Below are 57387 nucleotides of genomic sequence, written 5' to 3'. Positions count from 1 at the left end.
TGATATATTTAATACCTAAGTTTGTCAATCAACTGGAGAACAAGTATCCTGGCCAATTTGGGGAGCGTTACCACTTTCTGTCTAAATTTTTAAAATTTCTCATTTGAAATGCTTTCAATGTGCTATCGGGTACAGAAAGGGTAGCTGGTTTTCTGTATTATCTATGTTGTGGGTTTTAATGTGATGCCTTATTTGTTTCTCTGTGGTCATAGTATACACATGCCTTAAGATATTATTGAATTGATTTTACAAATGGAGGGTAGATAGGTGTTGTGTATGTATTTATATGTGTATCTGGGTTTAAGATGGTATTTGGTCATAGCTGCTTTAAAGGGTCTCTTCTGTGAATTTGGCTTGGAAACCCTGGTAAGAAAGATGGCTGGTAGACACAAATGGGTGCTTGGAGTGCAGGGGTGGGTTTCAACCAGTTCGCGGCGGTCCCCGCGAACCGGTTGGTCGGCGAACCCGGAAGTAAGTAACTTCCGGGAACGGCGAAGGGCGCACCCGCCCGCCCACGTTCCTTACCCAGTTTTGACAAGTTCTGCGCTTCCACGCATGCACAGGACGCATACAGCGCCTGCGCGATCCTCCAGGAGCAGCTGGAGCATCGCACAGACGCTAGTACGCATGCGTGCGCTGCGCACGTGCACAAGGACGCCGCCGGCCCCATTCCAACCGAACCGGTTGGAATGGGGCGAGAAACCCACCCCTGTTGGAGTGGTGCTGGATCTAGTCTCTTGGAACTCAATGGTGGCTGTACAATATTGGCTTGGATGGACCCAGATCTGCAACCCGGGAAGCTTAGGTGAGAACTGGAAGAATTTAGTTGTAATTGGCATAGGAGCACTGAAAAAATCTGATTACTAAATTGTCTCATCTGGCAGATATGGTGACAACAATAGCAAATAAGTCAATTTGCTCATCTCTACTGTTTGGTGGAGCTGCAGCTGCCTTTAAGGTGGGTTACCATTATTGGCATAATGACAAATGTAAAAGCTAGGATACTTGACAAGGGAGATCTCAGGAGGGTTGAAGCTTCACTGCAGAAGAACTGGAGCTCACAGTAATGGTGTAACTGAGAGGAGTTGCAGATTTTATCACCATCTGCACTATGATTTTGATGCTGGCACCCAGGGGAGACATTGGAACCAGCAATGTTGCTAGATGCTGAGAAGCTCCATTTAATCCAAAAGGCAGCAGCTCAGTTACCATGACAATTGGTAATTGTTGCCAATTGTTGTTTTGATTTGATTAATTGGAAGAGCCAAGGTGGCGCAGTGGTTAAATGCAGCACTGCAGGCTACTGCTAGATCAGCAGGTCAGCGGTTCAAATCTCACCGGCTCAGGGTTGACTCAGCCTTCCATCCTTCCGAGGTGGGTAAAATGAGGACCCAGATTGTTGGGGGCAATATGCTGACTCTCTGTAAACCGCTTAGAGAGGCCTGAAAGGCCTATGAAGCGGTATATAAGTCTACTGCTATTGCTATTACATCTATGCTCTGGACTCTGCAGAAACTTCCTATGAGCTTCTGGCTACAATTCAAAATGCTGGTTGTTAGCTGTAAAGTCTTTAGTTTCTTGGCAGCAGGCCACTTTGAAAAGCAACTCCTCCTAAGGATATGACCCACCTGGAAGAACCTGCAGATCCTGATGGATAACAGAGCATCTATGATTGTTTGATTTATTTTATGCTCGTAGATTAATGGTTCTTAATGTTTATTTGAGTCTTGCTGTGGATGTTTTAATTCTGAGCGCCTGGTGTTTATTTGCTCTTAGTTGTTGTAAAGTGCCAAGCTTTTCCTGCAGCTCAGCGGGAGGGGCTACAACAGAGTTAAGTCACAGCCTGATTGGTCCAGAGACTGAGGGAATTTTCTTAAAGTCACCATCCTTCCCTATTGGCTTCCAGTTTCCTCTCAGTCTCCTGGTCCAAGCACTGTTTTTTGGCTCCTTGAGATACTAATAATTGTTGTTTTGATTTGATTAATTGGATACTCAAAATTCCTAAATTATCAGACTGCTGGCCATCGAGTCTGCTAGTCAGTCTCATAAGGAGGAAGGGCTCCCGGTCCTTGCCTCTGGGCCGAAGGGGCTTGTCCGACTCCTGGGCGTGCAAGGGTGACAAGCGCCCATTCGCAGCCCAGATTCTTAGAGGCTTTAAGACGATGAGGTAGGCAATGGAACACGAGCTGCATTGCCGGGATTATCCCAGACGCGCCCTAAAGCCACCACACCTTAACAGCTTGCCGCGGTGGAGGAAATTGGGCACATCATTCTAGCCTCGCCAAACACGACTCCTAAGAGTGCTTCGGAAGCCTGTGCAGAAGCGTGGCCATGCGGCCAAAGCAATTTGGAGCAGAGCTAATAATTGATTTGCCAAGAGGCTTCCACCTCAGAGTCAACTTACTGGGTGGCCGCTATCTCTGTTTTGCCACGTGGCACGGTGGCCATTTTGGAGTGACCTCGTGGCGCCAACCTCCACAAGGGCAAGGCCTGCATCGCGATCAGTCTCCAAGATGGCAGGAGCCCTTCTGACCGGCAGCACGACTGCATATCAAGGCCGAAAGGACTCTGGTTCGACTTCCAAGCCGACAAGCCACGTGAGTGAGGAATGGCCTCTACAAGTACCGGGGCGGCGCAGGCCCCTGAAGGGAACAACATGGAGGAGAGAGAGGAAGGCCAGGCCAGGTTGAAGCCTAGGGCGATGACGTCTAAGCCATCTGCGGATCAGTGCCCCTCTAGAGCCACAGTGAGAGATGAGCTCCGCAGAGAGAAGGCTTTGGAGAAGAGAGTGGCCAGGGCTGAGAGACTCACCATGTTTGACCCACTTCTCCAGACAGATCCAGGTCTCCAGTGAGGCCCATTCCTCTCCCCTCTCCCTCTCTTCCCAGGGGTTTTAGTCCTTTGTTCCCTTCCATCTCCCCAGCCAGACATGGCAGGCAGGTGGCCTCCCCTTCTCCTCCTATTTTCCCTAGATTGTTTAGCCAGCGCCTCCACTGTTGTCTCCAGTGGTGTAGCAGATAAACTAAAACACAAGGATAAGCGAGTGGAGTTCACCTTATGCAAAAATTTTATAGCTTCCGCCTGGGCGATTAAGTCAGCAGCTGCTGCTTCCTACTTTAACCGGACAACGGTCATGTGGCTGCACCAGTTGCAGGATCGCATCCCAATCCAAGATGAATGGGTCCATCAGGACCTGGCAAAACCCAGTTTTCGGCAGATGCTACCCTAGATTCCATCAAGTTTGCATCCAGAGCGTGGGTCACTTCACTTCTAGGTGCCTCTTGTGGCTTTGCAATTGGCAAATAGACAAGTCTAAGTGGGGGTTGGCTGCTGCTCCTTTTACCGTTCTGAACCTTTTCGGGGACTCACTTGAACCAATCCTTGTGGAAAACAAGTATAAGAAGAAGGTTCTCCCTTCTAATTCCCAGAAGCAGGACATTCGTTCCTCTTTTTACAGGAGACCTTCTTTGTACAGGCCCCCTGAGCCTGACTTCAGACAGCAACACTACCCCCCCCTACAGGTATGACAGACAAGGCCAGCGACCCTTCTACCAGGATAGGGGTAGATTTCAGGGACAGTCCAAGCGCCCTTTTCAGGGGGGGGTGGCCACCCTTTCCACAGAGGGAAAGGACTCCAATCCGAGTCAACCCATAGGCAGCTGCCTGGCATCCTTCGCAGATCAGTGGGATCAGATAACATCTGACGCTTGGAGGTATGGCCTCCAACTGGAGTTTCTCTTCCTCCGCCTGACACTCTTCAGGACCTTTTCCCCATCTCAGGATCCGGAACGCTGCCATCTCATGGACCTAGCCATCAAACATCTGCTAGACATCCGAGCGGTGGAACCCGTTCCAGGACAAGAGTATGGCTTAGGCCTGTACTCCAACCTGTACATGGTCCCGAAGAGCTCGGGGGGTTGCAGGACAATTCTGGATCTGAAGCGCCTGAATTCCTACCTGGTCTACAGGCGCTTCAAGATGGCATCCCTCAAGTCTATCCTTCTGGGAATTCGATGAGGTGACTTCATGGCCTCCATAGATTTGACAGAGGCATACCTTCACATTCCCATACTGCCAGCTCACCGCAGATTCCTCCGCTTCTCCCACAAGGGATGTCACTTCCAGTACAGGACACTCCCATTCGGTCTAGCCTACGCCCCGTGCATGTTCACATAGGTTCTGGCGGCTCACCTACGATCCCATCCGGTGAGACTCCACTGTTACCTGAACGATGTGCTCCTTCTGACCCATTCCCACACTCAAGCGGTACACGAACTGCAGCTGACCATTCGAACTCTCCATTCCCTGGGGTTCTCAGTCAACTTTCCAAAAAGCCACCTTTCTCCCTCAACAAGAATCCAACATCTAGGAACAGTGATAGACTCTGTAGCAGGACTTGTTCGACTCTCTCAGCAGCGACTCCACAGTCTCCAGTCCATGACGCGACAGGTCCGTACAAGTAGGTCAGTTTCCATCCTGACATTGGCCCGCCTCCTGGGCAAGATGGTGTCGTGCATAGGAATAGTTCCCTGGGCACCGCTCCACTCTAGAACACTGCAGTGGTTGCTCATCCCCTACCAACGTCATCACATGAGCAACTCTTTACGTCTGATCAGACTGCCCCCACACCTCCACTGGTCCCTGAGGTGGTGGTTATCTCTGGCACTACTTCACGGTTCCAACATCTGGGAACCAGATCGCATTACCATCACCACAGACGCAAGCCTTTATGGCTGAGGGGCCCTGATGGACTCCAGAATTGCACAGGGTCATTGGACAAAATTGGATCTTCACCACAATATCAACTGGCTGGAGCTGAAAGCAGCTTGCCTTGCTCTCTTATATTTCCGGTCATCCATTGCCTACCAACATGTCCTCCTCTTGAGGGACAACATGGCCACAAAGGTGCACATAAATAAACAAGGGGGGACCCATTCCAGATGTCTGGCTGGAGGCTCAGAGGCTCGGCCTCTGGGCAGAAAGGAACCTGGCCTCGATTTCTTCAGACCACATCTCGGGCATTGCCAATCATCAGGCCAACTAGCTGAGTCAGGCAACAGTCAATCACGGGGAGTGTCAACTGCTTCCAGAACTTTTCCATGAGATTTGCCAATGCTTTGGCCACCCGCTGGTGGATCTGTTCATGAGTCCAAGCAATACACAACTGCCCCGACTCTTCTCCCGCTTCCCAGCACGCAATGTGGAGGGAACGGATGCACTCAGAAGCCCTTGGCCTCCGGGGCTCCTTTATGCCTTTCCCCCCTTCCCCTGATCCAAAGGACCCTGAGAAAGGTAATATTAGAGAGGGCACACATCGTCTTAGTAGACCCATATTGGCCGAGGCAGCCTTGGTTTGCAGACCTCCAGTTGCTGTCCATTTCTCCCCCGTGGAGGATTCCCTATGAGGAGATCACCCTGTGCCAGGGGGTCCTAATGCATTAAGAGCCCCAGTGGCTCCAACTGACCACCTGGCACTTGAGCGGCGCCTCCTAAGGGGGGCTCACCTCTCAGCTAAGGTTATTTCCACCATTGGAGCGGCCAGACAACCATCGACCACATGGATATATAATTCCACGTGGTCGGTGTTCACCTCCTGGTGCGAGAAACTTCATCTCTCCCCTGTCCATGCATCTGTTGCCCAGGTCCTAGAGTTTCTCCAACACGGCCTGGATTTCGGCCTTTCCCATAACATCTTACGTAGACAGGTGGCAGCCCTCTCCTCCGTCCTGGCAGGGGATGGTCGTTTTTCCTTGTCCCAGATTCCATTAGTTAAACAGTTCCTCAAAGGGGCGGCAAACTTGCGTCCACCCCCCGTACATCGTTTTCCGACATGGGACTTTTCTACCGTACTCAGGGCCCTCATGGGTGCCACTTTCGAGCCTCTGAGGACTGTTCACCTCAGATTCTCACTTTGAAGGTAGTTTTTCTCGTCACAGTCACCTTGGCTTGACGCATATCAGAGTTGGGAGCTTTGTCATCCAGGGATGACCTTTGCCAATTCCACCAGGACAGAGTCATCCTTAGATTAGACCCTACCTTCATCCTGAAGGTCAACACTCTGTTTCATAGTTCACAGGAAATCATACTTCCCAATTTCTGCCCATCTTCTTCTCACAAGAGGGAGCATCTATGGCACTGGCTGGATGTACGATGTGCCTTGCGTATCTACTTTAGGCAGACATCCCTTTTCCGCTGGTCAGAGGCTCTCTTTCTATCCTTTCATCCCAGCACACTGGGTGCTAGGGTTTCATCTGCCACCATTGATAGATGGTTGAGATAAGCTATCAGTGAGGCCTACTTAGCCTTGGGTAAGGCCCCTCCCCAAGGGATCATGGCCCATTCCACCTGCAGTGCCACTACCACGGCCGTGTGGGCCACTAGGGCCCCTCTGGAGGATATCTGTAGGGCAGCCACCTGGGCCTCCCCAACACCCTTTATTTGATACTACCATTTGGACCATTTTGCCTTGGCAGACGCGTCTTTCGGGCACCGTGTCCTTCAGCAGGTGGCGACCTCCCCTCCCCCGGGGTCTTCATCCCACCCAGGGACTTAGCTTGGGTATGTCCCTGTTGTAGCCCCTCCCACCGAACTGCAGGAACAAGAACGTTGGTCTTTACCTGAATGTTTCTTTTCTGCAGCAAAGGTGAGAGGGGCTAAATCCCACCCTAGGTAGTTCAGATAAGCCCGGTGAGGGGTGGTCGGGGGGGGGGATGTATGGTTTGTATGTGTTTCCGGTTATTGCCTTACATAAGATTACAGTTCTTCCATTTGACCTTGAGAAAACTGGGAGCCAATAGGGAAGGATGGTGACTTTAAGAAAATTCCCTCAGTCTCTGGACCAATCAGGCTGTGACTTAACCCTGTTGTAGCCCCTCCCACCTTTGCTGCAAAAAGAAACGTTCAGGACCAATGTTCTTTCTGATCAATTGCAGTGGGCATAAATGAGACAAATAAAATGTAAAATGGATGGATGGAATAGACAGATAATGGTTTAAGTATCTTCATTCACAAAGCTTAAAATAATTTTTGGTTCAATTAATTTTTAAACTAGGTTGGTCAGGTAAACAAGAAAAGTTGAGCATTCTTTATAACCAGTTTAATTCAATAGCTCCATCCTATCCATCTTGCAAATATTGTCTATTCTGTAAAATAGTCAATTGAAACCAAACACTTTTCTTTTGCTACAATGATTAAACAGCTCAAAAAAAAGTTACTTTGGGGACTTTGTATATGATAACTGTAGTAAAATTATTACATGCTCAAAAATGGAAAAGTTCAGCACTACTCACAATGGAGGAATGGCTGAAGATGATGGAATTTGCAGAGGTGGCTAAATTCCCTTTTTACTCATAGAAAAGAGAACATCTACATTTGCTGCTGACTGGAAACCCCTTATAGGCTTTCTGCATGAAACATCTAACCCCTGCTCAAACTTTTTGATAATTAGAAAATATTAGGTAATAGAAAAAGGAAAGCTTTTTATAACCAAAAAGAGTAATAATATTTGCTACAGAAGAAAACTGGAAGCTTCTTTCTATATCTTTTTTTTTCTTTTTGCACCTTTGTCCTTTCTTTCTTTTCCTTTTTTCCATTATCTTAATGTTTTTTGATAGTTTTTTAATCTTCTCTCTAAAACTTGTAATAAAATTTATATAAAAATAACCTGTAAAATAAGGCTGGATTGTTAAAATGAAAAATCATTTTGCCTGCTTATACGCAGGCAAATAAACTATAAACAGTTCAGAATGCTTGACTCCTAGAAATTATGCTTACCAATTTCCAGTACCGTGGAAAGCTTTAGGTTCCTCTTATTTTACTACCCTATTTTTAAAAAATAAAGATCAAGTTCATTCCTGACCTTTAGGGATAGTGGGAAGTAATGAGGATTGGCATAACAATGATCACGCATAATCTCTCCCCAATTAACAAAATGTCTCTTACACCATGAAAACCAGTAACTGGGGTTTCAAAATAGTAATAGTAATAGACAGAGGTTTCTCTATTGTCTTTTAAAACTTAAATGATACAAATGAATACACATACACACACCACGCATACATACTTTTTGGAAAATTGCATTTCTGGCTGGTAGCTGCAAGAAACTTCCAGTTAGCCAAATAAGTTCTGTTGGCAGTTCTTCTCTGCAGCATGGATAAGTGCCCTGAAATCAAAGAAATTCTAGAGTCTAGGACATTTTAATAAAAACAGCCACATCCACAAGAGGCACTGAATAATTCCTGAGGAAGGTTCCCCCATCAAACATCTGGGCAGTGTTGGTATCCATCCATTTCTGTCCTTCTCTAGGTAGGTAGATGTCCCTCTGGAATTGCCCTTGTTCTGTTACTGGAGCAACAAGAACCTGCATTTAACAAAGATAATCTCATTAATAATATCTGAGAGACAAAATGTGTATAAATACAGTTGGTCTTAACACAGAAGATATGAAACTTGAAACTTGTCCACAATTATTTGATCAAACCAGTTCTAGGCACATCACAAAGTTGCCCAGACACACACTAAGAGACATTTTTAAATCCTGCATCTGTAATTCCAATTGTCACTTTATGTATAAAATATTTAAGACTTATAATTGCAATTTAATTATTTCTATTTTGTGATGATATATTTTAACATATTGGAATTTTTCATTTATCTAAAGCAGCAGTTTCAAGGAAAGGAATCCAGAGAGAGACAAAACACCTGCTTCTTCTTATTTTTAATATGTAATAACCAGATGATTTAAAGAATTAGAGCAAAAATGTTTATTTAAAGGTTTGTCATGAGGCACTGATTTTTAAAACAACACCACAAATTTAAGTAGGTATTATTATACACCACAGCACTTCAAGTGCTTATCAAATCCAAAATTATAAAGAAACTACAAGATCTAGGCTGCAAAAATCCAAAAGATACGGTAATGCTATGATAAAGATTTTCTTAACAGGGATAAAGACAATACTAGAGATCCTGCCATGTAGCAGTATTACAGCAAAATATATGAAAGATCAATGTCTTGTTGCCTCGATACAGCAGTAATTAATTTTTTTAGATTAATCATAATCAGCAAATAATGCTTCAAAATTTAATTACACATTGGCTGTATTTGAACTTTAACTAAAAAAGTAATTAAAGCATTAATTATTCTCTCATCTCTTCCCAGATGCCTGTTAATGCTAATTAATGATATGACATAACACACAATTATCTTAATCATGTTGGCAATCAAAGTTTGAAATAGTTGGGATTATTATGGTCCAAAATATCTCATAGAAATATACATTGTAAACAAGAGTGCTGTGCAAAAACTAAGAGGTGGGTGATCATTTTTCCTGCAGTTCTGTAGCAGAAGGCACATGAGAAAAAGAAGAGAGGAACAAGAGCAACAAAATCTTGATCTAAAATACTGCTACATGGAAAGTCCCTGAAATATAGATCACTTAGACATGAACCTGGAAAGGTGCTTTAGATCCCGTACTTGTATCTGTCTACAATTAAAGGACTCCACCTACAGCAAGGGAACACCATGTAAGTTCATATCCATATATTATATACCAAAGCTCCATTTCCACCTACAATGCTTTAGATAATTGTTTTCCTGATGTTCTTCCATGAAACAATGTTGCTGAGCTGTTTTTGGTCTGTGGAAAATGTCACTTCATTCACAATCATTCTAGTGAATCCTCTATCCAAATAGGGCAATGATAGAAATTCAGCAATATAAAATGGGGAGTAGAAAGGGACTGCATGGGAAGGAAAATTTTTGTATTTTTTTTAATGCCACTCCAGGCAAAAGTTTGATTAGAATGGTATTTCATGTGGCCAATAAACTTAAGTCAGAATGAAGACACTGCAACAAATAAACCCATATTTAATTCATAAAGTTTGGACAGACGGAAATGGGAACGATTAATCCCAACAGCCTCCAGCCCATCTTTCTAGAATATCAGCTCTGTTCCTTCCTTGCTTTGACTTAAGGAAGTGACATTGGAATTACCCATGATGACTGAGATAAAAAGTTAAATTTTACAATGTGCTTCCCTTCAAGGAAAAATGGATGAGCTGATTACTCTAAGGCATTCTATGTAGAACTTTATCTGAAAGCTGCAGTTGGTGCAGAATGTAGTGGCCAGATTGCAGAGCAGAGCAAAGCTCTTAGCTGTCTATGTGAAAGCAATTTGCACTGCTGCTAATTAGTTCCTAAAGCAGTGGTGAAATGCTACCGGTTCTGACTGGTTTGCTAGAACCAGTAGCAAAAAATGCTAAGGTTCGCCCAAACCATTAATAATAAAATGCTTTAAAAAGTGGGGAAAAAAGATTCCGTGACAATCAGCTGTGCTGTGACATTTTTTATTACTGGTTCCAGCAAGTAGGTAGTAAAAAAATGCTTTAAAAAGTAAAAAAAAGAGGTTCTAATGACTGTGCGGATCAGCTGTGAGCCACACGATCATCGGAACATCCCCCCCACTTTTTAAAGCATTGTTTTTCCTGCCAGTTTGGGCGAATAGGTAGGGGGGGGGAATGCTTTAAAAAGTGAAAAAAGTTGGCCATACCCACCCAGTCACATGACCCACCACCACCAAGCCACACCCACAGACCCGGTGGCAAATTCTTTTAGCTTTCACCACTCTCCTAAAGCATATGAAGACATGAACAACTTGGAGTATTGGTAGACTATCGTTTCTGTTATGGGCGATCTCTACAACCATCTAAGTCTAGCTGGATGTGTCAACTCTGGCAGAAAACCATTTTGCATTTTCCCATGAGCAGCTTTCTTTCTGGGGGTGCATATGAACCCCAGGATGCATTTGGCATTGCATTCTGTAAGTAACTTTTGAAGAACTACTTGTTTAACCAAGCCTTCCATGCATGGATGTTGGATAATGTTTCCTCTCCCCCACCAACTCTGTAGTAAAAAAACTGGTATTGTATGCCTTTTATATAAGTATTTCGTAAATTTATTGTAAATTGCTTGGAAAGGCATTTGATGAGAGGCTGTATGGAAATAGACTAGATCTAATATATTGCTGATGTATCACTAACCAAAAGAAATTCTAAATCTCTATCATGTCTTTCTTAAATTACGAATCTATTCTTCTACTTCTTTTTTACTTTCTCTCCCAGCCTTCCTTTCCTATTATCTGTTTTAAAATGAAGCAAACACAGTATTCTATGCACACTGTTCAAGCAGGCCATGCTAATATTTGTGACAGCTTTTCAAAAGGCCTTTAAAGAAACAAACCACCCTCCTTTAACAAATAGCCCCAAGCATGTAATGCACACTGGTTGACTTCCATTGACTGATTGACATTCTAGTAGATTAATTCCCAAAGGCTGATGAAAGAGAACTATCATTGCAGAAGTCTTCAATTTTTTTCTTCAACTGAGTACCTTCCCAATGTGTCAGTCTTACCTTTTCATGGTTATCATCAGCATTTTGATGGGAGTGACCATCAGGTTGGGGAAGGGTGGATTATGTTTTGACAGTGTCAGTGTTAATAAATACATTTTTGCTGATGTGCTGTACAGTATTTTTAAAGTATTTGCAGAAGTGATACTGTGATGCACTCAGGGTTTTTTTTTCTTAACTGGAGAGAGATTTCCAAGAGCCTTAGGGAGCTGACATTTTCAGGTATTCTAATATGCATGTAAAAAATTGTTAGTCAGCCCTTCGGAGCTGACTTAAAATATGTTAGGAAAGAATCCATGTCTTACCTCCTCGCCTATGAGAAACTGGTCATCGACGATAAAGGCAGCTGGTTCAGTGGGGCTGAGCCACCAGGTGGGTCGAAAAATTGGATGCCCCCTAGATAGCCATTCCTTGCTGTATTTCTCAATGAGTGGAACCACAAAATTCTGGTGTCTCTGAATATAATACCTGGTGAGGTTCAACACCTGTAAGAAAGGAAGGACAATAGCTTTTAAAAAAATCAAAACAAAGATAAGGTTGTTTTAAAATATGTCTTAGTAATGAGTAGTAGGTACAACAAGCATTATTTGCAAACACTTCACTGAATAGATATCATGGAAGATTCTCAATACCAGGGAAGATTCTGGAAAAGATAATCAAGCAACAAATTAGTGAACACCTAGAAGTAACAAAGTAATAGCCAAAAGCCAACATGGGTTTGTCAAAAACAGATCATGCCAGACTAATCTTATTGCATTCTTTGACAAAATGACAAAATAGTGGACCAGTGGAATGCCGTCAATATAATTTACTTGGACTTCAGCAAGGCATTTGATAAAGTAGACCATAACCTACTACTAGATAAAGTAGAAAATGTGGGTTAGACAGCATCACCAACAGATGGATTCATAACTGGCTGACCAACCACACTCAATGTGTACTCCTCAATGGAATTGCATCTACATGGAGGGAAGTATGCAGTGGAGTACCCCAAGGCTCTGTTTTAGGCCCAGTACTCTTCAACATCTTCATCAATGATTTGGATGAGGGAATAAATGGGAAACTCATCAAATTTGCAGATTACACCAAGCTGGCAGGAAGAGCCAACACTCCAGAAGACAGGCTTAAGATACAGAAGGATCTTGGCACTATCTAACAAAATGAAATTCAATGGTGAAAAAAGTAAGGTTCTATAGGCAAGAAAAATAAAATGCACAGGTACAGTATAGGTGGTACCTTGCTCAATAGTAGTAACTGTGAAAGGGATCTTGGAGTCCTAGTGGATAACCATTTAAATATGAGCCAGCAGTGTGCAGCTGCCAAAAAAGCCAACACAGTTCTAGGCTGCATAAACAGAGGGATAGAATCAAAATCACGTGAAGTGTTAATATCACTTTATAATGCTTTGGTAAGGCCACACTTGGAATACTGCATTCAGTTTTGGTCGCCACAATGTAAAAAGATGTGGAAACTCTAGAAAGAGTGCAGAGAAGAGTAACAAAGATGATTAGGGGACTGGAGACTAAAACATATGAAGAACGATTGAAGGAACTGGGTATGTCTAGTTTAATGAAAAGAAGGACTAGGGGAGACATGATAGCAGTGTTCCAATATCTCAGGGGTTGCCACAAAGAAGAGGGAGTCAAACTATTCTCCAAAGCACCTGAGGGCAGAACAAGAAGCTATGGGTGGAAACTAATCAAGGAGAGAAGCAACTTAGAACTGAGGAGAAATTTCCTGACAGTTAGAACAATTAATCAGTGGAACAACTTGCCTCCAGAAGTTGTGAATGCCCCAACACTGGAAGTCTTTAAGAAGATGTTGGATAGCCATTTGTCTGAAATGGTATAGGGTTTCCTGCCTAGGCAGGGGGTTGGACAGAATACCTCCAAGGTCCCTTCCAATTCTGCTATTGTATTGTATTGTATTGTATTGTATTGTATTGTATTGTATTGTATTGTATTGTATAGATATAGAATTAGTCAGAAAATATGGACTTCTTGCTATTTCATCAGTTGATTTAGCTTCTCATCATAATTAGTCACTGATGGAAATTTCCTGAACTGAACATGGTCATGCTTTACCATTGTTACCAGTGGCGGCAGTAGCTGCACATGCCTCCTGAAATATAATCTAATGAGACACCTCAAGAGAAGAAAATGATAGAAAAGCAACTTGTGTTAAGTCAGCTGATAAAAGCCTAGTTCTGAAAAGAGGGTAAGCCAACAGAGAAAGAGGGAGGGAAGGGAATGGAAGGAAAGGAAAGGAAAGGAAAAGGGAGGGAGGGAGGAGAGGAGAGGAGAGGAGAGGAAAAGGAAGGGAAGGGCTTCCAGAAGTTTTTTAAAAGGAACAAGATGGGAAATAATTGCAGTGGGGAAGAATTCCAAGTGTGGTAGGCAGGTAGGCAAAGATGATCAACAGAATAAAATGTTAAAGGACTAAGAGGAATGAGGCCCCTATGCAGAGATTCCACCTCTGATAGGAATGGAACACCACCCTCTGCATCCTTAGCAATGCTTGCAAGGCTTCTGGAAATCTGGGCTAATTTGATGACAATAGCAATAGCATTTTAGACTTATATACTGTCCCACAGTACTTTACAGCACTCTCTGAGCGGTTTTCAATGTCAGCATTATTTGCATATTGCCCCCAACAATCTTGGTTCTTGTTTTACTGAAGACTGAGCCCCATCAGGATCAAATTCCAGACTATTGCACTCAACTGCTGTGCCACCAGGACTTAGGACTTCATGCTCCTTATTCATATATATTATATAACCCGTTTCCCTGAAAATAAGACCTCCCCAGATAATAAGCCCAATCATAAGGCTTTGGAGCGCAGGTGCTAAAGTAAGCCCTCCCCTGAAAATAAGCCCTTCCTGAAAATATTGCAACACAGCAGCAACCATGAGGTGACCATGCTTGCCGCCTCCTGCACCTTAAAAAATAAGAAGACCTCCCCGAAAATAAGGCCAAGCACTTATTTTGGAGTTCAAAAGAAAATAAGTTCCTGTCTTATTTTCGGGGAAACACAGTGTGTGTGTGTATGTGTCTGTGTCTGTGTCTGTGTCTGTGTGTGATTGTGTTTGTGTGTATTCATACTCATGTTTATTCTTTTGCCTATTGTCTTGAAAATAATTGACAAATCAAATAAATAAAATTAATAAAAAATAAAATTTCTATAGAGGAGTGGGGCAGAGATTTTCCATTGGTGGCCATTCTCACCTTGCTGGCTTCCTGTTGCACTGTCCTCCCTTATATTCCATAATTGCATTGCTTTCCTTCTGATACAATCTCCAGTTAAGACCTTTTAAGCCTGCTTTTCCCCCTTGACTTGAAAAGAGCCACAGTGAGTAAAACAACAAGGATCAGGGAAAGGTGCCAATTAGCTGCCTTTTTAGTGCCCCTCCATGGCCAGTTGAAGGGAGTCCTGGCCAAGGCAGCAATATTAAGAAGGAAGATATCACAAGAACATTTACTAGAATCTGAGGATAAAAAAGGCATTCTGCCGCGGCATAAACACTCAGGTTCATAAGAGAATAGAATGGATTGTTATGAAAAGGAAAATAGAAATAAAGAAGAAAATGAAATGGATTGTTTGAGAGGGCCTTCAGGGATTTATGTTGTATCTATCTTAAGGTTGGAGATGATTAATCCTTCCAAAGGATACATTGGAGAGATAAAAACAGTAAGAGCCAACAGAGTATGTGAGAGAGATAAATCTTGATAGTTCAGTGGGAAGTTTCAACAATTTTGTAAATAATTTTGAAAGACTGATTCATGCCATCAGGTTTTTGTCAACACTTAGGGACCAAATAGACAGATTTTCTCGATGATCTGTCCTTAATCTGGTTCTTCAGTTCTTCCAGTGATACACATATAACTATTTCTTCCGTACATCTTGCCTCTGGTTTTCCTCTCCTTCCCCTTCCTTCTTTGCCCAACATTAAAGCCTTCCCAAAGAGCTGGGTGTTTGCATAATGTGTCAAAGATAATTTGAGCCCGGTCATTTGTGCCTAAAGGAAGAATTCTAGGTTGATTTGTTGGATGATCCATTGTTTGTTTGTTTTTTACTTGTCTATCCATGTATTCTCAGAAGTCTTCAAAAGCATCAAGATCAGGGGTGGACTGCTGCGGGTTCGCCGGGGTTCGGGAGAACGTCTAGCTAAGATTCTGTGCAATTCGGAGAACCCTCCAAATTCCACTCCTGGCTGGCCCCACCCACCCCTCCTTTCCCAGGAGACCCCATGTGGCCCATTTTGGATGCATGTAAGTGCAGGGTGTGCACGGAGGCTTGTGGATGGTGAAAAATGGGCCTACTGGAATTTTAGGGAGACTGGAAACAGGCCCAATTCTGGCCTCCAGAGATCCTCTGGAGACTGGGGAAGCTATTTTCGCCCTCCCGGAGGCTCAAAGAAAACCTCCAGAGCACAGGGAGGGCAAAAGACCCCCCCTCTGCTATGCTAGGCCACGCCCACTATGGCCACGCCCACGCAGCAACCAGGCAGAGAACCCCTTGCTAAAATTTTTGAAGCCCACCCCTGATCAAGATACATTTATTCTAATTACGTTGACATAATTTGTGATTCACACTCAGAAGAGAAATAATGAATGGCAAGATGCTATCTTATCTGCCTTAGATCTCAAGTTTTAACAACTAAAAAGGACAAGAACATCTTTTTCAGAGCGACTTGAAAGGTAGCAAACAATTAGCCTGGAGAATGTTTTCTTTGATTTTAGTACCTTTAGAAAACAAAAATAAGTTTACCTACCCAATCACCACCACAGACCCATGGTGGAGTCCTGAAAGACATGACTGGAAGGAAGGTGACAATTTGGAGCCATCTAATATATAGCTCTTCATCAGTGAGAAATTCAGCCGAAAGTGTTCCACCTTTACAAAATATACAGAAAACTAAATTAGCAGACTATATGTTCAGCTTCGATATTCAGCTTTAATTTTGGATTCAGTAAATGAGTAACCTCTACAGTACGTTGATAATATAATTCAAGTCATTTTAACACCACTTCTCTCTTCTTTTGATAACCAGGGCAGTATTAAAACACAGCATAATCAATATCATATCCCAGATCTACCCAGTGCTGAGATTCTGTGCTTTTACAGTCCCAATCCTTTATCTGCTAATACAGAAACCTGGGAAAGGGAGTGTGGGATAGGGGGCAGGGGAGGAAGCAGAATCGCTGTTAAAATCAGCATTTTTTTTTAAACGTGAAGATCACAAATAATAAAGGAATTAAAACCAAGGAAGGCCTGATCCTATGCACATTTTGCCACTGATTAAATCTGAACAGAGAAAGTATTGCGAAGCATGTCAGAAAACTATAATGATTGTAGTGGAAAATAACATTTCTGACTATCTGACTCTTGAGAGAAAGCAATATAATTGGCCTGGATGGTTTAGGTCATGAAAAATTAAATTAATACACATTTCCAGCTGGACCAGTACAGTACTAATATAAATAGCTGAATTTCAGACAAATGACCCAGATAATTTCCTGTTAAAAGAAGGGAAATCTTTCATCTCCCTCTGTCAAACACATGCTTCACATTCATTTTTCAGGCAGCATTGCTCTTAAAAACAAAACCAGACAAAACCATAGGCATCGAAATGGTGGACTAACGATTAAATGTTTCATACTTCTTTTATTTCTTTTTTCTTTTTTGCTAAACATTATATTCCTATTATCACATATTTATTGCATCTGGATCTCTTAAAGACCAATCCAACTCAACAGTTATTTTCTAACAGTGCCTATCTCTTGATCAATCCAACATCTCTAGTATCAAGACAATGATTTGTTAGTTAGTTATTTCCCATATTTCTGAACCACCCATCTCCCTCAAAGAGGAACTCTGGGAGGTGTACAATAAAAAATGAACACAATATATAAAAATTAAACTGTTAGAATTAACAATTAAATATTCATTGTTTTTAGAAGGGACAAGAATAATTAAACCCTGTTAAAAATTAATTAGAACAGTGAAGGAAGGTCTCTCAGGGAATCAACTAGTCTTACATCTCCCTGCTCCTTTAGGCTTCACAAGTGAAACTGCAGAAGGGAAGGGCAGGAGAACTGGAAGCCTGTCTCACCTCTGCGGGAGAATATTCTGGAGGGGATGACAATTGGGAAGGGTCTCTTCCTAGATCCTACCAAGTTCTTTAACTGAGACGGTTTGCTACATACCTTCCCTGCCTGACCGGGTGGGACAGGCCAATGTAACAGGACCAAGCAGGTTCTGCAGGTAGCCTGGCTTTTATGAAAAATGAAGCCATGTTTTACAATACAAGGAAATTACTTTGTAATGCAAAATTGAATTATATCTGCAAGGAAGTTATTGCATGTCTCAAAGCAATATTTTATACATGTTCTGGGAATGGCCTATAAGAAAGCAAAATACAAAGAAAAGACAAACTTTTAAAATACTAGACGACTACAAGAGACTTGAAAAAGAATTACAGAAATCTCTACAAAAAGGAACATTAAAGTAAAAATGGACACAATGAAACATAAAATGGGGCTAATGGAAAAGGAGGAATTAGCACAAAAATTAGAGGTGCTAAACAGAATTATTTTGAAGATGCAAATAAACCAGGCAGATGGTTAGCATATAAATTGAAAAAAGAGAGAGAATCAAGAAAAATAATGCAACTAATGGATGATCAAGGGCAAATTTGCCATGGAAATGGAGAGAAGAAAAAAATTATACAAGATTACTATGGGAAATTGTATGAACAAGAGAATTGTCAGATCCCTAAAAGTGATACTGCCATTCAATTGGGAGGAGGGGAGCAACTTGTTTGCAACTTTACAGAAACTGATAAAGAGCCAAGGACATGAATTGTTTTCACAGGTGTCTTTGAGAACTATTTTGGCAGGGGAAAGAAAAGGGGGGGGACAGAACCCTTCTCCTTTGAAGAGCATAAAAGAACTTGTGTTCAAGTCAATCTAAAATAAAAAAAATAAAAGAGGCCTGGAAGGCTAGAGTGGCAGTGGCTATTAGGTTTTTTTTTCTTTCTTTTTTCTGTTTTGGAAACATATATCGATATTCAGATGAGGAAACCTTAAAATTCCAAAATATCTTGGCTGGAATTCAAAATCTATTGGAAGGATATGGGAGAATTGAGAAGAAGTTGGAAAGACTAGTCTTCCTCACAGCAAAAGATGATGGGGTTGGAGCCCCAAAATTAAAGGGGAGAATGAAGATATAGAAGATAAAGATAAGACAATAGATGAATTTATTAATGAAGCAAATGTGGGTGAAAGTGGAAAGAAGGGAATATGGAAAAGGGAATTTGACGAATTGGAGCTCTACCCCAGATTCCAGGATACAGAAGAAAAAAAAATGGTAATGATGATGTACTTTAGAAGAGAATTTTTTTCAGAAGCAAGATTGACAAGCAAAGACAAGCTTATTTTAGTAGCAGCTGGTGGGCAACCAGATTACCTGAGAGATCTTTCAAGCAACAAAGTGCGGAGAGAAGTTTATAAAAACCTTATAAAGGAGATAAAAAGAAGACTGACACCACAATTGGCAAGAGAGATAAGACTGTTTTGTTACTGGAAAGATACAGGTTGACAATGAAAGTTGATAATAAAAAAATAGTTGATTTTGGTGATTAATAAGTACGAATTTAGTAACTCTTAGATTGTTTTAGACTGTTATTAAATGTTTATTCATTAAATAATTATCTATAATAACAATAATGAAATGATAATGGATACAGCTTAATGATATATAAGTGGAGATTTGGACCCTCACCACCCTTCAGGCTTTCCGCAAAGCCCTTAAAACCTGGTTGTTCCGACAGGCCGGGGGCTGACGGCTTCCCCGCCCCCACTCGAATTGTGTGGTTGTTGAGTGTTTTTAAATTGTTTGTAGTTGTTTGTCCGTTGTTCCTCTTGTTTGTATTCCCCCCCCCTATTTTGGTTTGTGAGCCGCGCTGAGTCCCTCTGGGAATAGGGTGGCATAGAAATCCAATAAATCAAATCAAATCAAATCATATACATGTACTGGCAAACTAGTAAAAGAAATTTGGATATAAATTGCAAATTATGACTTGGGAAAAAGATCTATAAATTTTATTAACAAATTTTTATTTAGATCTTGTTATAAAGGTCTAAGGTTTTTTTGGGGGGGGTCTGACGAGAGGAGATGGGACATAAATAGTAAATGATCTTTAGCCAATTATAATAACAACAAGGAAATGTCAATGGGCATTGTTTAACAATATATACATGCTATGGTATTGGCAAAAGTAACTTGGATATAAATTCTAAACAGTGAGTTGGGGGGGAAAGGAGGGGGAAAGTTTAGAAACTTTATTAATTGACTTTTACTTAAAAGATGTCATAAAGGTATAATGTTATTGGAGGATTTTTTGAAATAGTTAATGAATGCCATTATGTAGTTGTGTCTTTAAGTATGAATGATTTGAGGTAAAAACATGTTCAAATAATTGTAGTCAAATGAGAATTTTGATACATTGATAGTAAGATATACAAAGATTTTTGACTTAAAGTGTATAATTTAATATGAACTATAAGTCATGACTGTGGAAGAAATGCACGAAAGTTATCTGTAACCAATCGACACGCTTTCTTCAAGATGTAATGAAGGATGATTCTTTTTTGTGTTTTTGTTCAATTAAAATAAAAAAAACTTTTCAAAAAAAAGAAGATGAACAATTTTACAAGATATGGGATTTATTTTATAAGTGGTTAGATAAAAAACATGGAAATGAAAGACCCTAGAGAATTTTAATAATACAAGAATAATAGAATGATACAGAATACAACATAAAGATACATTACTATTGGATAGATTTAAGATGATGTAATGAATTGTTATAATATAAATGAATCCAATATCTAGAATATCTCATTTAAAATGAAGGAATAATAGTTAAAGTCATATAAATGATGTACAATGATAATAATGTATACATATATATTTTATTGATATGTGATTTTATATAAATTGTAAGTGAGGACTATGGAAAGGATGCACAAAAATATTATAACCAATCAACATATATGTAATTGAAGATGGTTTTATTTTTTATATTTTGTTTGTCTATGTCTGTCTAAAAATAAAAACTTTTTATAAAAAAAAGAAAGCAAAATGCATCAGACAAACTGGACAGAAACGTTTGGGTTGGCACAAGCCAGCACTGCTTTCTACTTAGGTCAGGCAAATATAAGTGATAATATGAGGATTTACATTGGCCAAGAGCCATTGGAAGACATCAACATAATTTCCTGCCGTCCAGAAATGTTTGGTGGTCCATAGTCAGGACAGGGCCATTTGGCAAAATAGGACATGTCCTATTTTGTATGATATGCAAATTTACTTCCTCTGGGTTGTAAACCATGGCTTAAGGCATAACACAGTATGTCAAACTAGTTGTTTATTCAATGAAGCGTAGTTTAAAAAGGCAATGTTTAGCATAGCATGATTATTGGAGACTTTGGAAACAGACTTTAAAACAGTCTATTCCAACACTCGGAGAGAACCTTGAAATTACAGAAACAACTTTTATTTTAGGCAATCTGAAATCATCTCAGGCTTTTAGCTGAATTTGTATGAGACCAATTTATTTTGCAGTACAACTATTTGCACACAATCTGCCCCATTCAATTCCATCTTCAGTAGAATGCCTTGCCCTAGGCTTGTGAGGGATGCATTTGACACGAAGAGCTAGCTCTGCTTATTTGGTGATAGATTCCTCATTGGCCCTGAGGCTGGTTGCCTTCTTCTTTCAGTTTAGGAAAGGGCTTCAATCTCTTTGTTCAGCTTTTAAGGGTTTGCCTTTTTTCCTGCTGCCTTCAATTATTTTAAGACTAAATGTTGAATGCTGCCTGAAGCCATAAAATGAAAGTCAGTAGGCTAAAAGAAATAAAGTTGTTGACGTATCTATGGAATTGGAAAAATACCATGTTTCTTGTCCTCCACAAGTGCAGAAGATAAGTGGTGACATTTTGGAGATGCTCAATACGTAGCTTTATTTTAGATTTTGCAGATGTCCAGAAAACATCTTGGCATAACTTGAGCTAAATGGTAAAAATTGATTGCTAATGAAGAAAAGCCGAAAGTATCTGACAATTTTCATTCATAATCAGACATTTGAAATACAATTTCAACTATCTTATCAAAGTAAACTGTCTTTTAATCAGGTCATTTGTCAACATAACACATGATTATGCTGATTGGCTTTATGTCTTCAGTTTTCAGATCAAAACAATTTTAGCTCTACTTGGAGTCTGAAGGCATTAAACCTGGGAAACTTTCACCCAGAAAACATACTATATCTTTGAGCTCTGGAATAGATGTAATGCTATGAATCAGCTACAAAACCAAAAGCCCCTGTGAATGAAGCCAGGATTAAATGCATATGGATTTTCTGCTTATATCCTTCAATTGTTTGTGGTGGCAAAATTGGACATTTATGTCAGTTTTTGTCTATTTGTAGGAATCTTAAAAGCTGCCTTTTATTGTCAGACCAGTAATACCTAATCCATCTAGGTATACAAAGGACTGGCAGTGACTTGGTGGAGTTTCAAAAGGATTCGCTCCTTCGAATATTACATAGAAAAAGCGATTTTTAACTTTCTGTTTATAAATATGTTTTACTGGAAAGTTACTGCCTGGTTTTTTTCATTTATATCTGTATTAGCCTTTTAAAACAGCTTTTGAAAGAAGCAGAGCATATAATAATATTACCTATTGCATCTGGAATGAAAAAGGTATAACCAAGAAGACTATAATGAAGCACAGATGGAATAATCCCTTTCAAACCAGTGTAACTCCAGTCCGATTGTCGTGGATTCATTTGGAAAAAGAGTGGCAGGTGGCTGGATCTATAAGTAATACAAACAATTATACGGTAAACATGGAATTACTCAAATGCACAATAAGTGCTTACTGAAATTACCAAATGCTGCATCAAAATAAAATAAAAAGTCAAATAGACCTTGAACATGAAATCAGACTCTGTTTTTAATGTATCACTCCTAACTTGCTAAATAGAAAAGCTGGGCCAGAATAAATGGTTGCATACATGGCTTTGGGGGATCAACCATTCTGCTATTCACTAGAATACAGCAAACAGAGGGGTGTGGCTAGTTGACATTTCCTCTCTAGAATCACTCTAGAAAATGAACTTGGTCGAAGGAAGTCCAGGAAATAATTATTTTCCAACGTGCAATTTAGACTCATGTGAAACTCTTTCAAGACAGCTGGAGGATTAAAAGACAACTGAAATAGAGATCCTTTTTAGATGGAATCAGTTGTTATTTCAATAGCAGCAGAATTTATGGAAGCTCAAGTCACACTGCACACATTCAGAAAAAGGCACTCAGAAATTGAGTCTATGTTGGAGGGGTGTTGGCAAATGAGATCGACTTGAAATATGGAGTACAGAGTCCTTCCTTTTTCCAATTGTAGGCTTGGAATGTACAGTATGCTATACCCCTCTCAAAAGCAATGAACTTTCTCCATCCTACTGCTTTTAATATGGAATGTAAACAGGGGTGGGATTCAGCCAGTTCGTACTGGTTCGGATGAACCGATTGTTATTATTTTGCACAGTTTGGAGAACCAGTAAAATTGACCACCTGCTAGCCCCACCCACCCTATTTATTATCTTCCCTTCATCAAGCGGTCCAGAACATCCAGCTAATCTCTGTGCCTCTCCTGCTCTGCTCACCAAAGGTAAGCATGCCGGCCCTTCGCCCTTCGCCTCGGTCGGGGCCCAGGGACACAGTTTCAGCAAACCGGTTGTTAAGTGGGTTGAATCCCACCACTGAATGTAAACCATGAATCCCATCCTTTACTGCTCCAGTGTTTACCATCATCGTGGTACCTTAAAGGTCTTGTATGTTTTAGGAGATAAGATGGAACTCTTTGTCATTTCCAAAAATGCTGGGAAGACCATTTATTTTGTGATATCCTGCTCTTTCACTGCAGAAAATTAATGGGAAGATAGTCCCATAGTAAATATACATGATAAGCCTTTCCACTTGTAACTGATTGGGGAAAAGCATTGTTATAAGCAGCAGGTGGAGGACTTCAGGGCTAGTCAGCACTTTCCTTAATTCTTTGTTGAACTTTGTCTGAAAAATAAAAACCCAATGTTCTTAATCCCACATTGAACCTAAACACAGGAAAAAGGAAGAAAAAAGATATCTCTAAGGACAGCTACTTTCCCCAAATTAGTGCTCTCTGCAATGTATGTATTTGAGGCCGTTTCCCACAATTCCCATGGTTCTCAGAAAAGACAATATATTTGGAAATGGGGGAGGGAGCTCGAATTTGGGGAAGGTGATTGCTGAGAACCCTAAACCAAAGAAGTACATCATTAACAAGTATTGTCTAACTCCAAGAACTTTCACTTATTTTAAAAATAAAGGCACTAAAGCAGTGGTGGAATTCAAATAATTTAACAACCGGTTCTCTGCCCTAATGACCAGCTGGGTAGGCGTGGTTCGGTGGTCATGTGGCTGTGTGGGCATTGCCAACTCAACATCACTCAGGTCAATGGGCGCTTCGCCTGAGCTGTTACAAAGTAATAAGGGTTAACCGGAGAGGCAGTTTCTGTAAGCAGAGCAATACAGATTAGGCTAGAAACAACACCAGAATGTTTATTTCCTGCTTTCTTTATAGGATTATCCCCGGAAAGTGGGGAAAAACAAAAGGAGATTTCTTCCAATAACCGGTTCTCTAAACTGCCTAGAAAGTTAACGACCGGTTCTCCTGAATAGGTGCGCACTGGCTGAATCCCACCACTGCACTAAAGAGTCACCTTGCAGCAAGACGGGTGACAAATTTAATTAATAAATAAAAGATTTGAAGACAGGCCTGACTTAGGACAAGATATAATGCGAGAATTCTTTCCTGAAACCAACCTTGTAGCCCCAGTAATTATTGATGAATTTCCCAACATTGTTGCGATTGAGGCCAAAATACTGATGTACTTATCCCCTCTGAGCTCTGCAGGAGGTGGGATCACTTGGTCCATAAATATGTTGCCTTCACTACCTTCAAAAACCACATACTTTGCTCCCAGTTGCTGCTTTAGGAGCTTCACCTGGCCCAGGTACCAGAGCACTGCAGCCTGACTGGTTACATTCAGACAGGCTGAAAACTGCCCTTTCCATTTGGTGAGGAGTGGCACCTGTAATGGAAAGGTGGACATAAGAAAGCTGTAGCAGAAGTGGAGACTAATCCCTATAAATGGATTAGCCAATGAAATTCATCTGTTAAATTGGAGGACTAAAAAGCTGAGCTTTGATTATATAGTATTAGACTTACAGAATTTATATATGATCTGCAAGTAGGTAAATTTGGTGAATAGAGGTGGAAAACGTAACAAAGAAAAGTCAATAGATGAAAGGTGAATGAGTATAGGGTAACACAATTGGTTTGCCAATTTAGAAAAGGTATAATGAATAGTGTTCACTATACAAATTTTAACTTTCTTTTCCCATATCTCAGGTCTATTATTTCTTTGGCTTACTGTTTCTTATTCTTTTTCTTCACCCTGTGTACACTGAAAGGAAATTGCATGACAGGTATTTACTTATTTAACAGCATTTTTGTACTGTTCCAATATAAAACATTCTGGGTCGTCACACAACATGCTTATATGTGTATGCTATCTATAAAATATTTCCATGCCAAAGTTTCTACTTCTTAATCCTTCACAAAATTATGCTTCACACTTTGAAGCATAACTATGGTGGTTATTTTTTCAAGGAACCCCAGAATGCTGAAAACATGTTGAGGAGACTGCAGTCCATTCAGTGCTCGCTTTCTAACTGATCAGGAGAAGAGTGTCACCCAATGAATGTCTCACCCACTGATCTCTGACACATGCTGGAGCAACAAAGGTCACTCAGAGAAGAAAACACAATACAGGTAGTCCTCGACTTAAGACCACAATTCAGCCCAAAATTTATTTTGCTAAGTGAGATCATTGTTAACAATCTGGCCCACAAAGCCATTGATCTGGACCATGATGCTGCCCCGCCCACATCACCCCACCTACCCGCCAGCCCCCACCCGCCTTCTGGAGACCGAGGAGGCCCAAAAATGGGCCTGGTTTTTGGGTGGCAGAGTGTACTGGAGAATGAGGTGGCCAAAAATGGGACACACTGAGGCCTCGGGAGGCCAAAAATGGGCCCTTACTCCCCAAGGCAACCACATCCCTTTACTAACCTGTTTCCACCCCCAGGAGCATAACAGTTTAATTTGTGCGTATTGTTTAATGGACAGCTAAATTGGCCACACTCACCCAGATATAGAGGGAGCTGAGCAGGGTTTAATGCCTCCTTCCTGCCTCAATACCCAAATCCCGGCAAGAGGAGAATCCATCTGAATCAGTTAGAGCATGGCACAATTTTTAGGACAAAACAATCAGGTAATCCAATCACTCATCTCTGCTTTATACAAATTTTGGGTTTAATTTTCTCTTAAAATAAATCAAGCGGCCAAATAATCCTATGATAGAAATGACCACTAAATGCAGTGGGACAAGTAAATGGGACAACATTAGCAAATCGTACCGAATAGTCACTGGATTCAGAATGGTGGCTCAACCAAAATTCTTCTTTCCCTTCTTGCAGGGACCTTTGGAAAATTGGTGAGTTGATGCTTGTATAAGGGGACAGGGTGATGGAAAGTTTTAGTGGTTTCATATGGAAGTTGTTCGTGATAAATCTCAGTGCATGCAGTCTTTTTCTTCTTAGCAGAGGTAAATAGATATGATCCTGCAAGGGAATGAGAAGAGAGAACACAATGAGACTTTGTCGCAGAGGTCACGAACTAGGCTGCATGGACAGTAGGACTAATTGCTTATTATGTAAACCACTGCTTATTAAAGAGAGCTCCAGCTGAGCACGTACATTATGTAACCAAGAGAGATTTTTCCAGTTGGTTTCATTGGTACTTTGGCATCAAAGCAGAAACCCAGGAAATAGCACAGAAGAGATATTGTGTATAGACCGGTAGGCAAAACCTGAATGCACTCTTTGGTGGTTGTAGTTAAGGGAGCTGAGCATGCTTAGATGGACCTCTGCTTATCAGATCATAACTTTCAACAAGGCTGTAGTACTGGATGCTTCTATCTTAGATGTCACTGGGTGATTCTGGTTAGGGCCTAGATGGTGCGTTAATAGGAGCCCCAGAATCTGCTTGTCAAATTTATAATAGTACTTAATAATAGCATCCATGTCTTGTCCAAATAGTTCTTTTAACAGTGTAGATTAGAAGTTCTGAAAGTTTAGCTCAGGGAGTGCAAAACAGAATGCCTAAGTCTGGTGCCTTCCTTCCTTCCTTCCTTCTTTCCTTCCTTCCTTCCTTCCTTCTTTTCTTCCTTCCTTTTTCCATTCTTCCCTTCAGGAAGAGGACCACCACACTCCCTCCTTTCTTTCCTCCTTTCTTCGCTCCCTCCCTCCTTCCCTTCCTCCCTCCCTCCTCCCTCCCTCCTTCCCTTCCTCCCTCCCTCCCTCCCTCCCTCCCTTCCTATTAAAACCATAACAATTATAGCTAATGAGTATACCAATAGCTATTAAATACTGTCATAATGAAATACTCAGTGGCTCCAAAAAAAGGATTTGTTGGCCAAGAATGAAATTCTGAACTATAATTTAATGCAGAATATTTGAATTAAAAATTGTTGAGGAACGAATTTGTGGATAATAACTTGGATTTGTTGCACATACCATATTTCGAAGTAGCATTGTAGACTCTTCACTGAGAGTGATTATGCCCTCCCCAAGATTATGTGTTTGAAGTTTATTGTAGAAAGACTTCAGTCCTTGCTCCATTTGAGAAACAGAATCAGCTATACCATAATATCTCCAGACTGGCAACCTGTTAAAAAGAAGAGTCTTGTTTGATTTAACAACAACTGATTTGTCAATTATGTTCAGTTGGTGCCTGACAAATGGAAATTAGTGAAGAAGCCATGGGTCCCAATGCGGAAACTTTTGTAGGCAGACCACACTTAATTTTGTTTTCCAAGGGCGAGGGTCACAGTCAGTAGGGTGATTATTAGATGGGTTGATGTCAGGTGCAAAGGATCAGGTCCATCCAATTAAATTTATTTATTTCTACTTATGCCTAAGCACAGGAATATCCTTACCTAGCAGTTAGCATCTGCTAGGAGTTAATGGATTTGGAGGGGTGGGACTTAGCTCACTTGTGGTTATGTAGAGATTCTAGATTTTAATTCCACCCTCAGATTCTGCCACTCCTTCCCCTATAGTAGATATTCTATACCAGTGGTGGGTTTCAAAAATTGTTGGAACTTACTCTGTGGGTGTGGCCTCCTTTGTGGGAGTGGCTTGCCACCCATGTGACCGGATATGAAATTATGAATTAGTACTTAGGTCAGTCCAAGTAGCTATTCAAAAACTCTGGCATTGAAGCATGCAAGTCTTATAGCTGTCAAGTTACAAGATCCTTGCCAGTGGTGGGTTTCAAATTTTTTTTGAACCTCTTCTGTAGGTGTGGCCTGCTTTCCGGGTCCACTGGTGGAACCTCTTCTAACCGGTTCGATAGATTTGACAAACCGGTTCTACCGAATAGGTGCGAACCCACCTCTGTTCTATACATATAGGTACAGCACTTTTTGTTACTTTTTCTTAGGTTTTTCAACTATTTTAGGTCTTACATTAGAATCTTTTTGTACCCCACTCAAAATGGTAGCAAAACATGTCCTTCCATCTTTGGGAGCCACAGTCTGATTTTCAATCTGATTTAGGATCAAACTGTATGTTTGTGATTTTTTTTTCTCCCAGTCTGGAGCCATTTTAATATGTAAGGACAGCAATTCCCAGATCTTGGCATTAAATAACTGCTTGAGATATGATCCAATACTATAATACTTCACTTATTGCTTACCTAAGAATGTCTGTATCTGGCAACCTTCGTTGTTGCCTCAGAAGTCGATTCCCCATCAGTTCCTGATGAGCAGATGTGATGTTTTGACTCATGCACACAGTGTACTGCAGGAGACCCATGTCTGTGCCAGGAATATTTTCAAGGCAAAAATGTCTGTTTCTCTCCACTGAGAGAGAGATTGGTGTATCTGAAACCATCATCACGGTTACTCCTTCAATGATAACATACAGAAAAGCATTTTAGACAGTACCTTAATTTATCAACCTAGCCTAGTGCTCTACAGATGTATGGGATTACAGTTCCCCTTACGTCTGTTCTTGTGAATGGGAGTTCTAATACAATACAGGACTGTGGGTCTTTATGTATGAGTGTGTATACTGTATATACAGTATAAAGTCAACAAGCCTGTGCATATGACTATATTATTTTATTTATGTTGCTTGTAAGTGAGATTGCATAAACATTTTGTTGTTTACAGATGGAATATGTATAATAGATATAATTAACTCCATAGTCTACAAACATTGATGGAAACTCTGAGTAATACAATATTTTTTTTAATCAATAGTATCTCCAAGCCAAACACCATATGAGAGAGGCGTTCCCTGATTTTCAGATTTGTTGACCCTGGCAATAAATCATCTTCACAGTATGAAACTTAGTTCTGAACTGTAGCAAATCTTTAGAAGGAAGCATTTCCCCTTGATCTGCTACAATGGGACAGGCCAGAGACATTAGACTACCAGAAACTCGGAGATACAGCAATACTTAGAACATTAAACATGCTTTACAATGTAAAGTGTGGCAAATGTTTTTAATGCTATCATGTTGTGTATGCCCCTTAAGATGGAAAGGAAGGGTAAAATAGGTTGTCCTCCCCATTTCAAGATATTTTAACATATGGAAAGTGCTTGAATCCAATAGGCTAATTCTACCCTACTCAGTTTTAGACCATACTGCTGTCCTATTCTTTGATAGATTTAAATTTATAATTCCATTTCATACATTCACTCTTCACATATTTGTAACTTTGTTAAAGTGTATCTGACCAATCAGACAATTCTGTATAGAGTTATCAATGAGAAAAATCGCATTTAGTCTTTTGTTTTCTCAGCCTAATAGTATTAGGGACTGGAAAGATGTACATTGCATGTACATTCATTCATGTATTCATTTGAATTTATATACAGGTAGACCTTGATTTATGACCACAATCAAACCCAAAATTCTGTTAGTAAGCAAGACACTTGCTTGTCAGAAGATTACAAAAGGGGATCACATGGGACACTGCAACTGTCATAAATACATACCAGTTGCCAAGCATCTAACTTTTGATCATGTGACCAATAGGGATTATGTAACAGTCGTAAGTGGGAAAGATGATCATAACAATGGCATTTTTTTCAGTGCCATTGTAACTTCAAATGATTACTAAACAAATTTATTTATTTAGGAATTTATATTGCCACTTATTTGCCCATGGCAACTCAAGGCACCAAACAGAATATAAAACCTCATATAAAAACAATAAAAATAATAAAAGAAGAGTCGTATAATAAATTAATATAATAAAATCATCCCTCCACATCCCCACCCTGGTAACAGCACCTCACACGAGCCATTTAATGGTCTCCATCCCGCTCTGGATTCCCCAGGCCCGCTGGAAGAACCTGGTCTTCTGGAAGAGTGCTAGTGTGGGGGACAGTCTAATCTCTTGGGAGATGATGTTCCAAAGAGACGTACAATGATTGTAAGTTGAGGACCACCTGTACTTCCTAACTCCCAAGGCTGTGGGTAAATGACAAATTAGAGGTACAATATGATAAAATATCATCTAATAAAAGACAACAGTCTTGTACCAACAATCAATCAGACAACTTCAGCTATGTTACCAAACACCAGGTGAAATACTATGACTATCACTTTGACAGCTCTATAGAAAGCCAATATCTTAGGGTATGTGATGCGTTTCATGAGGTAAGTCTTCTACATCAACTCTTTTGGAGAAGGACTGTCTTTGGTCCCATGCCTCTTCAACCTCTTGTAAGTTTTACATCCTAAGCAATTCCTCTATTTTTGATAGCATAGGATGGGCAGATTTCCCCTGCTCCTTAAGGTAAGATTTTTTTCGCATTGAGCTTGATTCTTAGAAGCTAACTCTGAGAGTGCCTTCCCAGAACATTCCATGAGTTGTCTCAACACATTTGGAAGTCCCCATATTGGTGAAGATGGCCTAGTCTCATGCACTGTTGCAAAAGCAGAATGGACAGTGGATACCATTGTGCATAATGCACAGACTGAACTATATTATTAAAAATATAACAAATGATTCTCAGTTCTGCATAATGGGGAGGCCAATACTTAAAGTAAATAGCTGCCCTTCTCCTCTTTGTCTTTCAGGAATGAGGAATAATACTTAGGACATTAACAAGATATCTAGATAATGAAGCAGTAACACTTCCTCCTACTGATAAAGGTGAACAGTGATAGCCAATGCTGGCCAAGTTGTTTTAACATTGGAGCCAGAAGATCTTACAAACATTTCTGGACTCTTTCTGATAATCAGTTAGGACAAAAAGTAATTATCCAAAAATTAGTGGTACTCCACTTTGCCCAATGTCCTAACAGTTCTTTTTATCTTAACTTTTCAAAGCTATGTGTGCTATTGTATTTAGACAACACAATTTAGGAAATCAAATAAGGAAAGGAAACTTACCGGTGGATCCCAAAAATATCTTTCTAAGACAGAGCCATAAGCATTTGGGCTTTTACTAAGATTACTGATAGTAAACGGTTGGGACTTGATGTTCACACTGTTCAGAGGCCAATGCTGACTACTGACGCTGGCTCCTCCATACCAGGAGACATTTACCATGGAAAAGCAATCCTGTAGAGCAAAATACAAGATTTTAAAAAATGAAATCTTGTGCGCATGTGAATGAAGAGATTTTTTAGCACAATCAGCTTCTGAGGATGGAGTATGATCTGTCTGGGTTTAATGGAATGAACATGTCACAGAAAGTATGAAGACATCTCTCTAAACAAGGTCACATACACTGGAGAAGAAGGACCTCTTTCCTGAAGCCTCCTGCCTCCCTTCACTTGGTGAGGGCACAGGAAGAGGACCACTAAATGAATAAAGAGCTGGGAGAAGTACTTAAAAGCATGATATTTTGGTCCAAGCCATTATGTGCTTTAAAAACTAATACCAAAATACTAAATTGAGCTCATAGATTGACTGGTTATATTGCGGTTGATGAAACTCTGGCATGATATAATCATATTGTTTTTGAAAAAAGCAACTTATGACTCTTTTTGACACTGAGCAACTATTGCAGTATCCCCACTGACACATGATCAAATTTGGATGCTTGGCAATTGGCATGTATTTTTGGCATGCCAGGTGGTTGCAGTGTCTTGGGTCATGTGATCACCTTTTGTGATCTTTTGACAAGCAAGCCAAATTACTAGCTAAACAACTGCATCGAGTAACTTAACAACCATGGCAAGACATTTTTCAAGAAGGGTGCAAATATTTCCAGAAAAGATTGAACCCTACTGAGATGGACAAATGATTTCCCCAACAATAATACCCTTTACTTGTCTGATATGAACTTCAATTATTAACCTTCATCAATCTCTTATCAACTTAATTTCTTCACTAAGTTATTATCTATCTGGTGATCTGCAGTTCTCCTATTTTTCTATGCCTCAGGGAAATTATGAAGAATTGGATTATGAATTGGACAGCCAAAGTGGCTGCAGAAAATTGGAGAAAAATATAGCAACTACCACTCCCTCCATTCACTACTTTATAATAATAAGTATATTTATAAATAAAAACACACACTTTTTATCAAAATAAATTCAAAAGCATCCTTAGAATGAGGTGGAAAAATTAGAACTCTATTCTGTAGGGGAAGAATATCTTTAGGAAATTAGAGAATAGATTTTTTTTACCATATTAGTAAAGGTCAATGTATTTTTATTTTCCTGTGGCTCCCATTATGAAAAAAGTCTTAGTAAAACTGAAATCCAGTTATGAATGATCTAATTTAAAATATCCTTTTTGATTTTTTAAAAAATATATAATTAACAAGATTCTTTAGAATAACATCATTAAAATTAATATGTTGTTCTTATGTAGGATCAAAAGTTTTGCTATTACAAATTGAGAATGATAGAGAACTCCAAAGGATATGATTTAGAAAATGCTGAGGAAGGCAATGGCATATATGTCAATGTAAGCCAATTAAAATATAATGTGATATGATTAATCCATCCTGTACTCATATTATTAACAAGATTTACTATGGTGCCATAAAAAAACCAGGCAGTGTATAATAATAAGTACCTTGAAGGATAATTCCTGTGTTTACTGCTTATTATGAGAATTATAATCTTTCACTTGAAAAGCCACTTTCTCTGATGTTACAAGATGGCTGTCAGGATTTATTTACAGCACTGAAAGTTCAATTCCTATATTAAAATTACTTCTGTACTGATTGAGGTAATACTTCTTTCTGAATCCTCTGCTCCCTTTAATTAAGGTCATTAAAATTAGCACTAGAGTACAATCTCTTTAGTTTAGCTGGCATACAGAAATGCTGCTAGCTGACTAGGCTCTTATAGAACACTGCCATTGTTAAGTGTTTGCCTGTTATCCACAAAGTACTTTACTGTATAGAAGTAGCAGGATGTGGAGAACGGGTTTGCCTGAGCAGTTTCCAACTTCAAACCAATCCTTGGTCATTATAATATCAGTAGAAGGTTCCTGTATTTACAACCATCTATATAATTGTAATGAACATGAATAATGTGACTAGTGCCATCAGCTCCAAAACTTGGTTATAAATGACACAACTTCGAGCCTACTAATAAATATGACAAAAGGCTGGTGTTGCCTTGTTATGTCTTAGTGGTTCCCCAAAATGGGTCCACCATACTGAGTTAAACACCTCTATGAACCACTCATGCTCAACAATGGTGTTCTAAAAATGTCATCCCATCAAGTCCAGCTGTTCATTCTCACACTCACAGTAGCTTAACAAATTGCACAAAGAAATTCACTATTTCCCCAGCAGATGGCCTTCGCTATTAGCTAGGCTAATAGCCATTGATCCATGTGACTTCCATGAATTGGTCTAATTCGTTTTTTGAAGCCAGCCAACCTGTAGAGAGCACTACATTTTGTGGTATCAAATTCCAAACTTCAGTTATGCATTGTGTAATATATACTATATACCTGTCCTGATTCAACTAGGATTTTGTTTGATTGGGTGCCCTTAGATCAGATCTGAATGTATGGATTTCAAAGGACTAGGTCCTCTATCATTGCAGTCATTTAAAGTTGAGGTTTAAACATTGAGGGTTGTTTTACAACAGTCCTATTTCTAAATGCTATTCAAATAGCTTAGGCCAGGGTGTCAAACTTGCATTGTCACATCATCATCATGTGATATATTGTGACTTTTCTCCCTTCGCTAAACTGGGCATTCGCATGGCCAGCATGTGTCGCATCTGGCTTAAGCTATTATAAAAGTATTAAAATTGCCGGGGGGCGGAGCCTGTCGCCGAGGAGGGCTCAACCGAGCTCTCTCAGAGATCTGGTCTGTATATCTAAATAAGATCATAGATATCACCCCTTTTTGGCTATAAAGGGGCAGGGAGTAGCTCTGTGTGCTAGGGTCTATTCGTAATTCACAGCCTTTCTCTTTTTTTTGGCTGTGGACAGAGATTAGATCCAGCGTGAGCGGAGCTTTTATCTCCAGCCAGTTCTTCTCAGCTGCCTTTTTTTTGCAGCCCTAGACAGGCGATTCCCCCCCCCCAGGACAAAAGTAAAGTTGTTTGAAGCTAGGATTAATACGGGCGGGGGTCCCACTCCTGTGAGATTTATGCTTTTATTACTATCTTAAATACCAGCACCATTTGTCTTAGAGGCTTCTTTGTTTAACGGACTTCAAAATGGCGATTTCTCTCCGTTGGTGATTGATAGGGGATGTACGTAGCAGGTTTTACCTTCCTGCAGACCGCTCCTTAACAAGATAATTTTTTTTTTGTTTTTTTGGAAACAGAGGGGAGCGAAAGCGCTGTTTATTTGTTTATTTATAATGGCACCCAGGTCAAAATCGAAGCGTCTCTCTACAAATGTGCCTAAAGATCTATGAATGAACTTAAAGAATTTACACTGGAATCGCAGCCCTTGTCTCCTACGCCCTCTACTGGAGAATTCTTAACACAGGAATTTTTTTTTCAATGTTTAATGATTTTAACAAGAAATTAAGGAATTTGTATTGGAGCTATATGGTGATTTAAAGTCTAAAATTGACCAAATGAAGGTGAATACGTTTGCAGCCGTGTCTGCCCTGTCAGATTATACCGCTGAAATAGAGAATAAATTGGAAAGTTTGGAGGAGGCTAATTCTAATTTGACTACTAATATTCAAATATTACAACAAAAAATTAGAGACACTCAAGAACAGCTCGTTATGATAACTTTAATAAGAAGGCATTCGCAATAAGAGTCAGAGGATTCTGCGAAAAGGAGCGAGAGAATCTGAAACAGACCTTTGTTGAAGCCCTCAGCCATGCGGTGGGAAGCCCGGGACTTAACTTTGATTGGCAGATTCGGAAAATCTATCGCCAGAATTCGTTGGTAGCGGAACAGCGACAGCTCCCGAGGGACATAATCATATATTTCTCCACAAAAGAATCCAGAAACGCGATCATGCAAAAAATTTTACATAATAGAATGAGAGTTGATGGCCAGGACTTGATTGTCTTCAAAGAAAGACCTTTCCAGATGTTAAAGGCAAGAAGGGACTATACCTTTTAACTAAAGAGCTTAGAAATCATCAGATTCAATATAAATGGGGGAGGCCCCCGCCGGCATTACGGTCACATTTGAGAATCAAAGCACTTCGTCTCAATTCTGTTTCGGAGGCGCGGAGATTTCTATTACAAGACTTTGAAGGCGGGGACTTCCTGATTCACTTGGAAAGAGGAGAGACAACGCCGAAGGAGAAGGCAAGCACAGACCACATGGCTGGCAAGCATGGAGGGGGTAGCCTCCCCCTCCCTCGGAGAAAGCAGAGAAAAGCGGCGTTTGAGGATTTAGACCATTCTAAAATATTTCACCAAAGTGTGGATTGAATGGGGGTTGCGACCTCTCTCCGGCAGAAAAAAAGCGGAATGTATTGGTGGGGTGATAGTGAATGTATATATGTAAAATGCATGGCAGAATGATTTACGTTGTTAAATCTTGTTAGAAGGGAAAGTTTGAAGAGATTATTTTAAAATAGAAGGTAACTGATTCTTGTTGAAACTATTATTTGAATATGTGGAATGATCTATGCTATTTAATTTTTATTAGAAGGGAAAGCTTGGTGAAATTATTTTGAGCTAGATTTTAAACTAATGTTTGTATAAATTTGATAGTGGCAAATATTAGAGAAGCAAGGGATGAGGGTAAAATGCATGCGGAATGATTTACGTATATTGGTGGGGTGATACTGAATGTATATATGTAAAAATGAATGCAGAATGATTTATGTTGTTTAAATTCTGTTAGAAGGGAAAGCTGGATGACATAATTTAAAACGGAAGGTAAACTGATTCTTGTTGAAAGTATTATTTGAATATGTGGAATGATCTATGCTATTTAATTTTTATTAGAAGGGAAAGCTTGGTGAAATTATTTTGAGCTAAATTTTAAACTAATGTCTGCATAAATTTGATAGTGGTAAATATCAGAGAAGCAAGGGATGAGGGCAAAATGCATGCGGAATGATTACGTTGTATAAATCCTATTAGAAGGGAAAGCTGGTCGGGATCATTTCACGATAGAATGCAAACTGATTTTTGTGTAAAGTAATACTTGATCCACGCTGCTTAAACTTACTAAGAAGGGAAAGTTTGGTCAGATTATTTTGAATTATTGTTTGAAATTAAGGTTAAGAAAGGGGAAAGTTTGATTATTCTTCTGTAAAGTATATTTGAATATGTGGAATGATCCACGCTGCTTAAATTTTACTAGAAGGGATTATTTTGAGTTAGATTGTATATTGATGTCTATACAATTTGGATAAATGTTTATCTGAATACAAGGTTAAGGAAGAGGAATGGAGAGTCTACAGGAGGTCGGGGTAAATAACAAAGAAGCAAGAGACGAGAATAAAATATAGATAGAATGACTTACACTATTTAAGCATACATAAAGATGGGGGGCTGAGCTTAACACAAAGAGTTTCTTTTTTTTTCTTTTTGGTTTTTTTTTTCCTTTAATATATTGCTTTTATTTTAATCATATGAATATAAGATACTTAGATAGAAGCAGTGCCAGTGTGGGCCCTGGGAAGTCGGAGGAGTAGGGATGGGGATTTATGGGGGTGGGTGGGTGTTAACATAGTCTCATAAGAACAAGAATGCACTTATATCGGTTGTTCTTTTTTTTTCCTTTTTTTTTTCTCTTTTCTTTCTTTAAATATTTTTTCCTTGGTTTATTTTACTTTTTATTAGATTATAATAAACAACACTTGAATAAAGGAATACACCAAGGAGGGAGGTAGAGGGAAAGAGGAGGGAGGAGTAAGGAAGGAGTAAGGGGAATGTAAGGAGGGCGTGTTGGGAGTAAGGGGAGAAGGAAGGTTTGAGGGGAAAGGGAAGTAGGAGGGGAGTGTTAGAGGCAGGAAAGGAAAGTTGGAGGGGGTAGATGGGGGTGTATGGAGGATGGAAGTGTCAGGTGGGGTTGTGAATGATGAGTTGTGTTTTCTTTTTATTTTTTTTTTATTTTTTTTTCTTATAGCAAATACCCTGTATATAAGTGATTGTAAAATGGAATGTGAAAATGAATAAAATATATTTTAAAAAAAAAAGTATTAAAATTGCTCAAATCAATCTCAAACATATTTTAAGTTGGTATCCAAAAGGCTGGAAGATGGAAGCTGGCTAGCTGGAAGTCCCCTGAGACAATTCTGGGACTGTGGACTTTAATTCTGGAGTGAAGTCCACAAGTCTTAAAAGTTGCCAGGTTTGGAGACCCGCTGGCAGAAGATATAACAAGACCTTTCAGAGTTCGTGTGTGGTCTCTTCCAAGTGACCAGGATCTGATCTGAAAAGATTTGACTTTATTTTTGCTGCATTTGGTGGATCTCTTAAAAAACAAAGACAAAAGAACTATGATTCACTGTGATGGATGAAAGTTAACCTAGCATAATCCTCATGCTTAAAATAGAGTAAATTTATTCAACTGTTTATACTATTTCTGTTATGATTTCTCCTTCTTTTGCTGTCTTTCCAGAAATTTGGAATGGAAAAGCATTTCTCACACCAAACTGCATAAATTTTGAATTTATTTTCCAGCATGCCTAACCTATTAGTAAATAATTCCCAACTGAGGACATGTTTTGATGCTGTGAAACTGTATGGCAATTCAGATGCCTCTGTTTTTCACTATTTTCCATGGTATCTCCTTTTTCACCTTTTTCTTTCTTCTCAACACTTTTATGGAAAAAGACAAAAGCTCTACATAATGCCTTTGATTGACAGTGTATACAAAGAAACCGGAAAGGGGGGAAAAAGAGAGACCGGTTGTTAATTACAAAACTCATTTTCATTAATTTCCTTAATTAACATTGCAATCTCATTGTCCTTAATCTCAAATATTAAAATCTTGAGCTGCAATATTCATTTTGCAAGATCTCAATTATTAATATGTTTGTTTGGAAGGAGAGCTAATTTCTCATTGTAGATTATGTAAGCCATACATGACTCTGAAAACACACCTTTTCCAGCTTTGCATGCCCAAAAAGCAGCACAGTTCTTACACTTTGGTTCCAATAGAAAAACATCTGCTAGTTTTGAAATTACTTTAATCTAAAGCCTTCACACATAGACAGGGTAAATATAGCAAAGAAGGTTTCTGCTGTCATTTGGACATTTAGCTTTGGTGGCCAATTGTTATTTTTGACACATTATTTTTGTACATTTACATATTGGATGTGTTTCTTGTAGCATCTTCTCAACCATTAAGTTGTGCAAGATACCCGTATAATTGCATACTGTGGAGATGGGATCCTCTTTAATCCAATGAAAGAGGCAACATAATTGCCTTGTTGACATACTTTGTGGTGCCTTCCAGACTTATTTTGGTATCCTCCAGCCTTTAGAGTAGCTGAGAGAGTTCAGTTAGCAATGAAAGGGAAATAAGTGATTGCCTCATTCCTAGAAATGAGGAACCACCTTCCTTCAAGAAACAGCTCTGAGAGAATGCTTTGCTTGAAGCCTTCATTGAATAAAAGCATCTTCCATTACCCAGAATGCTGCACTAAAATCACTTTGGATTTAATTATAGTATAACGGTCATTTTTCATTTCATGAGTCCAGTTTTATATTCTCCATTTTCTCCTGCTTCTTCAGATTTTCATAGCATTTATGCAGAAGATCCCTCTCTTCAGATTTTTCTAAATATCTTTGTATGCTGGGAAAAGTAGAAATATAGGTGTTCTATATTCTCAATAAAAACTAAGATCAATGCAGCAACTGTTTGCTACTGTAGTTACCAATCTGAACTCCAAGCTGGTCAAATGCATATTCTTTCTTCACATCCTTACTATCATTACTATCTTGACATAACCACAGCTGAATTTGCCTTGTTTTAAAGTGATTTAGGGAATACAATAGAAGTAAAATAAAGGAAAGCTATAATTACGTTACCTTTACTTTCAGCTGGCAGTGAAGGGAGTCCGTTGATATTGTAACACTCACTGTTGAGAGAAGGATTGAGTCAAGGAAGACCTTCAGTTCGACTATACTTCCAGGTGTAACAGAATTCAGACCGATTCTGCCAACATGTGTTCTTTATGAAAGGCATCTCCCATCTGGGAAGCTTCCCATGTGAATCTTTAGCAATGTTCTTTCCTCTTTCAAGTCGAGGATGAGACTGTGATCTTTTCGATCCCAGATCAGACCACGGCACTACTTCTCAGGATCCAGTTTGTCTTTGGCTGATCCACAACTTGCCAATAAATAATCCCAATGGTCATCAGAAGGAAGACCGCTACCCCAAAGCAGGCAATCGCTCCTTTCCAGGTTTCATTCATTTCCTTTAGCCCAGAATCCCACATCACCTCTGGAATTGCACTGGGGTTGTTCCTAGGATGATTGTAAGGCATTGTTTTAATCAGCAAAAAGAGACAGAAGGAATAAAAGGAAGAGGAGGAGGAGATCTGGCAAGGGAGATTTCAGGGCCCCAAGCTTTCGTTATTGAATTTTGCAGGAAAGTCTGTTCTCTCCCAGCTCCACCCCACAGACCCCTGGCTGTCTATCAATAATTCCACACTATTGGAACCCAGGACGGGGAAGGGGGAAGACAAAAAGAACTGGGCAGAATAATACTCCTGAAAGGTTTCTCCAGGCATTCTTCAAGGGGAGATTTCAATCTGGGGAAGTTATTTGAGCCAGTGTTGCAGAAGCAGTGTAAAGGGAGGGAGCTCAGAAAAGAGAACTGCCAATAATGTGGAATGGCAGCTAGGTCCATTTGTCCTGCCAGATTTCCCCCAGGTGCTTGACGTATCTTGGCATGGCCAAGGTTGCCTAATCAGGAATGCCTGTCCATTGCTGAAGGAGGCCTGAACGTTCCGAAAGCCTTTAAAGATGAGAGACCTGCTATTGAACAAGCAGGTTTGAACCAAACGTCAGCACAAACACACCACACAAGGAAACTGCTCATCTTTAGTGTACTCTTGATTAACTCTAGGTAGGGGTGTCAATCACTCTTTAAAAAAAACCACACTAAGGAACTCAAAATAAGAAAACACCTTATGATAATCTATTCGATGATCATTAACTACAAGAAAGCTAAATCTCTTTCAGTTGTGTCAGTAAGAACTGGGTCCTTGCATAATTTCAGTTATTCAATTGTTAAATGGAATATATGACTGATGTCATCTATTTGATGTAGATATGGACCAATATTTCTATGCACTTGAACCACTTAGCCCTGTTCAAAGGTATTTGAGCTACAGTAGGCACACTCTCAAACACTTATTTTTTATATGTGAGTGTTCAAGGATAACAACAATAATACAAGAGTGCTATACACAACTTTGGCATCTCTTCCAGCTCAGGCTGATTTTATAGCATTGTCAGAGCTGAAGATGAAATTATTTCTGACTCTGTAAGCAGCAGGGTATTTTTCTTTGATTTGCTGCAGTTCCGCATACATTGTAGTGTTTCATTTCCCTCCCCTGCCTTTCAGATTGGATTACAGCTAACCACTTTTAAGTAAATCCTTCATAGAAATTCAGATTTTGGTCCTAGATCTTATCTCTTTATGTGTTGTTAGAATTTATCCTCATCACCACCACCTGCTTGTTACAGCAACGTGCACTATTTTGCAAATGTACCCAACTGCAAAATTTCTGGCATGCTATTACAAACTGACAAGGACCTTTAAAAATCTTTAAGGACCTTTAAGAACAATGGCAAGGCAGCTGGGAAGTCTTTGGAACATTTAATACAGTGTTTGCTTCTTTGCTTTTGCAGACAAGCTCCCCTTTCACCACTTCCACCATAGCAATCAGTCAGATTTGTTTTTCTCAGTTATAAGGCATAATGCACCCAAATATGTGAACTGAAAAACATGGCTTAGTGGGAGATGCCACTACAAAAGATCACCTAGATGCGGGTCAGCTAAAAGAAAAGAAGACGAGTGCTGATCGCTTCACCACGTTCTCTGCATTTTGAACTCAATAGACCATCAATAACAAGTTGGTTTCAAACTGTTTTGTAAGGGTTTTGCAAATGAAAATCCTGATTGTGTGGAAGTGTCTTTGGTTCCATCATTGTTCTATGCTGCCAGTTACACACACCCAGCTGCTTTCGGATAAAAAACTCAATATATTTATTGCAGTCATAAATCTTTTACTGAAGTAACCCCAAACCCTGCAAATTCAAGGCTTTACACACACACACACACACACACAAACACACACACACACACACACACACACCAGTGGTGGGATTCAATTTTTTTTACTACCGGTTCTGCGGGCGTGGCTTGGTGAGCGTGGCAGGTGACGGATTCTGTAAAATCTCCATTCCCTCCCCACTCCAGGGAAGGATACTGCAAAATCCCCATTCCCTCCCGATCAGCTGGGACTCGGGAGGCAGAGAATAGATGGGGCAGGGGCAGTCAGAGGTAGTATTTACCAGTTCTCCGAACTACTCAAAATTTTCACTACCGGTTCTCCCAAACTGGTCAGAACCTGCTGAATACCACCTCTGACACAGACACACAAACTAGGCCCAAGCCCTAATTTTAGTAATAGAGTTAGGAGAGATAGATCTTTGATTACAGGACGATTCCAGAATAATTCATTTCCAGTCCAAGGTTTCATGTAGTCAACAACAGCATGCAGAATCACAGGTAGAAAATTCTAATCTTGTTGACCATAAGAGCCAATAACAAAAGCTATCCCTTGAATGTAGCCCTTATTATTAGCTCAAGTTAGCAGAGCTATGTTGCTGGGCTCCAATCCTGGTCTGGCTCAGGCATTGGATTAGCTGACTCAGCTGGTATCTCTTTCTCTTCTGATGTACTTCCTTCATTCCTGGGGCTCAGGTGGAGCTTTCTCAGTCAAGGTCAAGATCTTCAGCCTCTGAATCAGAAGACTCAGACTGTCCCTGACAACTCTGCACACTGGAGTCCATCCCTTGATATGACTTATATAAGACTATGATTTAATTCAATTTATTTTTACTTAAAAACTAGAAAGCTAAGTTAGAGATGCTGCTGCCTTTTCTTAAACAACTGAAGGCCTTTAAGATGGGGAAAATGTTACATTTGTAGATGTCATCTCCAAAACATACATATCATATGTAAGTGTTTCCTGCCATCAATTTATTCATCCATTGTTGAAACTTTCCAGGGAAAAATATTTTGGTCTCTTTTTTTATCCTCCTAGCCCTTAATATAACAGCATTCATAATAATAAGTTGGAATCCATGTATTCTTTCTAAAATAATTTTAACTTAAATATGAGATTGACGGTGTAATCTTAAGGTTAAATACCTATCTCAAGATAGTCTGCTAGGCTTATGTTTGATTATGTAGTTTTAGGCTGCTTACATATTTAGATTCACTTGACACCGAAGGGATTTGCTTCCAACTAATATTACAGAGCATTGTTCTCTATATGTATACTTTAGACATAAGAAAATTTAAGCTGAAAAAATAAGTATGAAAATAGAAAAAAACAAACCAGAGTTTGAAATCAACTAGCTAATGTAGATGCACAATAGTGCTGCTTCACCAAATATAGTGAGGAGAAAAGGCCTGGGGATAAGACTATGATTGCTTTTATAGTACTGTACACACTGGATTCTTTTTGCAGAAAGGAAAAGCCCATAACAAAGACCTGCAAATAGATATAGAAGGACCATGGCAAAAGAAAGCAAAGTTAGTATCAATAGTCAAAGGCACCTCAGGGGCAATTCCAAAACAGCTAGAGCACTTGAACACCATTGACATTGACAAATTCACTTTAGTCCTTTAGTTCAGCACCATTCAGCAGCATTGAAACTTCAAACAGTTGCTGAATGAATGGTCATAACCTGAGAACTACCTGTGGTTGAGCTGTTAGGTGACAATGGTATGAGTGACTGCTTGAGGGGTTGCCCAGTCTAGGAAAGGGTGCAAATATGGCACCAGATGGAGTTCTGAACCCCCAACCCACTTCACTGTAGCTGCCTCCTGCTGTCTGAACAGAAGTTGATTGAATATCATTCCTGAATGTGGAAGTGCAACCACATCCAGCAGCAAGGAAGGAAAAAAACACATCTGGGAGATCCTAACAATGGCAGTCATTCAGTCTTGGTGGGATTGAATCAAAGTTGGTTTCTCCTTATCCACACAACCTCCAGGCACTGGGAAAAGACATTGACAGTCTCATTTGCCAGCTCGGGATCTAAACATGTAATTGGGCATCATTGGCATACTGACAATGCTAAACCATAAACTGGTGTATTACCTCACCCCAGTGATTCTGCATAGGTGTTGAACAAGAGGTGAGGCAACATCAAACTCTGTGACATCATACAAAGAAGAGGCCTAGAGAACAACCTCAATCCTCGCCCCTCCATGGAACTGTTCCTGGAGGGAGGAAGAGAAACATTGCAATAAGATCCGTGGTGAAATTCATTTTTTTTTACTACTGGTTCTGTGGGTCTGGCTTGTGGTGGGATCCTGTGACTGAGTGGGTGTGACCAACTTGATGTCACTCATGGCCACACCCACTCAGTCACATGCCATCACCACCAAGCCACGCCCACAGAACTCAGAAGGAAAAAATTGGTGTATGAGTCCATTCACAGCAGAGCTGCTGCTCCTTTTATGGTCTCTCCTGGCCCCCTCCCTCTCGGGACTATTTTAAAGGGACAGGATGCAGCAGCTCTGCTGTGAATGGAGGGAGAAATGTTTGGATTATGTGGGCAGGTCGAGCGCCGGAAGAGGTGAGCGGCAACAAGATGACCAGGCGGGCGTGGGTGGGGCCACCAGGGATTTTTGCCAAACCAGGACAAACCGGGAGGATTTCACTCCTGAATAAGATAACCCTATTCTTGGGATCAGTCCAGAAGGATGCCATACTCAACAGTAGTGAGAGCTTCCGAGAGATCAAGAGCATGAGGATGGATGCACCCCTTCCATTCCAGCAATGCCATGAATCTTAACAAGTGTGAATAACACTATATCCATGCTGAATTTTGGCCTGACTCAAGTGATTATAGACAGTTTCCTTCCTACAGGGTCGACTGCAGTTGCAGTCCACCTGGATGGTAGTTGTCTAAGATAGTTAAATCCAAAAATGGTTTCTTGAGTAGAGGGTGCATCCCACCACAGCAGGGATCCAGTTGGAGATCTCTCTCATGACCACTTTAACTATCCAAAGAGGCCTGGGTCCAACACAGAGGTGGTTGAACTAATAGCAAATAACCCTGTTCACCTCCTCAAGACTCATCAACTCAAAATCATCTCAGATCATACCATCTGCCTGGTCAAAGTCCAACTCAGCATGGATCTGAGTGCATCAAATAGCCAGATTTAGATTTTATGCTCAGAGTTATCTTCCTTTTCTGTTAATGGTTCATTAAACGGCCAGGGGTGGGTGGGTGGGGGTCACTTATGCTTTTTCACTATTTAGGCGCATTGTCTAGGATTTTCAAAAATAAACAAACCTGAGAGATTACATGGTCTAAATCCATACAAAGAGATTTATTAAAAAATGTAATCAAAAAACACTGAAATCCTCCAAAGTATTTCCAGCTGCCTGCTGCTGCTCATTACTGCATTCAAAGCCTCTGTGGGTGAAATGTTAGCGTCACAATTTTATAAGCTGGCAATGTACCAATAGTTTAATCATGATGCAAGTGTTGCTGTAGCTAGACAGGGACTGGGAAGTAACTTAAACAATGCATATAGGGGGAGAGAAGCTCCAGGGTAGTCTTCTATAAGCCAGAAGCAGATGAAAAAAAAATCCTGACAATGAAAAAAATGGACTGCCAAAGATCTACATAGCTGCAGCCAATTAGTAATTCACTAAATGACCCTATTTCCCACACTAGTGGTCCTCAAATTACACCATAAAGGAGCCTATCCATCATGATTGTAAGGCATGCAGTCATAAAGGGGACTCATCCATGTAGAGCCGAGGGGCGCAGTGGTAAATGCAGCACTGCAGGCTACTTCCGCTGACTGCAGTTCTGCAGTTTTCAGCTGTTCAAATCTCACCGCTCAGGGTTGACAGCCTCCATCCTTCCGAGTGGGTAAATGGGACCCGGATTGTTGTTGGGGGAATAGCTGACTCTGTAAACCACTTAGAGGGCGTGAAAGCCTATGAAGCGTATATAGTCTAACTGCTATTGCTATGTAACCGGCCCAATTTACAGCCTTTTTTTGGGCAGTCATTAGGCAGATGCCATAGTTGTAAGCGAATGTCCAATCATAAAGTAAACCCATTGTTCACTATGTTTGGTTTTCCCGAAAACCAGAAATTGGCAAAACCATTGTAAAAGCAGTCATGTGACTGCAATCTACAAACATGACCATAAATTTGGGTTGGTTGCCAAGTGTGGCTTTTGTCAGAACTTCAGAATCAGGTTATAAATACCTCTGATGAGGTCTGTCAAACTTTGAATGTTGCTACGCTACCAGTTGTAAGTTGAGGACTACCTGTATGTGGTCTATTGGCTCAGTCAATAAATTTCCATGTAATCAGTAAGTTTACAAGGTTAAACTAACTCTACCCACTGAGATTACATGGCAATACTTGAACCCAATCACTTGACTCCCTTCCGACATAGTCCTCTGAAAAAGAGTGGAGGGGAAAGAGTAGCTGAAAAAGTAAACTTTACATGAGACATGCTGCCAGGTTTAGCAGCACATAGCACACCTTTACCCATATTGATCAAGAGTGTCAAATCTACATATAAAATTGTTTATCTTGCACAGTGGGAGAAGTTGGCATGGAGCTTTCCAATCCTCTCCCTGAAAAATGGCTTATGAGATAGCTAGGTTCATCCTAGAAAAGTGACAGCAAAATTATAATTTTGACCCCAGTTAATGTGATACGTGCTACAAGACCCAGAGATGGGATGGAAATTTGACAATATCACAGATATAGTACAGCATGGGCTTCTTCTGAAAATTATATTTTTTCAAAATGTTGCTACAATGCAAGGTTTCACTCACATACAGTATGCATAAAGCTTTGAGAAAACAGAAAGATTCAGCAAATTAGTTATATAGCTACATTTTTGTGTGCTTTAGTTTTCTGAGTTAATGTTTAGGATCCTGAATGAAATAAAGGGCAATTAGCTTATTGGTAAACATGAGTTCATAATAGCAACAATCCTAAAAGAAAACCAGTTGTCTTCAAGAAAAGGGACATCTGTCAAGTGAAAGAAAAGATGGGAATGGAAATTTTTAAATCACTAAACCTGAGGTCTGTTTCTTTTTATAGGAAAATAATTCTTCCTTCTCATATATGTCTCATCAATAAACTGGAAGGAGGAAGTTGTATCCAGGAAATCACTGCAAACGTATTTCCAACATTTTCCAACTAAGCCATGTTACATTCCTATAGATAATGCCGAGATCTGTTCCTCATGGTTGTACAATTGATCAGTTGTGTGTATGAGTGTATGTGTGTATCTTTACATAGAAATGCACATAAAGATGTGCATGCAGGCAAGCACACACATACCAATTGAAACCATCAGTTCTGAAACAACTTTGATGGTTGTCTAGAATTCTGGTAACCTAACAATAGCTGATCAGATTCTTGAGGAAGAAAAAGTTACATTATTTTGATTCTATTACAGATGCTGAAATAAAAAGAAACAAAGCTCTTCTTTAATGAACTCCTTGCTAAAACAGGCAAACAAGCATTTTTCAATGTTCTTTTCCTGTATCATAATGGAAGAATCCTTACCTGTTCTTAATGGCCTGTGGTGCTCACCTGTTCCAACCTCTAGAACCTGATGACCACATTAGAAAGGCAAGAAAAGAACCGACCGTTCCTTCGGCAGATTGGTTTTGTGTAATCCAAGGCTTTTAAAACACAGCAAGCAAAATCCTGGAGAAGTGTTGGCAGAAAAACAGGAGGCTTAGTGCTAATCTCAGAGCAAAATGTGTCACCAATATTGCTTTCAGCTTGATACCTTTGAACAACCAGGTTGTTGGGTTCTGCAAACCACTGTGATAGGCTAACCAGGGATGACATCCTAAATGTTGCTATATAATTCACATCAGCCTGGTCCAGTGTAATAGACACAAAGGCAACCTCTCCAATTCTGATAAAATCCAGGCATCCAAGTTGGCCAGATTTGTTATAACTTGCATGTGATAAAACCCAGCAAAATGTTTAGAAAGTATACTGGCACAGAGGTCAGACACAGCACAAGCAAGATGTTACCAGTTTTTGAAAGATGGTAGCTGCTTTACAATGAAGGTTACGTAAACATGTCTTGTTAGACTAAGGAAAATTTTGAGAACAGAGAGTTCTTTAAAAAAAAAACACCTTATGCGTCTGTAAATGTGTGCACATGCTTGCAAAGTTTCCAGAGGGTGAAATCTGAAACAGAGATTCATATAAGAAAGCTGGTCATATTCTTTAGAGATTTTTATTGTTTGGAATTAGTTGGCAGTTAAAGCGTCATGTCTCTGTGAGTGAGTGTTCCTGAAAGCAGGAATTTGATGTGAGCAATTATTAATGAAACTAGTTTTATACATATAACAGAAAGGAGATTTACTCATAGGACATATACTGTAGCAGCAGGCAGACCCTTTGTCCTTAGATAGGGCAACTAAGAATATACAGGTATGAGAAGAAAAGTGAGAAGGATGTGATCTCAGATTAGGAATCTTTTAGACAAGCAGCAAACAGAGAGTGGATACAGAGTAAATCCTGTGTTATCTGTCCCCTATCCCCCCCCCCACTATAGTCAGTAGGTCATGAAGTACTGAAGAGTCAGTCACGTGGGCTTTAAACCAACACAATTAAACACATGACTCTACAGATGGTTCTTCCCACCTCCTAAGAATGTGAAAGTAATAGAAATATCAGCTCTGACATTCTATTACTTTTTTTGAATGCAAATTATCACTAGATAATAATTTGGATTCTGAAGACGTTTACACTGGTGAAAAAGAAAGGGTCATCTATTTCTCTTTCTTCAGGAGCAGCAATTGGTAAACTATGGTGCTTTTTTATTTGGCCAGTAGCAGATGTCCATTGGCTCAAAAGTATCTAATAAGGGAAGAAGTCCTTTAGTCTAGTTGGGGAAGAATTTGCTTGATCACACATTGAACTTTTCTCAAGGAAAAGTTCTAAAACTGGGGCACATGATTGCAAGTTACAGTAAGTTCTGAAGTCAATTCAAGTTCTTTTAACATTTAGCTTTGTGACTGAACTGTGGTTTGTACTATTATTTTCAGAGATTATTATGCTTTTTTCAGGAACACGGCACTACATGGACTTGATTGTGGGGGGGTGTTCCATGAAATGCCAACCAAGATTTAGTATTTCCCTGAATTCAGCTTACATTCATCCAAGGCTTTGGATGAAAAGATTTATGGAAAAACTAGAAACACTGCAAAAATTACTAATCTCTGAAAGTTAGCAACACCCCAGTAGGCTAAGTAAATCAATGTTAATAAAATAGAAAACAATGCACCAAACAATAAAGTGGCTAGAAAAAGGTCGTCTCTTACTTTTAGTTCATGGTGTCTAAATGTGACACTCTAGGTGTCATACAACTATCCTATCAGTTGTGTTTGCACAACCAGACATTCCCTGCTAAGTATTTATTTATCTTCCTTCTGTGTTCCACAGATCTGATCTGTCACCCAATACAGGCTGGGAGGCTATCACTTTATTTCTCAATTTCAGGCACTTTTATTTTTAAATAAATACAAACATAAAAACATTTTGTGTCATAACTGTTGCAGGCACTACAGCGGGAGAGTTGGGAATCATGCCAATGCTCATTCATTTCTGCTACTTTTCACCAAGGGAACAGAAGGTCTGTTTTTAGGGGGAACTCTAGCACTCAGTCTGAAGCACAGAGGATAAAGAACTAAATCCCAAGCAAAACTAGATCCTTTGCTAATGATCACATAACTGAGTAAATTGGTAACCAAATTTCCCAACTGCTTGTATGAGCTGATATATGGACAGCTTGGATCTATGTAGGTTTCATTCATATATTAAAAGGGAAGGGAATGTATATAATTTTCAATGGAGCCTGCTAATCTTCTCATTGTAGACAGTAACTCTTAAAGGAAGCTGTGAGCAAAAGTCACTTGGCTTTCAAATAATGTAAATTAACATTAGTATAGAATTGTTTGTAATGTGGCATTTTTATTCAGGATCTCTGATGACCTCTAAAGATCATTTTTAAATAAAAATAAAAATGTGGATTTCTGGTGTTTAATGGCAATCACATGATCTACTATCCTGGTTTCCCCCATCAGTTTTCGAGGTTTTCTCCTAATTTGGACTGTTTTGTAACTTCATTGGTAAGTGGATGATGTTATACATTTTCTCAAGTTACTGCTTTTTGTGAGACGTGGACTCTAAAGTGCGTCACCAGAGAAAAAAATGACCTCCTGCTATTCTTTAATTTTCCTTTTCAGCCAGCAATACAGAGCAGAGAGCAACTGAAAGAGAATCAGCCCTTTCCTTCTCAGAGGAAGTTGAAAGAATAATATTAACTCCTGATCTTTCAACACTCCAGAGATTTCAGAGAGATAGTTTGATCTTGAATTCTTGTAAATTTAAAAGCTCTTGTTCATAATTAAAAACTATTTAAAACTAATGCAAAGGATCTCAACCCAATTTCACCAGTTTTTATCAGCAATGAAAGTTAGGAATAGCATTGCATAGCACAGCACGCACAGCACAGCACAGCACAGCACAGCACAGCGATAAATTAGACTGGAGAAGATTTGCTTGGCATCTAGTTGTGGGTGCCCCAATACTGGAGTTTTTAAAGACTGGACAGCCATTTGTCTGAAATGTTATAGGATTTCCTGTGGGTTGGACAAGAGAACCTCCAAGGTCCCTTTCAATTCTGTTGTTTTGTTATTCTGATGCATTAAAAAAAATATCCTTCAGTTTTGGTCATGTTTAAGGTGACCAGATTTTCAGATTGGTAAAGAGGGACACCATTGACCGGAGGGGGGGGGGGGCTTGATTAAAAATTTTATATTTTGTCAAAAGGTCACAAAAGGTACATGACCCCAGGACACTGAAACCATCATAAATACGAATCTGTTGCCAAACATCAAAATTTTGATCACGTGACCATGAGGATACTGCAATGGTCGCTAAGTGTGAAAATGGTCATCAGTCACTTTTTTCATTGCCATTGTAACTTTGGTCACTAAATGAACTGTTTGAAAGTTAAGGCTAGCTTGCATTATAATTCTAGCTTACATTTTCAAGAGAGAGAAGCTAAACTCCTTGTTAGAATTGAAATAGAAATGAGTAGAGTAGAGTAAAGTAGAATAGAATAGTTTATTAGCCAAGTGTGATTGGACACAAGGAATTTGTCTTTGGTAAATATGCTCTCAGTGTACATACAGAAAAATAAAATAGTAGGATAGGGATCCTTGCTGCACCAAGCTCAGAAAGGAGGAGATCCCACCATCTCCCAAGCTGGGAGGAGGTGTGTGAGGTGAGGGATCCTAGGTGCACCAAGCTCTTTCTGAAAGAGGAGGTGTGTGAGGTGGGATCCTAGGTGCACCAAGCTCTTTCTGAAAGAGGAGGTGTGAGGTGGGATCCTAGGTGCACCAAGCTCTTTCTGAAAGAGGAGGTGTGTGAGGTGGGATCCTAGGTGCACCAAGCAAGCTCTTTCTGAAAGAGGAGGTTTGTGAGGTGGGATCCTAGGCAGATGTCACACAAGGGCCCTTCAAAGACTAAACGTTTTTTTTTTACTGGTGGGGAATTAAAACTCCCCTTTTCCTCCATGGGAAATCATATTCAGACAAAGAAAATTATTAAAAATATCCTTTCCTTTCTGAAGCCTGGCTCTTTCTCTGCACCTATATTGGGAGGGGGGAATAGGGGAAATGCAAGCAGCGAGGCCAGCCTGCCCCCTTCTTGTCTCCCACCCACCCCTTCCCAACGGGACAAGGAGGTGGAGGGCTGGTCTTGCAAACCGGGATCAGCGCACTCGCCGCCTCCCCCTCCCCCAGGAGAAGCTCTGCAGCGGGACAGAAGAATGGAGGGGGAGATCACCCCTTCCTCCTCCGAGCCCCCAAACCCCGTCTTCCCTGGCCTGCACCCCTGCGCCCAGGCTCCTTTGGGTTTGGAGGTAATCCGAATGGGTGGAGCGGGGATCCCCAGGGCGGAGGCCTCCCAGTGCAGCAATGGTCTTCGCAGCTCTGGAGCGAATCTTCACCTTCCCCGCCCAGGATTGCAAGGCTAGAGGCCTCGGCAGCAGCCACCCCACTCCCAGCCAGCCAACCTTGGCCCGTACCATGAGCGGCGGGACCGCACAGTTCCTCTCCTCCCCGGCGCCGTCCTGTGGCGTGTGAGTACTGGGTTCGAGCGCTGAATGGCCGGCTGGCCCGGAAGGCTGCCGGCAGGGCTCGGCCGCCATTCAGCGACACATGTTTCGCTGAATGGCGGCCGAGGGGCACGCTAAACTGCCGGCATGACTTTGAATGCCGGCACTTTAGTGTGCCCCTCGGCCGCCATTCAGCGAAACATGTTTTCTGAATGGCGGCCGAGTTCTAAACTGCCGGCATGACTTTGAAGGGCTGGCTTGCCTTCCGCGCAGGCCGACATGGAAGGCAAGCCAGCACTTCAAAGTCATGCCGGCACTTTAGCGTGCCCCTCGGCTGCCATTCAGCGAAACATGTTTCGCTGAATGGCGGCCGAGTTCTAAACTGCCGGCATGACTTTGAAGGGCTGGCTTGCCTTCCGCGCGGGCCAACGTGCAAGGCAAGCCAGCACTTCAAAGTCATTCCGGCACTTTAGCGTGCTGGCAGGCAGGGCTGGAGCGAGCGAGCGAGTGTGCTCTGTCCCGGTGGTGCATGAGCGGAGCACTTTTCCAGCGCTCCTGTGCCTGGAGAGCTCCATCTGCATATGAGCCCGGGATCCGCCACTTGCGCTCCCTTGCTCCGCCCCGCCACCCGCCTTCCCTATCTAGGGGCTCCTCCAGCAGAAGTAGCAGAGTCGCGTCGAGCACCGTTCTGCCTTCCTCCGCGCTCTTCCCGCCTGGCGCCTAAAGCCTCCCAGGCTGCCTGGCCTGGGGCGAGTCAGCTGCAGTGCAGCGGGCGGCGATCCCACCACCATCCGCCCACTCACTCGCCCCACCCGTCACTTACTCTGAGTTCGGAGAAGAAGCGGCGGCCCCAGGTGGCTCTTTTCACGGAGGCTTTCCCACGGCTTGTCCGGGAGTGGGGCTGGAAAGGCGAGCCCGCCCCACCCATCCGCCTGCTCACTCACTACGCTACCTCGCCCATGCGAGCGGCAGTGGATGGGCGGGGGAGCGAGTCAAAGAAGGCACCAAAATTAAGCGGGATCTTTTGGGAATGGCCCAGGACGGGGAAAAATTATGAAAAGGCGTGCCTGTCCCGCCAAATGCGGGACGTCTGGTCACCCTAGGACTCATGTTAAACAATAACTTTTTTGCTACAGTTTTACCAGGTCAGAATTCATTTTTCAAAAGTCCAGAAGACAGATGAAATGCGGACAATGGAAACACTAATTTTCTTCCAATAACCTTGGTTATAACTCAGAAAGCAAATAGAATTATCAATATGCCTTTTTAGAGGGAGCACTTTGAAGAATCCTTCAGTCTGGAAGTTGGATTGAAATGAATCTTTCAATCCAGCCTTATTCTTCTAGAAACATTCTCCCATATTAAAAAAATGTAATGTATTTCTTCCTGCCCATTGGAAAACTAAAGTAGTTCTAAACTGCATTTCATCTTTTAAGTTTTCCTTGAATGGCCTACAATGTTTACTTCTTGCAGCCAAGAAAAATTAATCTCCTTTGACCTGATTGAAGAAAAACATTTCTTTTATTTCCCAAAATGGGGCCTGCCCTTCCAATTTCAACTCTTGTTTATTTTGGACAAAATCATGCAATTTTTCATTAAGATGAAATTTTTCCCCTTCTCCATCATTGTATTTTAAACTCTTATGCAGCTTGCAAGAGAAATACATTTTAAAGAATAAGGGTCCCCCCCCTCCTCAAATGTTCATATACTGCGCTCTCTCATCCCCCCCCCAAATGTACTCCCCTTATTTTTTTTCCTTCAGATGTTCCTTGAACACATTTCTGGTCTATAGTATATAAAATATTTATTTTATGTATGTGTCATTTTTATAACCCATTTTATAAAACAGAAAGTAATAACAATTCTTCAAAAACATAAAGTATCAGTAAAAATTAAAGATGTGTACTACCAAATTTATTCTATATCTCTCCAAAGGTTACAAGGCTTTTAATTCTATTTCTTTTGAGAACAATATGAAAAGTGAATATAAGTACCTTCTCATTTCTTTCTCATTTTTACCATTTCCTAGCTGTTTCTAGTGACCTTAATTGCTGCCAATGAAAGCCATCAGATCATTGTTATCTTTTCGGCAATATCTCACTTTGGCTCCTTGGACTATCTAAATATTTTTTTTTAGTCATTTTATTGACATTTATAGGCCGCCCTTTTCCCTAAGGGGACTCAGGGCGGCTTACATTTCATAGGAGGGGAGTGTAAGACAGGACAAAAGAAATGTGAATAAAGGAAAATAACCTAAAAAACACACATTCATTCGACATTCGGGCGGGGCGAGATTAGGATCTTATCCCCAGGCCTGACGGGATAGCCAGATCTTGAGGGCTGTGCGGAAGGTCTGGACGGTGGTGAGGGTGTGAATCCCACGGGAGATCATTCCAAAGCGTCGGAGCTGCAACCGAGAAGGCTCTCCTCCACGTAGTCGCCAGTCGGCACTGACTGGCGGATGGAATTCGAAGGAGGCCTACTCTATGCAATATGATGGGATGAAGGGAGGTAATTGGCAGAAGGCGGTCTCTCAAATAGTCAGATCCACTACCATGAAGGGCTTTATGAATGGTGAGTAGCACCTTGAAGCGCACCCGGAGATCAACAGGTAGCCAGCGCAGCTCACGGAGGATCGGTGTTATGGGGCGAACCGCGGTGCGCCCACAATCACTCGCGCGGCTGCATTCTGGACTAGCTGAAGTCGCCGGATGCTCTTCAAGGGCAGCCCCATGTAGAGCACATTGCAGTATTCCAGTCTAGAGATCACAAGGGCTCGAGTGACTGTTGTGAGAGCCTCCCGGTTCAGGTAGGGCCGCAACTGGCATACCAGGCGAACCTGGGCAAATGCCCCACTGGTCACAGCTGACAAATGGTGGTCAAAAGTCAGCTGTGGGTCCAGGAGGACTCCCAAGTTGCGGACCCTGTCTGAGGGGTATAAATTTTGACCCCCCCAGCCTGATTGATGGAACGTTGGCCAAATTGTTGGGAGGGAAACACAACAGCCACTCGTTCTTGTCTGGGTTGAGTACCAGTTTGTTAGCTCTCATCCAGTCCTTAACGGCCTCAAGACCCTGGTTCATCACGTCCACCGCTTCATTGAGTTGGCACGGGGCGGACAGATACAGCTGTGTATCGTCCGCGTATTGATGGTATTTTATCCCGTGCCTCCGAATGATCTCGCCCAGCGGTTTCATGTATATGTTGAATAGTAGGGGGGATAAGACCGAACCCTGCGGCACCCCATACGTTAGGGGCCTCGGGGACGATCTCTGCCCCCCCACCAACACCGACTGCCACCTGTCCGAGAGGTAGGAGGAGAACCACCGCAGAACAGTGCCTCCCACTCCCACCTCCCGCAGTCGTCGCAGAAGGATACCATGGTCGATGGTATCGAAAGCCACTGAGAGGTCAAGGAGAACCAGGATGGACGCATGGCCTCCATCTCTGGCTCTCCAGAGATCATCGGTCAATGCGACCAAAGCGGTTTCTGTGCTGTAACCGGGCCTGAAGCCGGACTGGAAGGGGTCAAGATAGTTAGCTTCCTCCAAGGTACGCTGAAGCTGGAAGGCCACCACCTTCTCAACAACCTTCCCAACAAAGGGAAGGTTGGAGACTGGACGATAGTTATTAAGAACGGCTGGATCCAAGGATGGTTTCTTCAGGAGGGGTCTCACCACCGCCGCTTTAAGTGCGGCGGGGAAGTGCCCCTCCCGAAGGGAAGCGGTAACAACCGCGTGGATCCAGCCTCATGTCACCTCACTGCTGTTGGCAACCAGCCAGGGGGGACACGGGTCCAGTATACAGGTGGAGGCGCTCACAGCTCGCATAGCCTTGTCCACATCCCCGGAGGCAACATCCTGAAACTCAACCCAGAGATGGTCTGCCAAGCTATTCCCTTGTGTCTCGGCTGGATCTGTGGGAGTGGAGTCCAGGTCCGACCGAAACCGAGCAACTTTGTCCGCCAAGAACTGGACATACTCCTCAGCCTTACCCTGTAAGGGGTCCCCCACCTCCCTCCTATTTAGGAGGGAGCGGGTTATCCTAAACAGGGCGGCTGGGCAGGACTCGGCGGACGCAACCAAGGTGGCAATGTGTGTTTTTTTAGTTGTCCTTAATGCCCTGATGTATTCCTTGGTGCATGCTGTCAGAAGTGCTCGGTTCGATTCGGACCTATCGGACCTCCACAGGTGCTCTAGGCGTCTCCTCCGGCGCTTCATCTCCCGGAGTTCCTCGGTAAACCAAGGGGGTCTCCGGGATCTGAAAAGTACTGCTTTTTTAAAAGGAATAGATTGTTGTCTATTGTTGGTTTAGAACAGAGGTCTTCAAAATTGTAACTTTAAGACTTGTGGATTTCAACTCCCAGAATTCCTGAGCCAGCTATGCTCTTAAAGTTGTCAAGTTTGGAGACTGGTTTAAAAAGAGCTGACAGTAGTTTATTGCCCCTTTGTAACTAGTGTACACCAGCCTCTTAGTTGTCCCCCACAAGACCCATTAAAGTGCTGCTAGTGCTTAGAATAACCATTGTTTCAATAGAGCAATTAGATATAGGAAGCTGTGCTGATAGAATGAAGGTACTGAATTACCTAGGGCTCTATGGTGTGTATTATGCACCTTGACAAATCCGGTCCTTCCTTCCCCTTGCCTAACCTTTCTCTGAAAAGGCCATCACATATATGGCTGTCTTCTGCTAGGCCTGAGAATTGCCTTTAGTCGTCAGGGAAATACTTGGAAGATATCTAAACCAATTTATTTGAACTTTCTTCTTTTGAAGATACTGTCAGTCCAGTTAAACACTTGCTTTGTTTTCAGGTAGCTAGCCAAGAGCAAGGCTCAACTATTTCTTGACTATCACTTGAACCTCCACATATGTCCTTAAAGTCTAAGGTTTCTAATAAGCTAAGCTCACATATTAAGCAACTGAGCATTCTAGATTTCTGTTTGTTTGATTTTTAAAGGAATGTATTGAACTGGAAACTAAGGTTAATTTGGGATGGAAGTGACTTAGGATGGAGATATACATATTGTATTTTTTTTAATCTGGAAGAGTTGTATGAGATATGATAGCAGGTTATGTTTCAGTTTATTTAGATTAGGGAATGATCTTAACCATGTCCCAGATGTTGGATTTTCCTTGTTGCCTATTTCTTAAATATGTAAAAAGAAACTTCAAAGAAAGTTCTTCTCCACAGGTTCTTCTCCACAGGTATAAGTCACAAACAATTCATTATTTGTTCAGGATGAAGATAAGTATTACATAATAAAACATATATTGGGTAACATTGCATTCTCAGGTATGAAGGCAAAGGGATTCTGATAGTCTTTCCACCTCATAAGCTTACATGTATTATTATCATCATATTTACCACACAATCTGAAATACAGATAGTAAAATTCTGGTCTTGCTCTAAACCCCAAGAATTCAATGTCAAATTGACCCAATTAATTTTAGGAGGAGCAGAAAACTAACTGCAACACCATCTGTTTGACTTCAGCTATGAGCATGTTGGGACAATTCTTTGCAATCATTATTATTGGAATTGGTGTCCAGCTTATTGGGTTTCATTAGTAGTTTAGAAAGTCCAAATGAAATTAAAAGCTTGGTTTTCCAATATATTTTGAACTAATTCACATATACACATTTCAACAACCTTTCTAATTATTGCAGTTAGGCACAATAAACCCTTTTCTCCTTTACGACTCTTAAACCTAATTAGGTTTTTTTGCATGTACATAAATAATCCAGTAATTGTGACAGGCCAATTAAACGGCTTGAAAATAGCTCAGAGTCGCCATCTCTAACATAAGCTAGGTAGATTTCCATTCCATTAAAACTGTTTTTAATAGGTATTGGAGTTTTCTGACTCAAATGTTGCCCTTTAGCTGTTTTCCAAGATTGGGTTATCACAGGTCCTTTGGAATAGCAATTAAATTCATGGAGGATAAGAAGTGGAATGGAATATACTTTAAAGAGCATGTGGGAA

At 40.9% G+C, this 57387-nt stretch overlaps 1 protein-coding gene across 1 annotated transcript; it reads right to left on the bottom strand.

Moving 5' to 3' along the window:
* Positions 1-8185: 8185 nt before the first annotated feature.
* LOC116511088 (SITS-binding protein-like) lies at positions 8186-39504 on the bottom strand. The gene is given in 14 exon segments (XM_032220895.1): positions 8186-8359; positions 11713-11892; positions 16179-16300; positions 22151-22287; positions 24334-24602; positions 25993-26196; positions 27151-27301; positions 28334-28544; positions 30100-30112; positions 31050-31220; positions 39047-39068; positions 39070-39208; positions 39211-39303; positions 39306-39504. Coding segments are annotated over 14 exon segments (2085 nt in total).
* Between the last annotated feature and the right edge of the window lie 17883 nt (positions 39505-57387).

Source organism: Thamnophis elegans, chromosome 1, assembly GCF_009769535.1.
Source record: "Thamnophis elegans isolate rThaEle1 chromosome 1, rThaEle1.pri, whole genome shotgun sequence".
Lineage (NCBI taxonomy): Eukaryota > Metazoa > Chordata > Lepidosauria > Squamata > Colubridae > Thamnophis > Thamnophis elegans.
This window is presented reverse-complemented; position numbering and strand designations above follow the sequence as displayed.